Here is a 72,089-nt window from a genome sequence, read left to right as displayed (position 1 = left end):
TTTTTGTAAAGGTGAAAATTCTTTGACGATTTCTTTCAGTTAGCAAACACAGGTACTAATGTAGGTGGCCACTAAAGTAAGGTGGTGTAAGCAAACTTTAGAAAAGTAGGGGATGCCTGCGCTGAGTTGTGAACTGCATGAGCGTGAGGCAGGAAGAGGCTGGGAGAGTGGAAAATAAGACTCCGGGACATGGATCCTACCAATTGCATTCTGTGGACTCCTCAAGACTGTCCACAGGCCACTGGGGATACCTCACTCGTGGAATTCCCCCCTAATGGTCCAAGGTCACCCTCAGCTCTCTGCACACCTCACCCACACTCCCCCACCCCTTGTAGCTGGCTCTCTGTATGTGATTCCCAGTGGCAAATCGGGAAATTCTGCCATTTGTGACAATATGGATGGACCTTGAGGGCATTATGCTAAGAGAAATAAGTCACACAAAGAAAGACAAATACTATATGTTCTCACTTATATGTGAAATCTAAAAAATAAGCCAAGCTCATAGAAACAGAGTAGAATAGTGGCTGTCAGGGGCGGGGAGGTGGGGGAAATGGGGAGATGTTGGTCAAAGTTATACAATGGTCCGGTTATAACGTGAGTAAGTTCTGGGGAATCTAAAGTATAGCATGGTGATTAGGATTAATAATACTCTATTATATACTTGGAAGTTGCTAAGAGGGTAGATCTTTAATGTCCTTACCATTAAAAAATAGTGATTCTGTGAGGTGATGGAGATGTTAACTAATTCTATTGTGGTAATCATTTTGCAATATGTTAATGTATCAAGTCATCACACTGTACACCTTAAACTTACACAATTGTATGTGCCAACTATGTCTCAGTAGAGCTGGAAAAAAATGCAATTACTGTCCGTTCATTATAGACCATGAGGTCCTGTCTTTTGTATATTTATTTCTGCTCCATGAGCTGTATTCTGTGGTGGTTACATAGGGGTACTGCAGTCCCAGACAGACTGGGTTCAAATTACACACCTCTAATTTTAGGCAAATGACCTAAAACTCTCCATGTGTCCACTTCTCTGTAAAATGCTGAGAATAATAGTGCCTGCCTCATAGTTTGTTTAAAGTTTAAGTGATCTGATAGATGTAAACCTTTCAGAACAGTGCTTTGAGCATGTTTAAACATAGTAAGGATAATCTATTATTCATTCTATGCTTTGCCTTCCTCCACTTCAGAGGCAAATTGGTAGAAGATGGTACAAGATGACAATGAATATGCATTTGGGGGAGTTGGACGTCTCATTTGAACTTTAAGACCAAAAGTTAATAGCTTTGTTCATTGTTATCTTCTACCATTAGTGCCATTACCTTCCCTTGTTTTTTCTTTTTTTTTTGGCCGCACGGCATGCGGGATCTGCGGGATTTTAGTTCCCGGACCAGGGATGGAAACTGTGCCCCCTGCAGTGAAAGCAGAGTCTTCACCACTGGACTGCCAGGGAAGTCCCACCTTCACTTTTAAACAGATGAGGAAACTGAAACTCAGAGACATTACTTAACTTGTGTAAGATACACTGACAACTCAGTGGTATTTTTTTTCAAGCTTTCTGCTGCTGGATATACACACATATGTCTTCTTGATTATATGTGTGTCACGTATAATTGAGAAATTTCTAATTCCAGATTCTAGCATTCAATCTAGTGATCTTTTACCATATTGCCTCTAGAAAGATGGGTTGGATTAAGTGAATATTTTAGTATGTAAGAGATATAAACATATGGCTATCAGTTGCTTTCTTCATGGCCCCATTTCTTGCCTCTCCTCAATCTCTACATTTTAGCCATACTTTCTTTATTCCAAACCTTGAATATGCCATGATCTATCTGACCTTCTAGCTGTACACATCCTTACCTTCTGCCCTCTTCAGTCCTGCCCACTCTTCCACATACACAGAAATAAATGGTTTTCCCCCTCATTTGCCCAACTGGTTCCTATAGCTCATTCTTTTTTTTTTTTTTTTTTTTTTTGCGGTACGCGGGCCTCTCACTGTTGTGGCCTCTCCTGTTGCGGAGCACAGGCTCCGGACGCGCAGGCTCAGTGGCCATGGCTCACGGGCCCAGCCGCTCCGCGGTATGTGGGATCTTCCCGGATCGGGGCACGAACCCGCATCCCCTGCATCGGCAGGCAGACTCTCAACCACTGCACCACCAGAGAAGACCCCTACAGCTCATTCTTAATTTTAACATCAAATTCTCTAGGACACTTTCCCTGTCCCCATCATCCTCAGTCTATTTAAATGCCCTTCCTTTTTCTTCCCGCATTTCTTTGTTTCCCTTCAGCATAGCATTTATCAAGGTGTATTGTAGTTGTCTAAATATCTGTATCTTATCCTGAAGTATAAGCTCCTTGAGAGGTAAGACTGAGCACATTGCATTCACTTTTCCAATTTTATGTCTAGTCCCATTGACACTAAGTTGTTCCTCAGTGAATATTTGATGAATGAAGAAATGAATGAGTGGGTAAATGAATGAATGAATGAAAAACTATTGATACTTATTACACATACATAAAAACAGCTACATCAAAATCCCCATTATTTGAAACAAGTAAAACAGATTTTAAAAGAGTTAAGAATTTATAGATTTGGGGACCTCCCTGGTGGCACAGTAGTTAAGAATCCGCCTGCCAATGCAGGGGACACGGGTTCGATCCCTGGTCCGGGAAGATCCCACATGCAGCGGAGAAACTAAGCCCGTGTGCCACAATTACTGAAGCCTGCGTGCCTAGAGCCCATGCTCTGCAGCAAGAGAAGCCACCGCAATGAAAAGCCCGTGCACTGCAATGAAGAGTAGCCCCCGCTCACCACAACTAGAGAAAGCCTGCACACAGCAACGAAGACCCAACGTGGCCAAAAATAAATAAAATAAATTAATTAATTTTAAAAAAGAATTTATAGATTTAAAGATGAGTTAAAAAATAATAACTGACATCACACTTAAAAAGCCTAGTCTCAAATATAAGCCCATTTGTAATGTTCAACATCCATTTTGCCCACATTCTGCTTACCTTGAACTAGAAAGGCACTGAGATGCCATGATTAGGACAGATCTTGCATCCAGAGATTTGTACGTAATTCATAGTTTAAGTTCTGCAAGTCTGCATAATAAATAGTTTAAATACTGCAGCAACAGAGCTGGAGAGGAAATTAGGATTTTGAATGAAAAAGTTAATTATACTTCCAAGGATTTTTTTTTTTTTGCAGTACATTAAAAACAAGCTTAGAAGAGTATAATTTAGGCTAAAAAGAGTTGGAAATGTGGGAGATTATGAGAGTGGTGATAACTGACAAGTTATCTTATTAAGTGGGGGTAATTAGAGTAAATTAAGTTTGAAATTGTAGCGGTGGATTCTAGATCAACAATAGCGTAAATAATTTACGAGGCGGATGATCTTGCAGCTGGAGTCATTTTTGTAGATGGACGCTGTTCTTAACATTATTAGCCATTTTCTCCGCTTCAACCGTTCTGTTCAGATAACTCAGGGGGATATAGTTTAAAACTGGAATCCCCACCCTTTTAACCAAGCTGCCAAAGCAAATAAAAGAACAAGAAATCCTCATCAAAGGAAGTAGCTTTTTATAAAAAGATATCATAGGATATTCCCACATACATTTGCATGTCTATTCATCCACCCATCCAAGATATGGATACGACTACTACTGCTGTTTCTAAATAGTACCAATAAAGTTTTAGAACTTAATACGTGCATGGATACTGTGTTGAGCATTTCACATGCATTATCTTGTTTATTTTAAACAACAGCCCTGTGAAATGTGTACAGATATTAATCCCAAACTAAGAGCTCAGAGCAATGAAGCAACTTGCCCAAGAACACATAATTAATAAGATCTTTGGTCTGAACCCTAGCAGGGTGGCACGAGAGCCACACTCAAAACTACTACACTGTACCATGCATTTGCCCTGTGACAGTGTCAAGAACAGAAGCTCTCACTTGACGATTTTGTGATTTGAGTAGTAAACATAACAGGGAAAAAATCCATTAAGAATGAATATTGGAGTGTAGTGAAGAAAGAAAGCATAAAGAGGCCGAGGGCTTGGGCTCCAGTCTTATTTAAATCTTGACATAGCTACTTAAACTTGAGTTCATTATATAACCTCTGTAATTATCATACCCCAATCTGCAAAATAAGGCAGATAAGAAGGTATAAGTTAGTAACGAGGCATACCAATAATGATGACAGTTCATTCCATTCTAAAGGCGTGCTTCCTGATCTTTCTATGGAAATCTATCTCTGTCCACACCGCCTGCTGAAAGGGCATCCCCTTGACTTCCAGCATGGAAGCGGCTCACACAGCCCACCCCCATGCTCGGCTGCTACTGTGGCTCTGGATGGAGTGGCCAATTCATATACTAGCCAGTGGCGTGTGAGAGAACGTGGTAGGAAAAGCTCTACTCAGGGAATCTAACCCCCACTCTTGGAAATGTGTACTGGGAATTCAGATTAAACTAGGCAGTTGAAACCTTGATTTTTCTCCCTCTATCATCCCACAGCCAATTCATCACCAAAAGCTGGCAGTTCTTACTTCAAAACAGACTCCAAATCACCCACTTATCTCCTTTTCTGCTACTACCTTCATTGTAGCCATCAACTTCTCTCATTGGAATTATTCCACGGTCTTTTGCCCTTGTCTCATATAGATCTGTTTGCAGCGTAGCAGCCAGAACATCACTTCTCTGTTCAATAGCTTTCCATCGCACTCAAAGTAAACCAACTTTTTTTAGTCTGCACAGCCCTATACAGCTAGGGTCTCTGCCTTACCTTTTTAACTTTATTCCCTTCTACCACTGCCTTCCCTGTTCATCTCGTGCCAATCACTCAGCCTCCTTTTTTCCTTGATATGCCCAATACCTACTCCCATGTAACAGTCTCTACGCTCACCCTTTTCTTTATAATGTTCTCGCAGGTGTCTGCATGATTCACTCATTACCTTGCCTCCTAAAGGTCTTTGATCACATGTCATCTTCTCCGTGAGACTTGCTCTGAACACTGTTAAAAATGTCAAGGACCCACTACCACCCAGGTAACTTTTCATCCCCCATTCCTGCTTGATTTTTCTCCATCGTTTGGATCATCTTCTGTTCTAATAGGGTTTTTACTCTCTGCCTCTCCTAACTAGAGTGCAGAGTCTCCATGGGATGGGATTATTGTCTGCCTATGACAACACTGTATCACCAGTGTGGCAGACACTGTGACATGATAAATATGTGTTGAATATTGGTTGAGTAAGTGAATGAATACATGAATCGAAGGTACAATTGGAAGCAAAGAGACCAGCCATTATCGAGGCATAGAGTTCAGTAAATAGAATCTAGCAGGTAGAAGCTATGGGTGCAGAGAAGTCTGAAGAAGAGAATAAGGAAGTAGGTGAAAAACGTGCAGCAATCATGTGTTTTGGAGGGAGGGACCACAGATTCTTGCTCTAAAATCCAAAGAACCACCTTATACTCAAATTTCCATGAGAGTCTCCTATTGTGGTACAACATTAAGACTTCAGCTCACTTACGGTTACTCTTGAAATCTATCATTTACCTCAGCAGCGTGCCTTAAATTCAGTCTTTGTTCCTTATATTCACAAAACTCAAACCAACTACTGTTTTTCAACTCTACTGATTCCTTTCTATATGCCAGTTGCTTATCTAGCATCTTCACGTATATTACCTCATTGACTCTTCCTAGAAATTCTGCCTCATAAACATGGTTATGACCATTTTATAAGTAGCAGAATTTCCATGAAGACAAGTCATTTATCAGAGTCACACATGGTGTTGGAGCAGACCTGGGCCTCAAATGCAGATCTTCTGACCCCAAGACCATTTATTTTTCCTACACCACACTGTCTTTTCAGGGATTTGTAGGTGCCTTTCTGCTTTCGGAGCGCAATCAGATACTCGCTTATGTGCGTACTGCCCGGTTGTGACACCTTAAAATGCGCGTGCCCTCACGCAGCACTGCCTCCCAAGACGCGTCACGTTTGATGGCACCACAAAGCTAGGGAAGGAGAAATATTTTTGTTCCTCCTTTTATTTTCTGAACGTGCCGCTTTGCTTGACTTGCACACCTCTTCCCTTCCTGGAAGTTACTAGCAGGCTCATAGTCACCAATATATCAGAACACTTAGGAGCCAATTACCCAGGGATGAAATAGAGATCTGACAGGCAAGAGCATCCTTCTGGCCTTGATGGACAGCTGATTGACAATTAAAGGGATGATTTATGGCTTGAAGGAAAGACTAGCTACCTATCCCAAGAGCACAAACACATTTGTACATATAAAACATAACCTTTCAAAAGACTTGGAGTCAACCAGAGTTGCCTTAGACTTTCTCATTCTTCCTACACAAATCAGAGAATATAAATGGCTTACCCAAGGGCACAGAGATAATCAAGATTCTAGGTTTCCTGACGTGCTCAGTTGTTCTTTCCCAGGCAGTATGTTGCCTCCCTGCCTTGGAGGATAGAATTCAAAATTGTTGGCTTCATTCCCAAGGCTGTCAATGTTCTGAACATCTTCAGAGCCATCCTTCCTCTGCATCCCAGCTTAGAAGCCACTTTGTCCATGAAGTCTTTCACTCTCTCCAATCTTAGTTAATTCCTCCCTTTTATTAGATCTTACTGCACTGCAATAACTCATTGCAGTAATTATCACAGTCTAGAGGATTGTATTTATGACAATGCTTCTCTGACTTCCTGACTCCTTGTAGAAGGAGTCAAGGCTACATGACAAGAGCATTCAACAGAAGGGACCAGAATCTAAGACTTTCCCTCTCTGACCGGTATTATTTCTATTACCCAGATTCTCCAAGTGTCCTGATCCTTTCAGGATACACTGAATATGAACCCAGGTAATAAGATTCCCACTAGCAATAATTTACCCTAACTCGCTTAACGTGGAATCAAAGCTAATCAGTAGAGTTAAGTGGAAACATAATCTCCCCTCAGACACTTTGAAGTGTTCATCCACCAAGCCCTAGGAGGTATTTCAACTGGAAAAGATTAACTAAACAACTGCAACAACAAAAAGCAGCAGTCATACTTCAGGATTGAGAGAAGCCTTTCCAGTTGGTTATTCCAGCTCTAACTGTGTTCTCCTTGGTGAAACCTTTCAATTCTGGCCTCTATTTGCCCCTGCCTTCAACAGCTTCACCCAGGAGTAAGGATTTGATGAGCGTTCAACCAGTGGTTTTACCACATAGGAGCCAGGAAGGGCAGGATAAGTCCTAAACAAGCAAATCTACAGTTTGGGCTTCAAGCCCTCCCCCATTTTCCCCCAAGCAAGTGGGCTTAAAAATAATGATATTTTCCAAAGTCTGGGATCTTCTGTGAGTCCAAACATCCATAGTTTCTCTCTGTTACCTATAATATAGTAAACACTTACCGTGTGCCAATGACACTGTGGGACTTGGATTTACATTATTTCATTTAACACCTGTGCCAGTTAGGTAGAGATTGAGCAGGAAATTGTGAGTCCCACCTGTGAACTAGGCTGTCTGGCTGGAGTCCATGCTCTTGGGCACCAGGATTGGACCTTATACGTGAACTCCAGCTGGCTTGGCTGAATCAGTGACTTCTGTGTTTGCTCTTTTTTTTTTTTTTTTTGCGGTACGCGGGCCTCTCACCACTGTGGCCTCTCCCGTTGCGGAGCACAGGCTCTGGACGCGCAGGCTTAGCGGCCATGGCTCACGGGCCCAGCCACTCCGCGGCATGTGGGATCTTCCCGGACCGGGGCACGAACCCGTGTCCCCTGCATCGGCAGGCGGACTCTCAACCACTGTGCCACCAGGGAAGCCCGATTTTCTTTTATTTTTAAAATACAGATTAACTATATGTGTACATACACTAAACTTATTATTTAGCTTATTTTTGAGCTTTCAATAAATGGTATTGTATTATAGGTTGTCTTCTGAAACTTGCTTTTATTTTGGTTCAATACGTTATGTTTAAAATTCACCTAAATCACTGAGTATACCTATAATTCATTCATTTTTTGCTACTATATGATATTCCACTGTGTGGAACCATGTAAAAGAATATTCATGGCAACATGGATAACAGCACAGATTCAATTCCATCAAATCATCCACATTTTTGCAATGACTCAAATCTAGTCACTTTTTTTGCTTCCAGGCTCCTCCACCTCTAAACCAGCTCTTGTAATTGGCATGTGAGTTCTCAGCCTGAATTCAGATCTGAGACCCCTACTTTAATTAATACTTCCCCTGATTTAATGGTTCCACGTTTTCCTTTCTGTTCTGAAGATAAAACCCAAGTTGCTGATCCTGCCATCCTGGCCCATCCAGCCCCACAGCAATACTCCCTCCCTTTTAGTCTCATTTCCAACTGTAAATTCTCCCCATCCCATCTCCTTCTGGTCTACTCTTTCTTTGCTAGACCAAACAGGAGAACCACCACTCCCCAAAATCACCTGTGTTTTTCTGTGCCTTTCCTCATACAATTTCCTTGGCCAAGAGTTCTTTCTCTTTTCTTTATTGGAACAATAAATACAAGGTATCATTCAAGACCTTGCTTTAAAATCACCTCTTATGTGAAGTCCTAGATCTCTGAAAAAGGAAACTACAGTAATTATTCCCTACACTGTGCACCATAATGATTAGTGAGTTGTTTGTACGTATCCATTTCTTTTACATAACAGTGAATAAGCACATTACCTTTTTGGACAGAGAGCTCCGTTAAATCGGGGACCATATGCTTTTTCCTGCTGTATCCTCCCACAACCCACCATCCCCATCCCCACTCCTGCCACAAGGTCCCCATCTCAGTAGCAAATTTAGGGCCTTATACACAGGAAGAGCCTAGTAGACATTTGCCAACCTGAGTGGAGCAAAGAGCACGGAAACTTCTTCCCAAGGGCTGTGTTTAGAAATCGCTACAATCTTTTCTGATGACTGCATAGCAAATTGGATTTACCTTTTCAATTTTGCATTATTCTTGTGTTATTGGGATTATGATGAATAATAAGATAATAACAACAATTAGCCTCTGGATGACTAGTGGTCCCTTAAATTGATTTTGAACAATCAATTTGAACATCTTCCTGTGGCCAAATTAGAATAGGGCAGGCCACAGAGTGTTCCATAAACATTCCTGAGAATGAAGATGGTAAAATTACGTCCAATGAATACTGATGGTGGTGTGGAAACTCCCTAGGGTTTGGTAACAGGAGTGAGGGGCAATTTAACAAGTCCAGCTGTATTTCTGAAAAGCTGCAGCCTAAGTATCAATAGAGTTTATTCCAAAAGTTTGAAAGTTGGTTATTTAAATCTTAGCAGTTATTTTCAACATGGAACTATTGAGCCTATAAATGGCCTGAAGTGTACTTGACCTTGACCATAGTTTATTAGACAAAGTCATTGAGGAGAGATGCTTTCACTTAAGCGTTGTCTCTGCCACACTGGACCCTACCCTGACTACATCATCATAAAAGTGGGTCTCACCTAACACCAAGCTGCTGGGGATGGAGTCTTTAGCTTTTGTCCAAGTTCCAATAAGATGGGATAGGAGGAAGAAAGAGGTAGAAAAGAGGGAAGGGAAGATGCTACCATTTGGGTGCAAAGAGCTGTTATGAAGAGCCTGGCTTCCTGCTAGTAAAATCGCCAAGTTCCTCTTTGAGGCTTCCCTCTTTTTCATTAGTCTTTCACTTTTTTCTCCAGACTTTGGAGATTTCTTCACACACTGTCACAGTTTCTATCATTCTGGTTATTATTATCATTATTTCTTTTTCTGGCTGTGTCGGGTCTTAGTTGAGGCATGCGGGATCTTTTGTTGCAGTGCTCGGGCTTCTCTGTAGTTGTGGTGTGCAGGTTTTCTCTCTCTAGCTGTGGCACACAGGCTTAGTTGCCCCGTGACATGTGGGATCTTAGTTCCCTGACCAGGGATCTAACCCGTGTCCCCTGCATTGGAAGGCGGATTCTTTACCACTGGACCACCAGGGAAGTCCCTATCATTCCGGTTAGATTGACTTATTTTCCCAGTCCTGAACCAATGCAGAGGTATGTAACCTTTTATTAGGAAGTAAAAGAAAAGCATTTTAAGCAGTTTTAACTCATTGCACAGAACCTAGGAATAATAAAGTTCTAAAGAAATATTAACAAATAGGAATAGCATTGAGGAACAGATTAATGTGAGAGACAGGGACAAACAGCAAAATCCGTAATCACAGGTTCTGTAGAGGCAAAGTTATGTAAGAGCCTCAAGAAGTAGTTAATTTTTCTTGGATGGTATTGGAAGAAGGGTCCATAGGGAAGAAGGCATTTGATCTGCGAAGTGTCAAACCCAAATATTCACTGAGCCTTCCTGATCCTTGAGATATATGTAAGACTGGTTTGGGTCCCAAAATTTGGGACCTTTTGTGCCTTTTGGAAGTCAGAATCTCTCATGGCATTTTTGCAGGTTTCTGAGCAGGACTTCATTTATAGTTTGAACTCATGACTTCCCCCTTTATGAGTCATCTCAGCATCACATGCATGGTGCTCCATACCTGGAGACTGCTTGGAGCTGTGTGGACATTCATCTTTAGCCTTCTTTCATTTACACACATACACACACACACACACACACACACACACACACACCCCACACCATTCACATACATCCACTTTTAAGTACAGAATATTTATTGAAAACTTTGGGCCCTAAAGGGAGTTTTGTGTCACAATAATGCAAACCAATAATAACAAGATGAGTATTCGATGCTCTTGGTTGTAAAAGCCTCTTTGCTGCTCAACTGGGGATTATTCGTGGCTGCTTCATCCGACAATGTGTGCAAGCCTCTCACCACTTCTTCCCATGTCACTTCTTCCCTCATCCACATCTTCTCCAGACTCCATTCCTCCCAGATGCCTTCAGGAACCTCCAAATCACATTTATTCTATTTTGCAAGGTAACTTAGCTCTTCTTAGCCCCCTACTCCTAGACTTATCTCCATGCCCACCTTTGGCTGCCCAAGTTCATTAAACAATATCTGTCCTGCTTGGAATACGTTTATGATTTATAGAGTAATTACTATGTCATTGATTATCCTAGAGTAAAACCTGTTCTAGGTAAAATGATGACTGGAAAATATTTTAAAGCATTAATTAATATGCTTTTTACCTACCCAGGAACTTATCAAATTTCTTCCCTTGGACCTTGAACCAGTCTTTTACCCAGCATACACTCCTCGACATAATCCCACTCATGCTTTTTTTTTGGGGGGGGGTGCGCGGGCCTCTCACCGCTGTGGCCCCTCCCGCTGCGGAGCACGGGCTCCGGACGCGCAGGCTCAGCGGCCATGGCTCACAGGCCCAGCCGCTCCGCGGCATGTGGGATCCTCCTGGACCGGGGCACGAACCCGCGTCCCCTGCATCAGCAGGCGGACTCTCAACCACTGCGCCACCAGGGAAGCCCCCCACTCATGCTTTGGGTGACACTACAGTTATAGAATACAAAGGCATAAACTGATTCAGACCTAAAAATAAGATACATGCATGCATAATGGGTCCTCCCACACACATACACAATCACCCAAGACTAGATAAGATTCTATAGACTCTTAGGGGCAAGAGGAGAGATGAGGAACACTCAGGTAATGTCATCTAAAAAAAGATTTCCCTGTTTTGCCCGAGCACAGAGCTCCTGCCACCAGGGCAGGGAGGTGGGCAGGCTAAAGACCGTCCCAGCTGTGTTCTAGTAGTGAGCCTACACTTCCCCTGCAGTGAGGAGCTCTACAGGAGGACCTGTAATTGCCTTCGATAAATCTGGCATCATTGTCAAATGACCAGTGGACTGCAGCTTATGCCCTGATATTTTAACACCCCCAGCATAATTATCCTGCATGGACAACTGTCTTCCAACAGCAGGATACTTACAAACTTTGGAAACAGAGACCGAGACGCTGAACACCTAGGGTTGTACTGGTGATGTGGAAGGAAAGAAGCTCCTAGCACCATCTTCTGACCTCAAACTACCCTTCCCTCCAACACACACAATTAAGACTGAACATAGATGAGCCAAGCCCAAGGACTGCATTAAGATACTGAGGAGATACCATCCCTTTGAGTGTGGGGAGGGGGTGTATGGGGGGTGGGAACAAAGCAGAAAGGGATCAGACAGATACTGGCGGTTTCTAGACGTGTCATTGAGAAATTGATTTGTGAGCCCGATATCAGGGCCAAAGAGGAAGACCTAGCCTCTTGATGGAGTCAAGGACATGCAATACGGTAGGCTGCTGATAATTAGGTCAGGACTGTAGGATCCGTCAGCAGCAGTGGTAGAAAAAGGGAACAGCTGTAATATCCAAGGAGGAATGACCCTCTTTTCCTCCTTCACTTTCCTCTTGGCTTCCAGCATTCTTAGCAATCTCATCACATATGCATTTGCCTCACCAGATGCCACCTTTAAAATATTAATTTTAATGGCTGATTGGATGTCTACAATATCCTAGGATATGCTATATGCTTTGGGTGCCTTCTCATATATCTTATTTGATCTTCACTTCAACAATAGGATGTTGATATTTTATTCCCATTTTGCAGATTAAAAAAAAAAAACACAGATCAAAGATATGAATTGATTTGCTTAAGGTCACAGAAGTAATAAATGTCAGAACCAGGATTTAAACCTGGTTATCTGATCCCAAGTTCATGATTCTTTCCACAGCAGCAATATATTCCTAAAATATGAGATCCAAAATGGATGTTAGAGATTATTTCAACCAGGAATGACAGATATATTCTAAATGATATGCAAGCTCTAGTTGCTTTAGTGTACGTGGAGTGTGTGCTGAGAAGAACACGGGAACCCATCATAGGCTCAGTGGGAAAAGTACCATGATTGATTCTCGATGTCTACTAGAGGCCCGCAGGCCAGGTGCTTTCCAATCTCAGCTTAGTTCTCTCCCTCCATTTTTACAGATGGGAAAATTGATGCTGGGAGATTTAAAAATAATTGCCCAGAGTCACGCAGCATGGTACTGGCAGAGCCACAGTAGTTTTCACCTCTCCTGACTCTGTACCCAGTGCCCTTGGCCTAGCCCTGGTCCTTCCCCTGGAGTTCTCACAGGAAACCTGCCAAATCACTCATTCTCTCTGAATCTCTTTCTGACCTTGTTTTCCTGTCTCGTGTCAGATATTCATATCATCTGAGTAAGTGTATTGAAGAGGAATCCAACATGTAATGCTAGTTTGCTATTGTCAATGATACTTCTCAGTCAAGGTTTCTGTTGAGGAATTGCTGAGAGGGACATGTTACAAATGATGGATGGGCACCGAATTCAGTGTTGAGACTGGATGAGCAAAAGTAGGATGGTCAAGAAAGAACCAGAGCCAACTCAGCATTTAGGAACCAGCTGGCGCTAAATTTTCCTGAACAGTTTTGATCTGATCAGCTCAAAGCACCACGGAATGGTTCATTGGTGCAAGGAAAATGACTGCAGGACTGTGCTTAAATTTAGGAGAAACAACCTGAAGACCATAGTCATTCATTGAAATGAGATCTGTTTCACGGCGAAGAGAAAGTGCATATATGCAAAATGAGGTGGAAATCTGAAAAATCTATTCCATATAATTCAAACAGAAAACTATTATACAGTAGCATCTAACTCATGAGTTGTTGAGAAATTAAATGAGACAATGCTCATACATTATTTAGCTAGTGCCTAGCAAACAACAACTGCTCAAAGAACAATAAACAACAATATTTTTTTAGTGAGAAAGGATTATAGGGGTGTGTGTGTGACTGTGAGTGCATGCATGCACCAATGCACGTGTCTGTGTATGTGCGTTGCCCTCTTTGAATCATCTGCTTGACTAACTCAATTATCTTTGTCTTGTAGACACACTCCAATTCACTCTATATCTGTAAATGAAGACCAAACCCACTTTGAACTGGAATGTCACGTATCGCTTTCTTCTCAGTGAACACAGACATCTTATTAAATCTTCTGCTGATCACGAAATGTGACTAACGAGCATTATTAGACTAGAGTTGCTGTTCATGAAACTGAGTCCCAGAGCGGTTAAGTGATTAGCCCAAGTCGAACAGCTATTGAATGGCTGGGCAATGATGGGGAATGGAGTCTTTTCATTCTCAGTTCAGAGTGTTGTGCCTTATCTCTCCTTTATATTAGGACCAGAATTCTTCTACTTCTCCCACCTCCTTTCCCCCCCCTTCTCTTTTCCTTATTTTTTTTTTTTCTATTTCTCACTCGAATTCAAATCAATAACTACTTCTAAAATTTCTTGTGTGTGTCCACTCTTGATCAGTGGACCATGAATAAGGCTTGGACCATATCAATGGCAAATGCTGGCAATTTCCTACTCCCTACATTTCCTATTGACGGATTTTCTTCAAATCACCACTGCTCCCTTGCATTAACACAGGGGAGGATAACTCTGTCTGACTCCAGGGATAAATCCAGAATACCGAGAGCACTCATTGCCTTGTCAGGAATGTGCTTGGTGGGGATCATGTGATCCTCCTTTGGATAATAAGGGGATGTCTTCTCAAGCTTTCTGGGAAAGGTTTCTTGGCCAAGAAGAAGTTCAGTTTCTTCTATTAGGTGTTGGAGTATCTGGATGGGAAGCTAAAATTGCAGCTGCCTTTTTCCCAGAGGGAAGATAGTGTCTGGCATTCCAGGGCTGGAAACTCCAGGCTTCCTGCTATGTAAAACAATTTCCCATTTGAGTTAGGATTTTCTCTAACTACTTGCATGAGGGATCTTACATGAAAAAGTGCCCTAAGGAATCTCTGAAGTTCTTGTTATCATCGTGGTATAGTCTGTGGTTACTAGCACACCCTGTGGGTTCAAACTCAAAATGGTACATTGTTTCCGCCCCCTTGCTGGCTGTGCAATGCTGGGCAATTACTTAATTTCTCTGTGTTTGGGGTGTCTCCTTTCTCCTTCCCTGCTTTGTTTTCCTGACAGCACACATCACCCTCCGACATACTATGCATTTTACTGTATATTCATCTATATTTATTGTCTGTCTTTCCCTTCTTTGATATAAGCTCCATGAAGGCAGGGATTTTTTTTTTTTTTTTTTTTGCGGTACACAGGCCTCTCACTGTTGTGGCCTCTCCCGTTACGGAGCACAGGCTCTGGACGCGCAGGCTCAGCGGCCATGGCTCACGGGCCCAGCCACTCCGCGGCATGTGGGATCTTCCCGGACCGGGGCACGAACCTGTGTCCCCTGCATCGGCAAGCGGACTCTCAACCACTGCGCCACCAGGGAAGCCCGAAGGCAGGGATTTTTATCTATTTGTTTGCTTCTGAATTCACAGAGTCTGGCATGTTGTAGAGGATTAATAAATAGTTTCCTTAATAAATAAACTAATTAATGCATGAATTAACAAGACGAGTGACAGTTATGTCATAGAATTGTTGTGATGATAAATTTAGATAACATACATAAATATTTCTAAACTGCCTGGCATATTATTATTCTAATGAATAAAGACAACCACTTCTCTTAAGTATTGGCATGATATCTGTAACTAGTTCTGAAATAAATATTTATTGAAAGTCATCTGTCACCTCAGCTATCCTCCAGAGATAATAAATGTTAGTTGTTTTAAGCTGCTAAGTTTAGGGGCAATTAGTTATGTAGAACTAGGTAACTAATATACTTTCTGTACCCCCTACTTTCCCACCTTTTCTCTATGCACTGTGCTCTCTCTCATCATCCTTAGTTTTCCTTTACCCAAATTTTTATTTTCATTCAACAAACATTTATACATGCCAGCTACATGCAGGCATGGTGTTAGATATTGGCAGAACTGTCAGGATCCATAAGATTTAAGTCATGTCAAACACCACATGGTTCAGGATGCTTCTCTGGACTTTTGTGAGGTGCACTGGACTCTTGGATTCCCTCGGCACTCCCAGTATGAATTCTGCAGCTCGGCATTAAGTTTAAAGTTTTTCTTATCGCATGCTGTTTCAACAATCAGGAATAGAAGTCCAAGCTTCTAATATCCATGTATTCCTTCAAATAGTGTGGAGTTTCCAAATTCACGTGGGTTGTATCTCCACATGACTCTGTGTGGCTATCTCCTAACTCATATTTCTCTTGCAACAATTTCATATACCAGTAATTACATGTTTTTCAATGTTTACTTTGTACTTACAGTCTCACCTGTGTTAACTCATTTAACACATTATGACCCACTGTGGAAGATCATATGATTATAACCCTTGGAAAGAAGGCAAAACAGAAACTTAAATAACCAGTGAAGGAATAGGTAGAACCAGAAACTGAACCCAAATAGTCAGATAGCAGTTTGTATGCCAACCTTTCCTCCATATTGTCACGTGCCCTCACACTCCCTGTGACAGAGATCATTAGACAGTGAAAGAGGAGCAGCCTAGGAACGTGGAAATTGGGAGTTTAATTCTGGCTTCTTCCTCTAGTACTTGAGTGAGTTTGGCCAATCACTTAATTGACTGAGTCTCAGTTACCTCATTTTTTAAATAGGAAAATGTCTAACCTTGTGTATTTCCTGGGATTGCTTTGAGAATCAACACAGGATAGTGCATGTGAAAAGACTTTGGAAACTACAATTCATGACATGAGAGTGAACTCTTCATTCACACCATCAAAATCAAGGATAAGTCTTTCTACATGCTAGACACTGTTGCAAGAACTGGGGACACAAGGCTTAGAAATTACCTGCCCTAATGGAGCTTATCATCTGGTAGGGAGCGGGTAGATATGAATACATGAATAAAAAATAGATGTCATGGTGTTCGAAAGTTGTTTGTACTATATCAACAGTGATGTATCAATATCAATGACAACAAAAGATTTATGGGGATTCATTTTCTAGGTTAAAAAAAAAATAAGGCAACACGTTCAAATGTCCTGAGGTGAGAATGTGTTAGTGTGTTTCTAGAATAACACTAACAATAACAATGTGGCTGAGTTATTGGAAGTAATACTAGAGTTCAAAGAAAAGATGGAATAAGACCCTGTAAGTCACTGTAAGGACTTTGCTTCATGGGCATCCATTGAAGTGATATGGTCTGACTCACCTTTTGGAAGGAATTTTCTGGATTCTGTGTCAAAAGATGATGGTATCTTGAGGTAGGGTGGGAGCAGTGCATAGGTGAGGAGTGGTCAGGTTCTAGGCATACTTTGAAGGTAGAGTGACCAGGATTTGCTGACAAATGAGGTGTGGAGTACACAAGAGAGGGCTCAAGGGTAGCACAGTTTGTATGCTAAGCTGTCCTCCATATTGTCATGTCACTGGGACTGAGCAGCTAACAGGATGGAGTCTGTACTACTCAAATATGAGTAAGATTTTGGGGAACAGGTCTGGTGGAGTTAAGATTGGGATATTGGTTTATTTGCTATGCCTGTGATGGAAGAAATTTTCACAATCTAAGGTATGGGGAAGTCATCCTGGATTATACTTGATTTGGCTTGAATTTTATGACAAATAGGACAGCTTGTTTTGTGGTCTATCAAACATGCATTGCACATCCTATTTAACCATTAAAGAAAAGAATGCATTTAAAAATCAAAATGGAGTAACTGTGGTTCAGGCATCCAAAATGGAGCCCAGTGGCCCTTCTGGATATGGTTTCAGACAATTTCCTGCATCACTGAGAACTTGAATTTCCTGAACTATATCAAACTCAAGGACACCACCAACCATTCTCAAAATGGTATTTTTGCTAGCAGCTGCCAGCTGCAACCTTACGGTATCAAGGTCTCCCCTTGTAACTATGCAACCATTTCTGTTCCCAGCCAGTCCTTGCTTAACAAGTACCCTTACTTCTTGCCAGCTCAAATTATAATTCTTAATAAATAATTTATGGAATTTTTCAGTTTTTGCCTTTATAAACCTCTCGCATTTTGTAGTCTGGAAAAACACAATTCAAGTGCTTCTTGAATCTGTGTCTCCTGGGATATAGTCCTCAGTCTGGCTCAGATAAAACTCTTTTCTATTCCCTTTATAGATTGTTTGTTGATTATTTGCATCAACATCCGTTACATATCCAAGTCGAGATAACTTGTATTAAGTATAGCGATTTGCGGCTAGGAGAGACATCTCGGCTGAAGATGTATATTTAGAAGTCATTATCGTAAAACGGCATTTAAAGCCATGGACTGGATAAGATCACAAAAAGGGTGAGTTTAAACAGAGGAAAAAAAGGAGCCCTGGGACATCTAACGTTTAGAAAAGAGAAATAAAAAGATCCCAGGGAAAAAATTAAGTGTTAAGTGACGTAGGAACAAAAATAAAGGGTATGCATCTTAAAATTAAGTGAAGAAAACATGCTTCAACAATGAGGATGTGATAACTGAGTAAAATGTTGCTATTGAGTCAATTAAGATGAAAATTACAAATGGAATATTAGAGTTAGCAACAGAGGTTAAGGGAATCTTGAAAAGACTGGTGGTGTTTTCATTGTTATTAAACTTAGCAAGTGGAAAGAATGCTGAATTTGGATACATGGCACTTGGTTTCAAGTAAAAAAGAATAATAATAAAGGAAAGAGACAAAAACATGAATGCTTTCCTCATAGGGTGATTATGACGATCGAATGATACAATGAAGCTAAACGTACTCTGTAGAACATGAAGGGAAATACCAATGTCAATTCAAAAACATCAAGGTCATGGGGCATGTGTTTTCATTAAGTATATGTAACTATGTACTTTTATGTTCTCAAAGACCACTAAACCACACACACACACACACACACACACACACACACAGTGTACACAGATTCAGACTGAATACGTATCATGAAGCTCCAGAAGGTTTAAAAGTTAAGCCAGCCTGTTGCAGCTCTGGTGCTGCTGACATTACCAGACGGCATTAATTTAATTCCACTCAGTTATGCTTTTAAATTTGATTTGAGAAATGTGTCATAAAATGCTATTGAGAAGTGCAGTGCCGCATTCCTAAGCAGGCTGGGAGCCCGTGTCTGTGCTGGGAATCCTTGAGGGAAACGGATTGCATTCAGGTTGAGCCTCTGGACTTTAGGGAGTTTACTCTTTGCTGGGGTCTGGTGACAGAGGTTTGCTAATCCTGGATTGCTCACTGTTGAGAGGAGATCAGAAGCAAAGCATCAATCTCTAGGAAATAAGAAAAGGGCTTGCAAAGACTAAGTGAAAGCATACAAAAAATTATAATTTTAACAAGTGGGGTAGTTTATAATACTCTGCATATATACGTGAAACTGAGTTTATTTTAAGGCACTTTGGCTCTCTTATTATATTGGGTCATGAGTAGTGCTTTCTGATTTCTCATCTCTGGCCTCAGTTTCTGTGGACTTAAGCTGAAAGCAATAGACTAGATCAGTTGTCGTCAAAGAGAGACAAAGCTTCCTCAAAGTGTATGCACACTGATCCACTGGGGTGAGGAAAGAAAATTCTGGAACTTTTACTTTCATTTATTTCCAGTGCATCTTTTAAAACTTGTATGCTTTGTGTATCTTTTTGGAATGCACATAATATAAATAGCAAGTAAATACATACATAAGTCTATCCTATGTGTATCCTCCCTCTCTACATATGTCTTTTTATTAGTTGATTGGCTAATTGATTGATTTGTATATTCTGATAGAGACATGTAATCAAAATAATCTAGAGAATACTTGCCTGACTGATCTTTCAGAGCTTTTATAGCTGTATATTTTTAATGATTTTATGGTCCTGTAACGAGTTTTTCTAATCATTGTGATTATCTTAAAGTAGTGAAATGGCTATTTGCCTATTAAATTGACTGCTCAGCTTTTGGATTTTCTGGAGATTAAAAAAAAATCAACTCCTTTTATCTGGAATTTAGTGAAGGCTGGAAGCATAAGGGCTATCTTAGTTTCCACATGTCAAGAATATTTAAAGTGAAACCTTACATAAATTCCCTGAGTTGTGGCTGTTTGTCTCAGCTATAGTCCTAGCTCTGCCAGTTATTTGCTGCGGGAGCTTGGACTAGTCACTCCCCCATCCTGTTCCTCATGCTCCAATCTGCGGACTGAAGTTTGGACTTCTCCCGATGTAGATCTCAGCTCGAAGCTGGCTTCCTCAGCTAGATCTTCTCTTTCCTCTCCCTCTAATGGAGGCTTCTTCCCCTGCCTACAGTAACTCTTACTTGTATGTATTATTTTACTTTCCTCATTGAACAATGACTGTCTAAAATAGTCTATTATTTTGTGCATGAGCTTATTGTCTGTCTTCTCTAAGTAGAATGTGAGCTCCTTGGAAACAGCAGGGAGCAGAGGCAGATATACTAGGAAACAAATGAAGTTTAAGTTTCAGGCCCCCCGGGAGTTGCCTTAGCAAGGTGATCATGTGTTTGGGTTTTTTTTCTTCAGATTTTTCAAAAGGAAAACATTCCATTATATAACTGGTCAAGACCACCATCTCTTTTTACTTTGACTCTCCCCTCATTAAACATAACTTTGTGTCCAGCGGTGTGGGCCTTCTGGCACCCACATGAAGGGAATTTTAATTGGGTGTATAATGTGTGAAGTTCAGTGGGGTATGTTTTTGTGTAGTTTGTCATCTCTTCTGTGGCTACTTGAGTTACTGTTAGCAGGATTTCACAGATTAGTAAGGGGCGGAGCTAAGATTCAAATGGTCATTTGTCTGCTTCTAGTATTGGTGGTCTTGTGTGGCACTTCATTGTTTTTTTGTAAGTTTAGTAGTAAATCAACAGGTGCCTGTTTCCAAACTTTAGAAGTATGATGATATGTCTCCAGCCGCTTGCCAATACTTAATACTTTTTCCACACCTACCTTCCTGGCTGCAAGATATGTTTCTAGTCTCATTACCCATTGCTGTCCAGCTTGCTTACTGCACTCTGTCGGAATTAACTTCTTAATTCTGTTGGACCGTGCCTTCATCCATTTCTTTCATGGGTTAGAATTGCCTGTGGCCCAATCAAATTATTGTGTGTTCTCACTCAGTTCTCGCTGATTTGACATGAACTACAGTCATCAACAAAGTTAGCGTAAAAGTCGTAATATACCAATCCAATATGGACCTCGCTCATAAACTGGTTAATGAGTATTATCAATGCAAACAGTATTTAAGATACATCACTGCGCAAGAAAACTTGAAATTCTCTGAAATTATAGTGCTCATATGTTAAAGAAATGTGATACTAGTTTTCCCAAAATGACATCAGTGCTAAATATTAACATACAAATTTCCAGTAATGAGTTGTGAAAATGAATGGACTTTTTCAAAGTGCCAATTAAGAAAAAAATAGGGCTTCCCTGGTGGCGCAGTGGTTGAGAGTCCGCCTGCCGATGCAGGGGACGCGGGTTCGTGCCCCGGTCCGGGAAGATCCCACATGCCGCGGAGCGGCTGGCCCCGTGAGCCATGGCCGCTGAGCCTGCGCGTCCGGAGCCTGTGTTCCGCAGGGGGAGAGGCCACAGCGGTGAGAGGCCCGCGTACCGCAAAAAAAAAAAAAAAAAAGAAAAAAATAGCACTGGAGAAAAAGAAAACTGAATTAACTTTCTAATCTCTTTATAGAAAATAATATAAAAACAACATCATACGAAAATATCAAAAGTATACAGATAAAATGTAGACAATATTATAGAGAGCTGGTGTGCAGGTTAAAAAAATCGTGTTGTTTTTCTGGCTTTTGTGAAATATATGGTGGCAACAGCGCTGTCAGCAGATGCGCACTGTAATTTGTTACGACTTCTTTTCTCATTTTAACCAAAGATTTACTTTTGTGTCTAAGTTGTTACTAGTTATTTCTGTATTCTTTTCCTAAGAGGGGTCTCCAAATTTTATAAGCTACAGACCCACCAAGCATGGGTCTGCCCTGGCTGGAAACTTGTGTTTTTCCCTAAAGCCTCTGTTCCCAGCTTTTAAAATCAGGAGAGCGTCAACAAATGTTTAGAAGAATCACAAGATGTTCTCTAAGAATCCCTTTTCAACTTGACTTGCTGTTTCTCTTGAGAACCATATGATAGAAACTCTGACCTTTATTTCTTAGAGGCCACTGAGAATTGCTCCAGGAAGATCTGCTCCTGGTGAGGATTATGGAACACTTTAAACAAGCACCCCAGTGCATTCATAGGCCCTGCTCTCTGATCCTCTGAAGTAGGCTCTGCAGACTCCACAGCCACGTCATGCATGCTTCTCCCGCCTGTTTGAGCTTCCTGGCTGAGGCATATTTAGGGCTTCCCTGTGGGTAGCATGTCCCAAAGGTCTTGGCTCTCAACAGAAAAGTAGGTTACATGCAGATTCCCTGTCATCATGCCACTGTCTCCTAACACTACACCCTGCCCTGAGTCTGGCTTGCCTCCTTTGCCCCATAAAACATAAATCACAAACTTCTTGTCCTGGGTTGATGCTCTTGATATGCTATACTGTATATTCTGCTCCAATATTTGTCAGTTCATTGGGGAGATCCATAAGGGCATATTATGGCATCCCTCTGTAGGAACAAAAATAACAAAAAGTAAAGCAAACCAAAATCTTTTATTTTCTTTTTCTCTTCATTCCTTGCTTGCAGAATAAAGTTCATACACCTAGCATAAAAATTAGTGTTCTTCCTTATCAGGCTTCAACTACCTGTCCTGCTGGCTTTTAGGAAGATGTAATGCTGAGGATGGTACAGATATCTTGCCAATGTCTTGCCAGCATTATCATCATGTCAGGGACTGCTGGGCCCAAGAAATGTCCAGTCTACATTCATGTTAAGAACAACAGTCTTGTCTGATCATTCTCTAAGTTCCATGGAATGGAGATTTATATGTATTTCTTTCCTTTCCTCAGCATCCATGGTTATCTAAATATGTGTCATAATTTCCTTAGTGGCAAAAACAAAGTCGCCTTGACCTTTGTGTTAACTGCAGGGATTAGGAAAGGGCACTATACACAGTGGCTATTCACTGAGAGCCTATTAAATTGAATCTGTGTTCACATAGGTACAGTCCAATCTTAATCTGTCCAGACTTAGCCAAAAAATTTTTGTACCTAATACAGTGCCTGGCATACAGTAGAAGATATGGGAAAAGAGGGAATGGGTATCAATAATATATTAAGAAAAGTCATCATTATCTTCATCTTTGCCATTCAAGAATCTCCCAGTCAGTATTAGCATCATCATCACCAACATCATCATCACAATAATAAATCTATATTTTTTTGAGGCATGGACTGTGCTGAACAATATTAAGGGTGTTATCTAATCTTAAAATGGTAGGTTATCTTATTGTCCCCATTTTACAGTTGATGAACTGATATTTAAAGAGGGTAAGTAAATCACTCAAAATCATACAAGCAATAAGGAGCAGAGCCAGTATTTGAACCCAATTTTGACTGACTCTAGAGCTGGTATGCCTTATAGCTATGTTATTTCTTGCTTCTCATCTAATTAAGAAAGTCAGAGCAACATGTTTATTATCTGATTTGTTTTTTCCTTCTCGTCTCAAAACATTCCCATCTTTGACCTTACGTGTACAACATATTGTCCCCGTCATACTATCTAAGAACTACTTGAGAATTCTTTGCAGCTTTTATTTCCTCTCTCTTTCCCTCCATCTCCATCCTTCTGACACCAGAGGAGTTACAACTTCCTTACAGTTTCCAGTCCCAACCAGAACAGAATAAGGCTGTTGGCTCTGCAGGCCAACGCACTAACCTTGGCATAATGAATGACCTGCAGCTTCGGAATGCCTCTGGAATGCCAAATAACAAGAGCTGCACGCCTCTGGAATGTGGAATGGCCCCAGCATTAGTCAGGTGATCCACAGCTGCAGGCTGCTGGAATGAGAAATAGATTGTGACTCCTAGAATACCAAGTACCTGCCCAAGGAGAAAGCAATGGCTGAGCCTTCCTGCTGAGGAAGAAAAAAAGGTAGTTATTGACTTTGCTGCCAGGAGATAACTATCTGTTAATACTAAAAACACCTGAGCCTGAGTCGGGGCAACCTCTTTGAACTGCCTGCTGGAAAATTTCTGACCCTCCACAAGTCAGAGAAGCAGATCTCTTCCCATAGCTCGAAATGTGCTCCCCTCATCTCATGCCTCCTATGCTTTGCCGAAGAGAAGAAACGGAAATCTTGTTTCCAAAATTCATTTCCCAGTGCATTAATTTGGACTTAGAAATCTTTTGAAATCCCTTTAGACAGCATCGGCGTCTACAAAGTTCTATTCGGAGAATGCAATTCCCTGGTGAGGTAGCCTGAACCCTTCCTGGAAGTTGCCTGCAAAGGAGAAAAGTTATAAGGATATTTGCATCCATGATGCTCAGTATCTGGGATTTTAATGAATCACTCTCTCCCTTTTTTCTTTATTGCTTTTTTCAGTGCCATTGCTCAGTGAATATTTCTTTTTTCCTCTTTCTTTTCCATTGCATTTCAATGCATTGGTTTTAAAAGGAGGGTTTACAAACTAAGTTTTAAAACTCCAGGGCACTACATCTCCAAAATCTATTAGACCGTAGGAAGGTAAGAGGCCAAACCCACTGAAAGTTTCCCTCCTGGTGTCTGTGGAACTCGCAGGCTGGTCTACAATACCCCTAAGCCAAAACAATATGCCCAGCAGCCTTACCCTCCCCCCACCTGCCTAACCCTCCCCCCACCTGCCTAATGCAAGCAGATAAACTTAGCATTAAAATCCCCACACTTTGGCAAATGAGTACCCAGGAGGCTGCTGACTCAATCAGGGCTTGTTTTACTTACGCTGTAGTACTGAGAAAAGGCCGTAAACTCCAGCCTGACAGATCCATAATGCTCATTTCAATATGCTTTCCCTGTGTGCGGGCTTGCTGATGAACTTTCATGTTCCATCAACAAAATATAACAAACATATTAACGACGTGTGGTAAATTGCCATTGCATATACTGGGTCCTGATGACGGAAATAGTTGTGGGTAAATGAGATTGGCTGGCTGCCTGATACCACTTTGGGGGTACAAGATGATGTACTGTCCTGGGGGATGTCGGCAGAGGAGGAGGGGGCAGTCAGCTATAGAGGGACACAGATGCCCTTACCCAGGGTAGATGGGCCATTGGAAACCTAAGGCAACAGCATGTCACAGACAGAAAAGACTATAGACAGTGTCTCGTTAAACTCATCATCTGATTTCTTTTTTTTTTTTTTTTTTTTTTGCGGTACGCGGGCCTCTCACTGCTGTGGCCTCTCCCGTTGCGGAGCACAGGCTCCGGATGCATAGGCTCAGCGGCCATGGCTCACGGGCCCAGCCCCTCCGCGGCATGTGGGATCCTCCCGGACCGGGGCACGAACCCGCGTCCCCTGCATCGGCAGGCGGACTCTCAACCACTGCACCACCAGGGAGGCCCTCGTCATCTGATTTTGATTAAAATCAAGACCCAAAGATGTGATGCAAAGAGAAGCCCAAAGATGCACAGCTAGTATGAGATTCCTGAATCACAGTCCAGTGCTCTTGTGGTTGGTGGATTTGATTGGTACCTGAAGCTGTCTTAAAAGAGTGGTTAGGGCTTCCCTGGTGGCGCAGTGGTTGAGAGTCCGCCTGCCGATGCAGGGGACACGGGTTCGTGCCCCGGTCCGGGAAGATCCCACATGCCGCGGAGCGGCTGGGCCCGTGAGCCATGGCCGCTGAGCCTGCGCGTCCGGAGCCTGTGTTCCGCAGGGGGAGAGGCCACAGCGGTGAGAGGCCCGCGTACTAAAAAAAAAAAAAAAAGAGTGGTTGGATGGAAAGAATGTAAGAAATGTCCCTGTGACTTTAGTTGGCCCTGCATCCCTGCACTCATCAGGAGTTAGACACACTGCTTGACTTGGCTTTCTCTTACTCTGCAGTGCTTGACCTTTCTTTTGGGTGCATTAAGGGACAATAAGGGGTGATTTAGGTGAGTATGAGGTAGTTTTTCTCTACTGCAACCCCATAAGGGCAAGTATAGTTTCCCTATAGTTTCCCTGTCATTAATTTCTAATAACTCGTAATATTCTGACTCCAATTCCAAAGTGTGGATTTTTCCCTCTATGTCACCAAGCAATTCTCCAACACCAGCTGGGTGTCCTACAATTTAATTCTATTCTGACACTATCTACTTGGAGATAGCATCAGATTCCATAGAGTAAGGGCTAAGCTCCACAAGACTGCCCTCCATATCATATGTCAATTGCAAATCCAGGTTGTTATGTGTGCTTCTGACCCACTGGTCACTTATTTCAGTATAATTTTAAGGTTTCAGGTTACCAAAAACATTCTGTAATCTATTTTTTTAAAAATATTTATTTATTTTATTTATTTATTTTTGGCTGCATTGGGTCTTCGCTGCTGCGTGTGGGTTTTCTCTAGTTGCGGCGAGCAGGGACTACTCTTTGTTGAAGTGCGCGGGCTTCTTATTGCAGTGGCTTCTCTTGCTGTGGAGCACGGGCTCTAGGTGCGCGGGCTTCAGTAGTTGTGGCTCGCGGGCTCTAGAGCGCAGGGTCAGTAGTGGTGACGCATGGGCTTACTTGTTCCGCAGCATGTGGGACCTTCCTGGACAAGAGCTCAAACCCGTGTCCCCTGCACTGGCAGGTGGATTCCCAACCACTGTGCCACCAGCGAAGCCCTGTAATCTATTTTTAAGTAGACATAACATATAGCATAATTATTGCTGAAAAGTTTATTTATAAACTTTTATCTTACATCTATTTAATTCACTTGTTCTTAACAATTATGTTTCAATTAGTCATGAACATTTTACAAGACATTAAACAACTAACCATCATCTTAAGTTACAAATTCTGTAACAGAGATAACATGAGCTTATTTGACTTTTAGTAAACCTAGGTAAAATAAAAGTAGTATATTTGATGCTGATAACTCTAGAGACATACCCGTTTTAATTAAACCAACAAACTTAAACTAGCTTTTGTTTACCAAAGATTGTCCTAGATCATGTGAACTTGAAAAACATTTGGGTTAGTTTTTATATTTCCGGCACTATACTTGATTTATATAATGCTTGTTTGTCTTTAAGCCAATTAAATAGAGCTCTTTACAAATTAATTTTGGCAATACCATGTAGAGGTAGAAAAAAAATCACATTTATAATGTACATACATAGATATATATAAACATACAAACAGATGTCGACAGAGATCCTATAACTTTTGTTATAAAATTTTAGCCACGAGACAGGTACAATAAAGCAAAACTCAGTAGTTTATAAAAGAACAGTTGGATCCAAATTGTGTTTCTGGCAGGTGGAATATAAGCTTAGCTGGAAACTTTTAAGATCTTTCACAGGCCTAGTTTTCAAAATAGCCTTTCCTTTTCATTTTTATTTTTGCTGTTACTGATAAGAATTACGTTGGTTCCTGGAGAAGACCAGGTAGGATACTTACACCTTTAACGGCACCTAGAAAGAATGCAAGTGTTAACAAGAAGGATTTTTGTTCCCTAAGTCCAGATCTTTCACAATATCTGAAAGCCTTTTGAGATGAATAGGGGAGGTTTGGGGATTGGTAGAAAGGATAGGTGGACTTTGAATTGTTTCCAGAGCCACATCTCTGTTCTTGTAAAAACTTGATTTTCAAGACAAAGACAGTTGTTTTCAATTCCACAAGGAATTGGGTTTGCAACCAAAATATCAACATGGACCAACTATATTATCTCCAATTTGCTTCTTTTATCAGGAAGGAGATCTTCAACTAAGATGGAAATCAAAAGATCCTTATGTTCTAGATTTAGAGCTATGCACCTTTGGAATGATTTAGTAAATCCTTTCACAAAGGCTTCAGAATGTTCTTTCCCTCTGGGTACAGAGTTTCATTCTGGCTTAGGAGAGAAGGCCTGCAAAAAAAATTACTATTAGGCTCTGAATATCAGCTTTCAATTTGTCCAACTTATGACCCTAGAGCTACTTTTAAAAAAAGAAGAAAAATCCTTTTAAATATCTTGTCACGTTTCAGCTGGGACAAACAGTAAATATTCCTGGCAGGATGCAACAACCCCATGGACACAAAAGGCATCCACAGAGATGGTATACAAAAGATACCACCCTCCCAAGATCCAGAGCTGCTCTGAAAGATAACCAAAAGAAAAACAGGCATAGTTAATTCCCTGAGAGGTGGCAGTAGTTGGTAGGACCCTAGCCACTAATGGAGAGCAACCCACATTTCTGTCCGGCCAAATTTTAGGGTCCCCTCCAATCTGACAATTGCCAAGTCAAGTTCTCAGGACACAAAACGAGACAAATAAGGAGGCAATAGCCATCATTGGGAGAGAAAGGAGAGACAGCCAGTGGGTGCGTGAAAGCAGGTTCACAAGTCACAATTCAGAGATCTAATTCCTACCATATTTCCCCTGCCATTTTAAATTTGGAAAGGAAGGGACAGCATGAAACTACTTCTTCTCTCAACCAGGCACCACAGATAGAGATCTGGGAGAGCTGACAGGTAGGAATTCTCACCCTTTGCCGGCTTCTGCCAGTTTTCCCAGGATGTCGTCTGCAGGCTCTGGAGTGAGTGGGGTGTCCCAGTGGGTCTCATCCTGGTCACCAGAAACCGTAGAGGAGGTAACATAATTTTTCTTCTACCCTCTATGGGGAGTGCCTGGCTGAGACCCCTTTTCCTCTAGGGCACCTTGTAAGCGGATAAGCTTGTCTAGGATGCTTAAAATTTTTTTCACTGTGGTCACTGAAATTCAAGATTATCTTTGGTAAAGTTAACCTACTTGTTCAGCCTTAAAACAAAATTTTAATCACCAAGACCTCACACTGGACCCATCCAGCTTAAATCAGACTCCATCTGAACCCAGACCCAGTGCAGTTTTCAGTCCCAGATCCGACCCCTGACCCAGTCCCACCCCAAACACGGTCCAGTTTTTAAGTCGGAACCACTCCAACTTCGCACCCGGTCCGTTTTTTAGGTCGGACCCAGTCTGGCTGGTTTCCGGCCTCAGTCCCGGAAACGCAACACTCCAAGAAAGGCGGAAAGCTCGTGAGGGAAAAGCTGTGGCCCTGGGGTCCGGACCCGAGAGGAGCTAACCCACCACGTCCAGAGGCAGCGGGGAAGCAGCCGGGAAGCCGGGAGTTCCAGGAGCCCAGAGGTATCTGTGCTTTGTTGCTTGTTGCTTCCGGGAGCTGTTGGGACCTCCTTTGGTTCCCTGTTCTGTCACCAGAAGTGTTTAAAGGAAAACTAACGCGTATTTAAATTCTTAAGAGTTTATTTGCTCAAAAATCAATTCGAATCAGGCAGCGTCCAATCTAACAGATGGAAAGGAGCTCCTAGGAGCTGCACAGAACGAAAGTATTTTATAGACAGAAATGAGGGGGGATGAAGTTATACTAGGCAAAAAAGCGGGTTGGTCGTTGCAAAGTTAGTTTCCTTTGGTGGATGGCAGGGGTCTCTCAGGGAGATGACCTCACTGGTGCTGATAAGGTGATTCCTGACTGGTTTAAGATTCCGCTTCTGGGGGAGCTGAAGCTGTAACTAAATTAAGTCTCGGTTTGGTGACGTGCGGCCTGGCATAAACGACTCCATTTGGGGCCTGTTGTCTTGATTTTAACCCTTCCTTCTTGCTTCCTTCCCCCTCTCCTTTCTTCATCAACTTTTGCTTAGCATCAGGCACTCAAGAGCGTAACAAAGCAGATGTGATTCCTAACCTTTTGTGCAATACACTCAATTAATTGTAACTCAGTGTGTCATATCCAGTGATGGAAAAGTAAAGTTTGTTATGGGAGCCCAGCAGAAAGGCACATAGCATAGCCAGGTGGAGGGGAGATCAGAGAGAGTTCCTGAGGGGGTGACTTCTAAGCTGAAACTGGAAGCATTGACAAGAGCAAACCAGACTGGAGGTGAGAGTGGCGCTGGGGGAAATTCCAAGAAGGAAGGGCTAGAGATGAAATAGAAATTCAGTGTGGGGTACATCAGTTGTGTGCTGTGAAATAAATTAAGATAAACCAGCTCAGAGGGTAGAAGGGAGCTATAAGATGAAACCATATAATGGGTTCGAAATTTATTCTAAGGGCAAAGGCAATTGAAAGTCATTGAAGGGAGTGACATGGCTGATTTTGTCTTTGGGGAAGAAATTATATGGCTGCAGCAAATACAAGGGCCACTGATAATCACTATTTTATTGATCTCATTATGTTTTTAAAATAAATAAATAAATGTCTATAAATAAGTCAAACAGTGGGAAATGAAATTGCTTCAAGTATACTTTTTAAGAGTAAGTCTCAAAACCCAAAATGAATCATCTCAGTGACAACATAAGGAGAGTTGCCGACGTCTAGTGTAACAGAAGAAGATAGATTTCGATGGAAATTCAAAGCTTTGCAAGTAGTAGTTGCACAGTGTATATTTGGGATTATTAATATTCACTTTACACCAACTCAGCATCCTGTAAGTGTAGAACTTAGAGGTAGCCCCAATCTCTTACTTCATAAAGCTTTTATCCTGTAGGAAAGAAATCATTAGTAGCAACTGGAGAAAAAGAAGTATAAGTGATATAGAATTTCTGCACAGCCAAAATGGCTTAGAAATCTACAGAGACAAAGAGTACCCCGTTAATGTCTAAATTGTGAGTAATGTCAATCTTTTAAATAGCCAGAAAGGTTTGGATGGATGTGAAATCTCAGGACAAAATGAAAGAATTGGATCATTAACTGAGCTAGAAAGTATCCACTACACACTTAAGTACCAAGAAGGAGTGATCTATGATGCAATTCATTTAGAAGTAAGCATTTTATAAATGTTACAATTCTTCCAAAGTTTATCACTAGGCTGGCTAGCTTCATTGGATGGTATCAGTTCAGGTTTGAGCTTAGCTATAACATATGAACGAGGCTAATTACAGAGTTGTAGAATTTGCATTGGATCAGAGGTGGGTAAAAAGGCACAAATGTAGCTGTTAAGGGATGAGACTGCAATGTCATAATAGGTGAGAGAGGATTTCTAGACAGAACTCATAGAAAGTCAGTTAGAAGCATATTTTATGGTTATGGGTTCACTGATCTATTTATCAATTATCAACTCAGCCATTAAAAGTCAATTAAATTTACTGACTGCCTACTATGTACCGGATACATAATTTTGGGCATGAAGATAAACAGTGTTCCTGCTTTCATGGAATTTTCAGCCTATTGAGGGAGACAAATGATAAAGAATAAATAATGAAATTACACACAGATGCAGAAAACAAACTTATGGTTACCAGGAGAGAATGGGGGGGATAAATTGGGAGACTGGGATTGACATATACATACTACTGTGTATAAAATAGATAACTAATAAGGACCTACGGTATAGCACAGGAAACTCTACTCAATACTCTGTAATGACCTATATGGGAAAAGAATCTAAAAAAAGAGTGGACATATGTATATGTATAACTGATTCACTTTGCTGTACACCAGAAAGTAACACAACATTGTAAGTCAGCCATACTCCAATAAAAATTATTTTAAAAATAATAAAAATTCACAGGGAGATCAGCTGGGTGCTTTGTGACCACCTAGAGGGGTGGGTTAGGGAGGGTGGGAGAGAAACGCAAGAGGGAGGAGATATGGGGATATATGTATATGTATAGCTAATTCTCTTTGTTATAAAGCAGAAACTAACACACCATTGTAAAGCAATTATACTCCAATAAAGATGTTAAAAAATAATAATAAAAATAAAATTACATGCAGTGCAAGGAAGAAATTAAAATAGGAGAATAGGATGAAGATGGAAAATGCAAGGAAGAGATATATGGCATCCATGAGAAAGCACCACTCATATCTCCAGATGTGTGTCATTGCTACCTCTAACTTCCATCACTGCATTTGCACTGAGGCCATGCTTCCCTGAGCCTACTCCCAGTCACTGACTGAACTTGGCAAGGATGCTAAGAATTGGGAGATGTTTGAATCCTCTAACATACAACTTTGGCCCAAGGACTCCCCTATGGCCATTCCAAACTTCCTTTGGGATTCAGCACCTTAAGAGGCTTTTACCCAACCTTCTTTCCTTCCCTCTCTCCTTCATTCAGAGTCAGAACTGCGTTCCTGTGATAGCTCTTCCAGCTTTTCCTGGGAGGGTGCTTCCCCATTTTTTCTCACAAGCATATCCCTTGATAACTTTCTTGCATGTTTAATTCTGTCTTGGCATCTGCTTATTCGAGGGCTCAGTCTAACAGTCCTTTAGTTAAAGTGCAGAGCGAGATCTCTAAGAGGAATTAGTATTAAAAAGAAAAAAACCTAAATGATGATAAGGATGTTGTATAAAGTTCTAGGAGGAAAAGATTCCAAGCAGAGGGGAGAGTTAGTGCAAATGCCTTGAGAAAACATACTCAAGTTACAGAAAGGAGGCCAGTGTGACTGTAGCATAGTGGGAGTTGGGGAAGGTGTTACCAGCTCAAAGTAGTTCTAGGAAGTATATATGAGCAGAAGGTTGCAGCATCTTCTGCTATCTGAAAGCAACCTCTTGGCGCTCCTGATGGCAGCTGGAGGGAGTCCTAGGGTATTTTGCATTTATTGTTTCTCCTCTGATTATCCTCATCTCTCTGTACATAAATTGTAGAGCAGAGTCCCACCTCTGGGGTTGCAGTTCTGGGGCTATGACCTGAGCGTAGTTGTCCCTCTCCATCTACCGCAGTCTCATTTAATCAGCCTTTGATTAATACCAGAGATTGGGGGCTGGCACAGTCATAAGATGAAGCTGTAATTTCAGGACTGACTCCATGTACATCACAAGGTAGACAAATAAGCAGAGGATCTGCTTCCTCCTCTCCGTGTTCTGGACTATAACTGATTGAGCATCAAAGGCAAATGCTGAAGGATCAGGCAGGGAAATGAAGTGTAATGGGGTGTGTGTCTGCAAATCTATATTTGCATATACTCATGTCTTTATATTTTTGCAGTAGGAGGACATCCTCCACTTATTATATTCAAGACTTGGTTTCCTCTTCTGTAAAACAAAGCAGTAATAATGCCAGACACACTCGTCTCATAACAAAGTTGTTGGGGCATCTGATGGAGCCTAAATAAGAGATTAAATTGCAAATGCTTATCATTTTCTTTTCCCTAACTCCAAAAGAAAAATATCTTTCTCTATTCATTTTACTTAACATATTTCAACCCCTAAGGTGAATTTTGTCTTCATCAGCCCACTTTATGATATTAATCCTTGTATTACTCCTGGTATTATTTCCTGGTATTATGACGAATTTGGGTAGGAGTGAGCTAAAATTTACACAAGATAGGGGTAAAATAATGGAAGAAAACGGGGTAAGAAAGATAAGACCTATACATCCTGGAAGAAAGAACATTCTTTGATCTTCTTTGAGGTCCTCCAGTAAATCTTTTAAATTGTATAATTATCTATTATTGCTGCACTATATATATTTCTTTGAATGTAATTCTATGTCAAGATCGTATCATGTAAATTCAAGTTTTATGAGTTACAAATAAAATTATAAAACAGATGGGAAATTATTTGAGTGTTACAAGAATGAGAGCCATTGCTATCTTGGGAGCTAGTATGTTTGATAGTAAATTTTAGACTTCAGATCAAATAACAAGTTCAACTCCTAGTCCTTCTACTTAATAGTTTTGGAGACTTGGCCACTATGAGGGGTTTCCATGAGGAATTGTAATCACCAGTTTTCTCACAAAAGAGCAAATAATATAAAAATAGCTTATTTCCCAAGTTTGTGATGAAGATCATAACTTAATATGTGTTGCTTTGAAACTATAACTCATTGTGCTGATGTGAGCTTTATGTATAGATGCATACATAAAACCCTTGAAATACTATTACTCTTGACACGTTCCTTAGAGTTAAATGATGTTTTGCATTTTTCAGTGCTATTTTTATTTCCTTATATTCTATATTCAAAACTATATATGATGTTGATAATAAATGGTCAGCATTTATATAAACACACACCACACATGTCTCTAGCTACACGTCTGAGATCTCTTATTTTGTAGTTAGGAGGGGAGAAAGAAAAATTCACGTGAAAAGGAGCTGATGAGATCCATGGAAAAAAAATTAAAAACTTGGAACTTGATGGAAATATGGGTGTCCCCCAGAATTTTTGCTACCCTGAGCACAAAGCATTAATGTTTTGGATACCAGGTGCTAGAAATATTTGTGCCCCACTCCCAAATGCATTTGTTGAAATCCTAATGTCCAGTGAGATGGTATTAGGAGATGGGGCTTTTGGGAAGTGTTTAAGTCATGAAAGCGGAGCCCTTGCGAATGAAATTAGTGCTCTTATAAAAGAGACTCCACGGAGCTCTCTAGCCCCTTCCGCTGTGTGAGGATACAGCGAGAATTCTGTGACCCTAAAGAGGGCACCCTCAAGTTGAACTTCCAGCCTCCAGATCTACAAAAAAAAAATCTGTTATTTATAAGCCACCCGGTCTGTGGTATTTTATTATAACTGCCTGAACAGACTAAGACAGCAAAAGAAGCCAAAATTTGTTGCAGAACTTGAGAAGAAAGGCTCTCTCCTCCCATCCCTGTCTTTCAGTATCCGTTCTCCAGTCATTGTCATATAGAACCAACCTTCTCTCAGCAGCACAAGGATTGGTAGGTTTGGGAGCACGTGGAGACACTACCCTTGGCAAGAACATCTGCACTCCATTGGTGGAAAATAGCAGCAGAAAGGAGGGCTTCTTCTAGTGCAGGTAAAGGTAGAGGCAACTTGAGGGTCTGAGCAGGAAAGAAAAACCATGGAAGGTAACACACGGGGGTGAGTGCATCTCCTGCACTTCTCTGTGTGCACATGTGAGGCACCGCTTTGAGGACCCATTTTGAGAGTGAGGTTTTAATACTAATGCTACTTGGGTGATACTTATTAGTTCCACAGAATTCCGGGCTACACTTCAGTATAATGCATGTGAGAAGAGATGAACATGAGAGAGAGAAAGAGATAGAGGGGGGAGGAGAAGAGAGAAAGAGAAAGAGAAGAAACTATGGAAATTCAAAGGAGGGACTTCTCTGGTGGCACAGTGGTTAAGAATCTGCCTGCTAATGCAGGGGACACGAGTTTGATCCCTGGTCCGGGAAGAACCCACGTACTACGGAGCAACTAAGCCCGTGAGCCACAACTACTGAGCCTGCGCTCAAGAGCCCGCAAGCCACAACTACTGAAGCCTGTGCGCCTAGAGCCCGTGCTCCACAACAAGAGAAGCCACTGCAATGAGAAGCCCGCACACAGCAACAAAGAGTAGCCCCTGCTCGCTGCAACTAGAGAAAGCCCGTGCGCAGCAACGAAGACCCAATGCAGCCAAAATAAAAAAAAAAAAGAGATTTGATCCCTGGTAGGGGAGCTAAGATCCCACGTGCCTCGCAGCCAAAAAATCAAAACGTAAAACAGAAGCAATATTGTAACGAATGCAATAAAGACTTTAAAAAATGATCCACATCAAAAAAATCTTAAAAAAAAAATTCAAAGGAATAAGAAATTAAAGGGCCATGACAATAGCATTGCATTTATTGTCAGGCACTGTCATGTATATATATATAGTTATTAATATATATATAATATACAATTATAACATTGTAAATATATATTATTATACTTATTGTATGTACATAAGCAGACATATATACGCATATAGACATACATACATAATCATTTATTTCTCACAACATCCTGAGGTGGATAAATTAGTATCCACATGATATCCTGACTCTGGAAAACTGAGGCCAAGAGAGGCTAAGTAACTTGCCTGAAGTTATACTGTTAGTGAGTCAGGCAGCTGGGCTATGAGTCCCAAAAGTCTGTCTCTTAGGTTTACACTTGAAATCTTTATATTCTGCTGCCTGGCCTCAAAGAAGAGAGTTATTCTGTTTGTTTGTTTTTGTTTGTTTTGTTTTAAGGTAGATCTTAAAAAATGAGAAATGGAGTGGTGAGGGGCTCATCTAGCAGAAGAAAAGCCGTGAGCAGAGTGTTTGGCACATATAATAGAGTGGTGGAAGGTAATGCTAAGTGGCTATTTGTAGGCTATGCAGGACAAGTGGTCTGAAAACTCAGGATTTTTTTTCATATCCTGTCATCTAAGGCTTAACAGATTATATCATAGGGTAGTAGAAATTCTAATGATGAAAGCTTCCATCAGTTCTTACTTTAATTGCAAATGATGAGTTTGAGAGCCCTAGCGACTCATGATAGAAATAGTCATCTATGGTAGCTGTTGCTCTGATGTTTTTATCTTCTCACATTTGAATTATGCAGGGTGGTGGCTCTGGACAGAGTTAATGTGCCCAGACAGTGAAGGTACCTTCCAATGTCTAATATTTCCTGGGAGATCAAACTCCTGTCTCACATCACCTCTCTTCTGCCTGCTGCTCTGGGATTCCCTGCAACCATTTGTCCTTGATCAGAGGTTGGATCATCTTCTCTCTTATTCCCTAAGCACAGGGCCCAGGACTTTGAGGCAGTATGTCAACATGTGACTTGTCAAGGTTCCAAATAGCCCCTCTCTGTGGACTTATTTTCACACTTTCTGGGCTAGGAATGTTTCTCCTTTGCAAGGGCAGATGCCAAAGACTCAATTTCCTGCCAATTTAGTTAACAAGCACTTATTGATCACTTACTGAGTACAGAATGCCAAATAAGTTGTATCAGAAGGCGCAAAATAAAAAACAAACATGGTACCTGTGGAAGAATAGATACTAATGGGAACAGAAATCATTCCTGGAAGAAAAGTAAAATGGTTATAATTTAACAAGATACAAATGCAAAATGGCTTCTTATATTTCATTACTATTCTGCACCATTACTTATGATGGGACCAAAGGGAATTGTGATAACTAATGGCTCCTAAATGCTGCTCTTGGGATAGTAAACACTCAACACAGACCCACTAAAGCAAAGAGCATAATACGAAGTAAAACCAATGTAGGCTTGATCAAAGCAAACACGTTTACTTCTCTGAACTGTGGAGAGAGATAATCATTCCTGCATCACCTGTGGCTCAGATTTTAAGTTTAAAGACTGCTGATGCAAGTCTTCTAGGAGGAAAATCCACAATTTTATGATTTCAGGATTAAGGGAATTTTTAGTAAAAGTCTGAGATGTTTAGTGAAATGTTTGTGTAGAATGTGTATGTATGGAGCAATGCAGGATAAAAATGATTAGGGCAGTGTTGATCAAGGGCAGTTTCTTGGAAAAAGTGTGTTTTGAGTTCCTTTGTGTAAGTAGTGAAGGTGTACGATAACCCAAAGATGGGAGGACATTCCAGGAAACATTCCAGAAAATCTTGGATTCCCTACAGGCTGATTTGGCTACAGGGCAGGGTTAGAAGATTTAAATATGGAGGCAATAACAATTACCTACAAAAGATGTGTAATTGGCAGATGAAGGAAGGCATTAAATGTTTGGATGATATTTGTTAAGCATATTTACAAAACTAAATAGTTATTCAGAAATTAACACTGGTGCCAAAGTAATTTAGAATGACAGAGTGAGACATGTTTAATTAATAGATATGAAATTGTTCTGATCTCTTCTGAGAACAGAGGAGAGAGAGAGTTGAAGAACAAGACAGTTTTGTTAACTAATCACAAAAAATTGATGTCTTTTGAAAGAGGAATTAGACCTCCAAGATAAAGGAGAAACAAGTGAGACAGTGGTGAGGGAGACAAATGGAAAAGGGAGAAAGAAAGGAGAAGTTTGAAAGATGGTATAAGTGGAAAGACGGAAAACACAGAAAAGGGTAAAATGGTACAGGGGTAATGACATGTTTAGAAATAAGCTTTGGGGACTTTTCCTCGTGGTCCAGTGGGTAAGACTCCACGCTCCCAATACCGGGGGCCTGGATTAGATCCCTGGTTGGGGAACTAGATTCCCCGCACGTGTGCCCCAACTAAGACTCTACATGCCGCAACTAAAGTTCCTGTGTGCCGCAACTAAGACCCGGTGCAGCCAAATAAATAAATAAATATTTAGAAATAAGCTTTGAAAAAGGCCCTCGTTTCAAGAAGTTGTGAGCTAATCTGAGCTATCTGGTCTAGAGAAGCCACATGTGGCATTTTGGAGATGTTGGAAAGTAGCACAGAAGCTATGAAATGGAGAGCGTGTCTCAGCCATACATGCTGTTTCTCCTTTCAGATTCACTATTGAGATTATCCATTCCTCCTCCTGTCAGGAGAGTGAGATGGGCTGAGAGAGAGATCAGAAGGTGGTACTAGTGGAAGCCCCCCCATGGAGGGATCCAAGACCAAGAACGTGGAGACTCTTGCTCATGACTCTGTCTTGCTAAGGCATTCTCACTGTGGGCTGATCACAGTCACTCACCATTTGCTCTGTTGGTTTGAGGTGGAAAGGAATGGGAACCAGGAACAAACACTAAGAAATTCAGGTATTATGGACTCGAGTGCAATAAGAAGTTAAAATAAAAGCTGGGATACAAGAAAATTTAATGCTGTCACCTTTCCAGTCCATGTTCTTCTTTGTTCTTCTAGAAATTAGTCAGATGAAGTGCTTGCTGCAGTATGCTGGTCACTGAGACGGGTTTATCAGGGGATTGACATTGAGACCTAGGTGTCATCCTTGATTCCCTGCTCCCACATTCAGTCAGTCCCTAGGCTTATCCTACTTTCAAAATATTTGAACTTGTACAGTTATCTCCACCTTTAGTATCTATGTTTTTGTTACACTGTCATTATTACTCACCTGATCACTGCAGATACCTCCCAAGTGGTCTTTTTATCTTTACTGTCAACTCCCATCCTTAATCTCATCTCTATAATCTGATCTTTCTGCAGCCTGGAGAATCTTCCAAAATACAAATCTGATCAGGTCCTCCCTCTGCTTTGCTAACCATCCAGTGGCTCTCCATTGCCCTCATGTACAAACTCCAGGCACCTTATAGTGGACCTACATAAACTGGCCCCCCTGGCCAACTGGCTAATTGATTTTTTTTTTTAACTCCAATAGCTTTTAACTCCAATAGCTTACCCTCCCCCTTGCAATCAATACCCTAGCCATGTTCAACTTCTCTCGTTTCCTTGAATATGCAAGGTGTCGTTTCCCCTCTAGTCTTTTACCTCCTGTTCCCTCCTCGTGGAACACACCCCTCCATCTCCCTCCACCCTTGCCTAGGTCCTATTTAACTCAATCATTTCCTTCCAAAATTATCCCTTGCCACAGGGCTCTGTTTAAGGCACCTCTATAACATTTTCACATTTTGCCCTGATGCTTCTTCTCTACTCGCTGTGTCTCCATCTTTCCTGCAGGCACATATTCTTCAGCCAGTGACGAAGTAACAGACTATGTTTGGCCTGTTCATTGTGGGTCAGAATTTAGCCCAGTGTCTAGCACAAAGCAAGAAATTGACCCTTACATGTGGATTTAATACATTTCTACTGGGTATTTCACACATCCTCTAATGTCTTGTAGATAAGCAAGGATTTTGTGTCTAGATGAGTAGCTAGTTGAGTTGATATCCCCGAAGAAAAGAACCCTCCAGAAAAAAGAATATATATATATACATATATGTACTCCCAAATGCCAAAGATCATTGCAAGTGACTTTAAATATGTCCTGAATGTGGAATCACATTGTCTTATAGAGTTAATGAGCTGTGGTTTATGGCATCGTTACAATATCATGTTACTTGTGGGGGAGGGATGGGGTACCCATCATATAACAATATAGAAGCAAGTTTCATTTAATTCATTTATCTCATTACCACAAGAGTCAACTGGAATAAGTAGAAAATGGGAGGGCGGGCTTTGACTTTGGAGTCACTGAGACTGAGGTGCAGACCCTGTGTTTGATACACTTCCCTTGAAAAGCCTCAGGTAAGTTGCTTAAACTTTCCCAGCCTCAGTTTCCTCATTTGTAACTGGAATGAAAATACTTCTTCAGAGAACTAGAGCAAATATGTCTGTATCACCTAATATAGCAGTTGACACATAGAATTTTTAAATTTAATGAATATTCTAAATGAAGCTGGAGTGAAGTGATGGAACATAGCTTATTTTTTATTCAACATGTTTTTATCAAGTTCGTATTGTGTGATAGGCACTTGACTAGACTGGAATACAAAAACAATTGTGTAATTCCATCCTTAGGAAGCACAGGCTAAAAAGAATGACAGAAATGGTGACTTGATAACATGAAGTACAGTGTGCTGTATGTGCCGTAATGTAGAAAGTGCATTGAAAAAAAATGGAAAATCTCAATAATGGCCAATGTTGAGAGGGTTATTAGGATATGATGCAGTCATGCACTGTTGGCTGTAAAATAAATGGGTAAGGCATTCTTGCCCAAGAATATTCCAAGTTATACCTAATAGTCCAGTTAAGTTTGGGGATAGTCTTGTTCTGCAGGCCTTCTCTGGGTATATGTTCAAAAGGAATTTTCATTCGTGTTTATAAAGGGATGACTAAGAGGGTGTTCATTGCAGGGTTGGGTGGAAGGAGTGTAGGACCCTCTCTCTGGAGCACTAGGCAGGTAAAATCTGGCAGCTGCACATCTCAGGGTACCAAAAGGTCATGTGACACAGCATCCTAGTTGTACAGCAGCAACATGGGTGGGTTTGGAATATAGAAGAACCAGAAGGAGAAACATAAGTTTTCATTTACATACATTAAAAATATATTAACCACAAAATAACAATAAACAAAAACTTGCAGAAACAAAAGGGTAGTAGGTTAAACACATTAAACTAATTGCCTATAATATGGAGAAGGAAATGGGGATACAAGGGAATAAAATAAATAAAACAAGAGTGGGTCCTTGTAAGGACAAATCATAAACATTTGTTTTGAAGTGAGGAGTATGTTAGCCAACCCTATACACTGAGGGGGAAAAAAGTGATAAAGAACACATAATATTTCTTAGGATGAAGGGGAAAATGCCACAGACAGCTTTCATTCTTTTAACAAATATTTTTTTGTGTGTGTGCCTAGCACTGTTCGCTAAGAAGAAACAAATTGCAAAATATTCCACATCCCTGAACCTGATGGAGCTTAGTTTTTTTTTTTTTTTTTTTTTTTAGTGGGGAGACTATAAAGAGTCTTTATAGTCTATATAGTCTTTATAGAGTTTTTTTTTTAGTGGGGAGTCTATAAAGAAGTACACAGATTAATACACACTGTGATTTCATGGGTCAGAAATGCTATGAAAAAAAGATAAGGTAAAGAATTAGTGATTGTATGGAAGAGCAAAAGGCACACTCAAAATAAGGAGGCCAAGGAAGGTCTGTCTGTAAAGGTGACATTATGAGCAGAGATGTAAATGAAGTCTGAGAAAGACCCATCTGAGAATCCAGGTAGGGGAAAAAAGGCTTTCTGGTACCAATTCCAACATGGGAGAGGGGTTCCCTACCCCTACGTATAATGTTCAGACACCAGCTGGGTGTCCTACAATTCAACTCAAGTCTGATGCTTCCCAAAGATAGCATCAGATCCCACAGGTAAAGGGCTCAGTCATACAAAACTGTCCCCCTCACCCCCACTTCAGCCCCCAGTAGCAAGCCTCGTTTCTCACTTGTGCTTTGACTAACCAACCAGCTATAGATCGGAGGTCCCAACAGCCTCCAGCTTGGATTTCATATTCCAGTAGCAAATTCTGGTTGTTAACTGTACTTCTGACCAACTGGCTATAAATCAGAGTTTCCCACGACCCCCTTCTCAGGTTTGGTTAATTTGCTGGAGTGGCTCACAGAACTCAGAGAAATACTTTACTCACTAGATTAGCAGTTTATTATAAAAGAATATAACTCAGGAATGTCCAGATAGATGAGTTGCATAGCGCAAGGGCTGGGGAAAGGGATCGAAACTTCCATGCCCTCGCCAGGCACACCACTCTCCCCAAATTTCCATGTGTTCACCAACCACCGGGAAGCTCTCCAAAGCCAGCTCTTTTGGTTTTGTTTTTTTGTTTGTTTGCTTTTGTTTTTTTATGGAGGATTCATTACCTTGGCATGATTGATTAACTCATTGGCCATTGGAGATTATTTCAACCTTCAACCCCTCCAACCTCCCCGCAAGTTGGGGAGTGGGACTGAAAGTTCCAACACTAATCACAGGTTGGCTCCACTGGCAACCAGCCCGCATCCTTATGGGCTTTCTAAAAGTTACCTTATTAACTTAACAAAAAAACACCTTTAATGCTCTTATCACTTAGGAAATTCAAAGGGTTTTCTGAGCTCTATGCTCTGTTCTTCTATGCTCTGAGCTTCTTTGGGGACAGAGACCAATATTTCTTACTACTAATTGCAATATCACAGGGAATAAGTACAAGTCTACTAAGGCAATGGTGGGTGAGCAGTGAATGAGCCCATGGTCTTAAGACAGAAAGAAGGCCAGCATGGCTGGAGTGAAGGAACAAAAAGAGGCTGTGGAAGAAGAGTTCAAACAGACGGCATTACCCAGAACATGTAGGATCTCAGACGAAACGTAAGGGGTTTATATGTTATTCTGAGTATGATGAAAAGACAGTTATAGAGTCTGAGCTGGGCAATGACAAGATTTGACTTTAAAAAAAATTCTCTTGGGTTGTGTTGGGAGCCCTTTGGGGAGAGCAGGGTCTAGAGGAAAAGTAGAAACATCAGGCAAGAGACTGTTTTAATCCAGGCAGGAGATGATGGTAGTTTCCTTTGGCGTGATCAGGGCTGCTATGGAATATTCACTTTTTTTTCAGCAGGCAAGCTCAGGAAAGGACATTTTAGGATGAGGAACATAATTAGAACTGACTCAGAGATGTGGTCTTTCCAAGTGATTTAGGGCATAGAGTAAATGAGGGAGAGAGGAAAATACAGATGCAAGAAAAACTGAGGCCGAATTAGGAAGAGCTGCATTGATAAACGAAGGGGTCTGGACTCTTTCCTGCAGGAAATGAGATCACCAGGGGAATGGGCTGATGTAACATCAGCTTTTATAATTATAGGAGCCTTGCAAACAATGGTATAGAAGAGGCGGAAGGCAAGAGGTGAGCAAACAGAGTAAAATCGTAGCAGTTCACAAGAATAAGAAAAGACATGTTTATGTAATTAAGTATCTAAGGTACTTAAATGTTCTACGTAACGGGAATGATAATTATCCCTACTGCATTGGTTTCTTGTAGTGTTAAATGAATTAGTGTGTGAAAATTGCTTAGAATAGGATCTGACACGTGTTAATCCCTCAATAAATATTAGCTACTATGTATATAACATAATAGTAACTAGTATTTCTATGTACTTTTCTATGCACTAGTACCATTTCTATATACTTGGCCTGCAGGAGCTACACAGAGGAATACATAAACATTTGTCATTTGGTTGTGGCAGAAAGTACTACAGGAGCTGGGGTCCCAACTAACTAACTCACAGCAAACCTAAATGCCATAACAGTGATATATATATATGTATATCGATATATATATATCGATATACATATATGTATGCATATATACATATATATGTGTATATACTGTATGTGTGTGTGTATATATATACATATATATATACACACACACACATACAGTATATATACATACATAGTGCTTTGGGAGGGTCTGGAGAGGAGAGAGTAATTTAGAATAGGTCAGGTGGAATGCATTTTGGTGGAGAGGAAGAGGATTTGAGAAGGAACTGGGTGCAGATGAACTAAGTGCAGATGAAATGCTTAGCATGGGGCCTGGTACACCTTAAGAAAACAACCAATATTGCTATTATTTTGCTATTATATTTTGCTTCTTATTATGATTCAGCCAACTCAGTGCAGAGCATTACAAGTGTCCGCCCACTGATTTCTGTCTTCTTTTGAAGGCTAAGTCTTTCACTCTGTGTGAAGGGCAAATCCTGGTCTGACATTTGCATTTTGTTTCCTTGGTTTTCCCTGCCTTTGCCTCAGTATCAAGGAAATCTTCCTAACAAATTAAAAGGTGATTTAAAGCATAGCTGTCCCCTCCTGCCTTAAGAGTGTGGCATTTTGAAGCGATTTGCAGGCTTTCAGATTGGAAGATGCTCTATTGCATTAGCTCATGTGGCAATGAATCAGTGTCAGTATTCCAACCCACTAATGAGTCAGAACATCTGCATTATATGTGGGGATGTTAAGAAATTCTACTGCTGGGGCTTCCCTGGTGGCACAGTGGTTAAGAATCCACCTGCCAATGCAGGGGACACGGGTTTGAGCCCTGGTCCGGGAAGATCCTGCATGCTGCGGAGCAATTAGGCCCATGCACCACAACTACTGAGCCTGCACTCTAGAGCCTGCGAGCCACAACTACTGAGCCTGCGTGCCACAACTACTGAAGCCCGCGTGCCTAGAGCCTGTGCTCCGCAACAAGAGAAGCCACTGCAGCGAGAAGCCCGTGCACCAGAACAAAGAGTAGCGCCCGCTCGCCACAACTAGAGAAAGCCTGCATGCAGCAGTGAAGACCCAACACAGCCAAAAATAAAATAAATAATTTTTTTTTTTAAATTATGAAAAGAAATTCTACTGCACAGGTATTTAAGAGTGACAAATGGTGAAGTGGAAACTTGTTTTTAAGGCAACAAAATCAGCTTCCCTGGTCTTCCTTTCCCATCCTTCTGTCTTCTCACATTAAGACAAGTCAGCACATCTCTGCCCAAAGGCACATTTACATGTGACTATTAATGGGATGTTATAAACTATACTCACAGGGTTGGAGGGAGCTTTAAAATACTTAGTTCGACTCCTACACATAGTTGTGCAGAATAAGCTTAAATGACCCCTGGAGTGAAGAGCTTACTACTTTTCTAGGCTTCCCATCCCATTTTTGAACAGCTATGACTGCTCATATATTCTTTTATTTTATTTATTTATTTATTTTTTTGCAGTACGCGGGCCTCTCACTGTTGCGGCCTCTCCCGTTGCGGAGCACAGGCTCCGGACGCGCAGGCTCAGCGGCCATGGCTCACTGGCCCAGCCGCTCCGCGGCACGTGGGATCTTCCCAGACCGGGGCACGAACCCGTGTCCCCTGCATCGGCAGGCGGACTCTCAACCACTGCGCCACCAGGGAAGCCCTATTCTTTTATTTTTATACTCATCTTAAACTGTATCTCCCTGTAGCCTATATCTACTTGGTGAAACTCAACCTTCTAGCCTTCTTTTAATTTGAGCCCCTCAAATATTTTAAAACCCTGAGCACATTGTCTTGAGTCTGTCTTGTCTTAGAATTCTTGCTTGGCTTCTCTTACTCAACCATCTTGTTTTTCTCTAAAATTTTCACTCACTGTATATTTGGGCACTTACTGTGGGCACCAAACTGAGTGATTTTCAGGTGCCATTCATTCACTTCTTTCAGTTACCCAGAGTAGATAAGGAAGTAAAGGCAGAGGCAGTTTAAGTAACCTGTGTAAGCTCATACAACTAGTAGAAGAGTATATGGAATTCCAATCCATGTCTACTTGACCCCATAGTGCACAGTGCTGGCAAATATATTGTAATGCCTTCTCATCCCCCCTATGATTGAAACTTCTTGTGCAAAATTCAAAACAGAATCACTGTAATAGTAATAATACTAATCTTACTATTATGGCTTGCAAAATTGCTATCATTTATTGAGAGCTAACTGATCTAGCACGTTGACTATTAACTCTTACCTTCTTCACAGCAACTTTGAAGTAAGTGCTCATTTTACAGATGAGAAAACCAAGGCACAGAAAGATGGAGTCACTTTCCCAGAGTTATGCAGCTGCTGAGTAACAGAACTAAGATTCAAAGCCTGAAAATCTGCCTCAAGAACCTTTACTCCCAAGCCTTATGCTGTAACCCCATATTCCCAAATCTTGATGTTATAAATCTAAAGCAACATACATTTGCATCAGCAGTATCAGCATCTCACTCGTGATGCCTGTTGAACTAGCAAGTGAAATGTGTGTGTGTGAACGCTTTGATTTATAAGAAAATGTCTCATGCTGTTAAGCCATGTCTTCCCCATACTGTAATTATCCAGTGGGAGTTTTCTGCATGCCAACCATTTATCCCTATTAAAGGCCAGATTTAGGGATTCAGCCTATTGGCCTCAGCCTGATGAGACCCGTTTCATTCCCTCATTGATCATTCCATACCCATTTTCCAAACTTTGTGCCAATTACTAAAATGATAAACACATCTTTAAAGCCTTCATCTAAGTCAGTAACAAAATCTTTTGCACAAGGTTGAATTTATACATTCTTAGGAAAAGGATCTTTAGACTTCTAGGAGGGTCTTTATACTTTAAACATTTGACAGACACTTATTAAGCAACCACTATGTGACAGGCATCATAGTAGCCATGGTAAGTGCAACTTTCTGCAAAAATAAACTATTTCCTCATGATGTTTTCAGCATACAAGTGAGACAAATACGTTAATCAGATAATATAAATTAATAACTATCCTGAAAAACTTATAAAGGGTCAATAAAAATTGTTTCTCTGAAGAAGTGATGGTTGCATTGTAATCTAAACAGCTGAGCTAACTAGGTAAAAAGAGGAGAAAGGCTGGACAGTCTCTTTAATTAGCTCTGGTTATAGGTGAAATTAACTTGGTCAAGCCATTGTCCTACTAGGATGCGAAATTGACAAAGACAGAGCATTAGTGTTAGAATAAACCTTAATATTCTAGCTGACAGTTGTCCAAACTTGGTGCTTTGTGTGATGCAGGGATATATCATAAATTAATAGTGCCCTCTTTTTAAAAAGTTCCTGAAACTACGCTTGGGAAATTCTGAGTTAAAGTTAAACTATTTTCTTAACTGTAGAACTTTTCAGATCCTTTGTTACATTTAAATATTTTGTGAATCTCTAAGAGGGAGTTACAGAATATGGTGTTTCCTAAATTTATTTGACTAATATTCTACTTTTCTGTGCTTCAGCTCTTAATTTTTTTCCAGTTTCCAGAATATAGTTTGGGAAACAATGACCTATTTCAACCCAACCCCTCAACCCCCAGTGCTTGACGTCTTTCTAAAACATTCCTATGAAATTGTTACCTTTGTTGAATAGCCTTAATGAATGAGAAACATACCCAGTGATTTTTTTCAAATAAATGAAATACTTAGGACTCTGACTAATTATCTTTGTCCTATAAACTTATGTCGTTGCCTTTGCTTAGTCTATTGGTAGCAGAAGCACAGAAATGGTCATTACATTTTGTGACTCTTAGGAGAAGAACTGTTTATTCCGAAGTTGAACATTAGGTTGAGGCAGAACCATTAGAGCCTGGATTAGTCATATTTTATTTTTATAAGAAAGCCACTTGATGCTCTACAAGAACCATTTTCTGAACTTCATTAATAAATAAAAAATAAAGAGCCTGCATATGAATAAATGATGAAAGTGCCTCCCTTGGTAATTTTTTTAAGTTTCTGAAAATAGTTCCAATCTTCATCTACAAACTTAATGCAGTTAGAAGAGCCACTGAGAATGTCATTATGTTGCATGTTTGTCCGTAGACGTGGGGAGACAGAGGAAAACCTAACACTTGAGATACGTCATCTTTGAATGTGTAGAGCACTTATTCACTGAAAATTATTTACAGTATTTTTCTTGATTGCTGTGGATTGTGGATTGTCAAAAAGGGGCAGAATTTATAAATGAAAAGTGCAGGAGAATCAGATGGCCTACTGGAGTGGAGCTGATCACTTTAATATGCTAATATAGCATCACTGTTCCTAGGATATGCTTCTGTTATTACTCATATATTGGCATTAACTTGTTTACATGTCTTTCTCAGTACTAGCCTGAGAGGTTTTTTAGGTCAGGGCCCTGTCTGGTTTTACTTTATAATCCTAATGCTTAGCCCACCTCCTGATATAAAGTAAAGGTTCAAGAATTGTTTGTTAATTTTATTGCAATGAATATCATATTCCTAGAATTGTACCTCTAAGACCCAGTTGAGTTTCAATCATGAAAGTTTAACAAAATCACCCTTCCTGGTGTTACAAGATCAGTGGGTAGATTGAAATCAGCCTTTGTGTGGGAGTATTTACGCCAGGGAGTTGCGTAAGCAATACAAATGACCCCCGCACCCCACCAACCCTGTTGGAAGCTGGCTGCTAAACACAGCACAAGCACAACACTTCCTGTGCCTCCGGTATTTGCTCCCCAGTTCTCTTTCCTTTTCTCTTGCTCTCTGAGGCAAACAGTTGGAGGATCTTGTGTTTAGAGTTTGCCTCTTTAACCTTGACTGATTCTGTGTCTGACCCCGCCCCCCAAAAAAAGTATTCCTGACTCTTTACACCTCTCTCTCTCTCCTCTCAAATTTAGTGGTAGCAAGGCTCATTCAGACATTGGCTTTGACTGAAGGAAATCTATTTTGGTTGGAATCTTGCCATTAAGGACCATAGCATGGGGCATAGGGAAAAGCATGGATTTCACAATTGGATTCGAAATCCTCCCTCCAACTCTTCTCTCTGTGTCTTGGAAGGAGTTACTTAACCTCACTTATTCTCTGTCCTGTAACCTGTGAAGGAGACAATATAACAATTGTACAAATTTACCGTGAGGATTATATGAGATCATGCATCTGAAATCATCGAACAGAGTGCAGAATAAGTAGACGATAAACACAGCCATCTTATTATGCCATGTTTTCCTTTTAGGATTAGAAATGTATCCTTACTCCATCAACAGCACGTCTGTGTTTAAATATGAATTGGAGACAAAGGACCTAGAACAGATGCCAGGCTTTGCCACCGAAGGGTAGTACGATCTGAGCAGAGCTCTCTGAATCTCAGTCTTCCCACTTGTGAAGGAGGATAACGATATCTCACTTGCTGCCCTCACAGCACAATTGAGAGAATCAAATGATATAATAAATCTGAAAGAACTTGGAAAACAAATATGAGGGCTCCTACCAGAGGCAGCCTAAAAAATGCATGTGTCATGAACAAACAATTCCATTTTTCAGGAATTTAACTAGAAGAAATTCTTAGAAAAAGAATACATACAGAATATTCATAAAGCAGATAATTGCAGTGGTGTTACTGATAAGAAAATTAAAAATAAGCTAAATACTCAATGAGAGTGAATTTTAAAAATAGATTAAAATACATTCATGTAGTGGAATGGTCTGCAATTACAGTCATTTTCTAATAAACCTGAAAGAATGGATACCACGCTGCTTTTAAATAAATTGTCACTGGGTGGTAGGATTCTCGGTGACTTTACTTTTTACTTCTTTGTATGTTCTAATCACTCTGTGATTAATATATACCACTTATGTAATATTAACAATAATAATAATAGTAAATGTCTTAGAAGAATATTATTATCATTGTATGGAGTCCACAACATATTAAGTAATAATAATGATGATAATAATAATAAAAATTACAAAACGGTACCCAAAGTACGAAGAACATAGTAGCAGTGCCAGTGTGTGAACAGAGAGGGCCATGAGTAAATGGTTTTATATTTTGTGCATTTGGGTCTCTTAAACATCCATGCATCGAGTATATATACTTTTATAATTGAAGGAGAAGCACTACGATACATTAAAGAAATATGGGGGACTGATATTTAGATATTGTCATTTTATCATTCTATCAGCAATAGTCACCGTTTAGACAGAGATACTTTTCTGATCGCTTCCAGAAGAGCTGATATTCTAAAAGGATAGTCGAAAGCAGGGGTCCCCAACCCCCGGGAGCGCGCAGCAGGAGGTGAGCGGCGCCCAAGCGAGCGAAGCTTCATCTGCCGCTCCCCATCGCTTGCATTACCACCTGAACCATCCCCCACATTGCTCGCATTACTGCCCAAATCATCCCCCCAACCCCGCCGCCCCCCCCCCCGCCCCCCGTGGAAAAATTGTCTTCCATGAAACCAGTCCCTGGTGCCTAAACGGTTGGGGACCGCTGCTCTAAAAGAATCTCTGTTGATCTTCAGTCTCATATAGTTGTAAGACCTTAGCCCACACCTTGAAAATTATCTGATATACTTAAGGGTTTCTCTTTTTTATATTAAATGGGGAGTTCTCTTTTCTTTATATTAACTGGAGAAAGGGGGAATAACTCAGTAAGAAACTGGACTTTTCAAGTTAGATCAACTCTTTTTTCCTCCCAGTTACAGAAAAAGAAACTTTCTTCCTTTGGGCACTGCTATTCTTATACATTAAATGTGGTAGTGAAGAAAACATGGCCATGATGGTGGGAAGAAGTGTGTGTGTGTTTGGGGGTGGGAGTAGGCAGCTGAAGTATGGGCCTTATATGAATGCCACTGAAAGGAAGCATTCCTTACATGATTCCCAGATGGGAATGCATTTAATAGAATGGCCTACTCATACTTTACTCTGGCATCCTTCTCAACATAGGGGGACTAGGCCCCAGAAGCTTAGGTTGTACTAAGTAATCCTACTTCCCTGGCCACAGCTTATGGATCATGATGGAGATATATGTCCTGGGATGACTCATATGCAAGTAAAATTCTCAAGACACAGGTTCTAGGCAAACTCTGAAATGTAGTCATAGTATTGGCAGTGTCCTAAGATTCAGGAGCTATCATGGCTGGCTCCTGGGAGGTCGCCTGACTCCTAACTTCTAAGGCCTGATTGTTTAACTCTGTCTTCCCTTTTATGAACTATCCTACTTTCCTTCTAATAAATTACCCCCCTTTTATTCTAAGGAACTGGGCAGAGTCAGTTTCTGTTGCTTATTCTGTAGCCGAAAGAATGTTAACTAATGATGTACGTATCTATCCCCTGCACCCCACCCAAAAAGCCATCACTTGGATGAAGAGCGTGAGATTCCTCATCTTAATATTAACTGTATCATTGATAATGGATATGAATGCACTTGTCCTGAATCTACTTTTAGGAAACAGTACATAGAATGGACTTATACTAAATCTGTAGTTAAATGACCCAAAGTTGCCTGAGAGGGAATTGCTGGAATGGGGGTTATGTAGAAAAAGAAGAGTCAACATGCATTAATTGGGAATCATGAATTGAAATGGGATTGGCAGACAAAGGGGAAAATTGGTGGCTGTGAGAGACGTAGATAGATTAGGGCCTGAAGTTTTGTATTTGAGCTGAGCAAGTAGGGAAAAGTGTTACGCTCTGTTACACTTTTTAAAGTGTAAAAAAAATTACTTAACATTGTTCTAATGTTTCCATGTCCTGCATGCATGTTATTTCTAGACCTAATCTAATGTCTGTATGTAGTCTCTCCATCCCTGATTTTCGATTAGGCCATGCCATCTTCAATTATCTCAAAGTACACTGAAAATTTACCAGAGATTCTTGGGCTTCCCTGGTGGCACAGTGGTTAAGAATCCGCCTGCCAATGCAGGGGACACGGGTTCGATCCCTGGCCCGGGGAGATCCCACATTGCGCGGAGCAACTAAGCCTGTGCACCACAGCTACTGAGCCTGCACTCTAGAGCCCATGCTCTGCAACAAGAGAAGCCATGACAATGAGAAGCCCGCGCACCACAAGGAAGAGTAACCCCCACTTGATGCAACTAGAGAAAGCCCGTGAGCAGCAGCGAAGACCCAACACAGCCAAAAATAAAAACAAATAAATTATTATTTTTTTAAATTTATCAAAGATTCTTGAAACAGAATTAAATGTCATACCTGCTAATTATAAAAATAAATGCAGGTAAGAGATAGTTTATGTCATGGAATTAAACTGATGGCTTTTAGATGCTGCACGTTCACGGAGGTTTGGAACTGCTGATTTGGGAACTGCAGGATAGAGCAAATATATCAAAAGATGCAGGCAGAGAAAGCTGTGCTTGTGATGAGGAAAGATTGAGAGCTGGTGACAAAAGCTGTTGAGTTGAGAACACCTTGCCACTTATGATAGTTAAGATAGCTTGCCTTGCCTTGGGCTCTTTATTTTAATGTAGATGTCTGAGAGTACGTGGGTGATTGAGGGAAATGGAGAGAGGTCATGTGTCTTCACAGGGCAAGACGGCAATTGAATGACTACCAAACCCATCCCCTGTGATGTTAATATATGCACTCATTGTTCCACCCTCTTTTCTAGTAACAGTAAACAACATTTGTCACTGGCAACAGACTACTTTTCACTTCCGAACTGATAGTGAACCAACGTTTGTATTTCAAGTACCAAAGTTCAGGCTGCAGAAGCAGGAGGCCCAGAAAAGATGTATGCGGTGGGTGGAGAGAGAGAACGGGACAAGGTTCACATGTGCAAATAGGCAGATTGTTCATAAGTCTGGCCTCCATGACAGGAGATGGCCTAATGCCTCATTAATTCCTGCAGAGATGAAGATGATACATCACCCCTCTCAATCTGAAACTAAGTAATGCATTCCAACAAAACCTAATTTGCACATGTTTAATGTGTTCATTAAGCTATTAGTCTTTCAACAAGAGATTTAATAGCAAATTAACATTTCTTTTAAATAATTTAAAAAAATCACCCCTTCCCCCAAGCCCCCAGTTAATACAATTATTTTGTGTTTTGAGTAAAATGGGCTACAGGAGAAGCACTTGGCACTAGATTGGGAGTGAGAAAGACCATATTGGGTTCTTCTCATTTATACACAATTAGTCACCCTGGGGCATTATTTTCTTTGAGTTACAAATATTTCTGGGGAATAAAAAGTCTATTGGAAGTAGATATGAGAAGGTCAAAGACAGAAAATCCGAAAGGGCTAGTTTTGTGAACTGAATCATGAAAAACAAAAAATGGCTTTCCCTTGGGCTTCCCTGGTGGCGCAGTGGTTGAGAGTCCGCCTGCCGATGCAGGGGACGCGGGTTCGGCCCCGGTCTGGGAAGATCCCACATGCTGCGGAGCGGCTGGGCCCGTGAGTCATGGCCGCTGAGCCTGTGTGTCTGGAGCCTGTGCTCTGCAACGGGAGAGGCCACAACATTGAGAGGCCCGCGTACTGCAACAAAAAAAAAAAAATGGCTTTCCCTAATCATAAAGTTTGTGAAACAATAAAATTGACTTTTTTTGGTCAACATTCAAATATCAATATTTACCTAACATTCACTTAGCTCCTGTTACATGTTAGGCACTAGGCTAGGTGATGTAAGAGGCTTAACATATAGAAACAAATAACATGTATTCTTTCTCCCAGTAAGGTTTTGTTGAATATCTATTTGTGTGCCATGTTGAGCAAGATGAATAAATCATGGGCTCTCTTCTTGGGGGAAGTTACAGATTGTCAACTGAAAAAAAATTGCACAACCTAAAAGTTAAGAATTATGCTTTATTCAGTGGACAAACTGAGAACTTAAGCCTGGAAGACACAGCCTCTCAGCTCTGAGGGACTGCTTTGAAGAGGTAAGGGAGGAGCCAGGACATATAGGAGTTTTTGCAACAAAGACCAGGTAGTCGGAACATCAAAAGATTACTGTTAATTAAAGAAAACCAGACATCTCAAGTTAATGAATTTAGTGCTTTTCTATGTATGAGAAGATACAAGAGTCTGGGCTCAGTGAAATCATCCCTTTGATATGCACCTTAACTATCTAGGGCCAGTATGTTTTTCTCCATCCTGAATCCCCTCAGGGTACACAGGTGGGGGTGGCTGCAGTGGCTGAAAGCTTGATGGCCACAACATCCTTTGTCTCCTGATATGGCAGGTGACATTCTTAGTCCACAAGATGAATTTGAAAGTAAGCATGTAAGCAAAAAATTCATATCTAACTTGCTAAATCTTAAAAAATATAGGAATAGATAAAGTGCTTTGAGAGCAAAGATAAAGGAAATTCTAACTCTAGTGGGAAATTTAGAGAAAGCTTTATAAATAGAGTGCAGTTTAGGCTGGAACTTTGAGATTGGCACACATTAGACATAAAGAAAGGAGTGGAAAATGTACTCCAAATGCAGTGACAGCACGGGTAAATGTACAAAAGAAAACATAATGCATAATTTTAAAAATGACTTGCCTCACATCCCCTCCCTTCCCTAATTAACAATTGCTTGAATCTGCCCATTGGAACTCAGGGAAGGTCATGGTGACCTAGTGAAGCCTATTTCCTGTAATCAAGAAATGGGGGACACAGAAAGGCTTTTGTGCCCAGGATCCCCACAGGGCCTTGCTCGGTATCATTATCACATTGGAGGTTAGGATTTCAACATATAAATTTTATGGTGATGTAAACATTCAGTGTATAACAGCTACTCTACTGGACATTACTCCTATTCTTTCCTCCCTGGCTTTCAAAGCATTTTATTATATGAGTTTGAATCCACTTCTCTAGAAAAGCAGAGAAGACATGGAGAACATATTGATTAGTGTCCACAGATAAATTTATATTGCATTCTGAGAATGGGCTCTACCAAGAAATATAACTATTATGTTCCTGCTGAGAAGAAAGCCTTTTTCACTTTCAGTAATTAACTATCTCTGGGTAAAACAAATTCCTGTGTATTCCATTAAATAAATATGGGATTTTACAGCAGTTTCAACAAATATAGCTCAAGGGCATTGCCTCGTATCTTCTATTCCCACCCTCATAAAATGTCCTGTTTGTTTGTATCATCCATGGAACATTATGCGCTTTTTTAATAGACTATCGTATTGCATGTATTCTCTCCCTTAAGTATATGTCTTCAAAATGAACCCAATGAGATTCTCATTTTACTTTAATGAATTATATTTAAAATTAAAATCTAGAGTAAAATGCACTATATTCCTCAATCTGTTAATAGCAGTGTGCATTATTCTTCCATCACTGTATACATACTGCTTTGGTTTGAGGAAGATCCTTAAATTATTTCTGAGAAAAGACTATGCTGATTGACAACTACACAATACTAGTTATTAATATTATTCCACGTCTGACAGATTTCTTCCACCGTGATATACTTTGCAAGTTCCTGGGGTAAACTTTGATTTGTCACCTTGGGAACCAAAGAAAGAAGAAATGAATCTTGAAAAAGCTCAGAATCCATCTTTTTGGAAAATAGTAAAGAATCAAATGAGTAAATAACATCAATATCAATATTTGATGTCTACATGCACACCCGAACTTTGAAGAACATCTCTCTTCCTGCCACTAATGATTTTGTTCCAGATGTAATCCAAATATGTTTGCAAATGGGGAGCAGAGGGGTTAGCACAATTTACTTTGTAAGCAGTTGGTGTTTATTATAGCTATTTTTTGTTTCTTTTAAAACATACATACATTTCAAAGAGCTATGGCACCCTGCACTATGTTTGAAATGACAGTAGAATAAATCTAAACTTGCCTTTGGCTTTGCTCTGCTGTTCATCTTCTTGAAAGAGAAACAATATGGTGTAATGGCAACAATGTGGGGTTTGGAGTCAAGACAAAGTATCACAAGTAGTGATATGAACAAACTCCCCGTTTATGCCTCTGATTTCCTATATGACTTTGAAAAAGCCATTAATAATGGCAAGAATAGTAAGAATAACTGAGTATGATGTATTGCATATTAGGTGTTCTACTAAGTGATTCACATGAAATACCTCTTTTGTAGTCTTCATATCTTCCCTATAAACAGTGTGCTATTACTATTCCAATTTTAGAAGTGAGAAAACCAAGACATAGTGAGGTGAAATGATTTGCCCAAAGACCCAGAGCTAGAGAGTGAAAAGATAAAATTCAGAACCTCAGCTCAAAGCGGTCACATTCTACGCTCTTTTCTTGAGCACTATGTCTGAGACGTTACAAAGTACAGGTGACTAAACAATAACAATATCAGTAACAGTAATAATACAAACTGGTTAGGTGCTCACTGTGTGACTGCCACAGTCCTGAAAATGTAATAATTTTAATTTCATAAACTCTCACTGTAAGCCTGTGAGGTAGATCCTCTTATAGAAAAGAAAGGGAAGGCACGAGAAATTAACCCTAGGTCATATAGTTAATAATGATTAGGAAAAGAATATGAATCTAGGTATTCTGACTGCAGATGCTACTTTTTTTTTTTAACTGTTAAGGTCCATCTTAAATACTTGTTGAATGAATGAATAAATTTTCCCTTTCTTAGTCCTAATTCTTCATTACAAAATGGCTGTGAATGTAATGTATCTCCCAATTACACTGGGAGCTACATTACGTAGCTCCCAATGTAATGAAATATATAGATCACAGTTTTGTGAAGATAGGCATCATTATCATTCTCATTTGGTGAGGATCATATCAGCCTTTATGAGTCTGGAAAAAGGTTTGGCAGTGTCGTCAACTTTACTTATTCAGGAAAGGGTAGAGCAGAGACTTAAACCTGGCTTTCAGAGGCCAGATGCTCTGTTCCTCACCTTCTCCATGTGGCCTCATCTAAAGTGAATGGTCTTGTTGAAAGGTACTTATTTATTGGATGTTTTGTCATTGCAGACTTGTGCTGTTCCTTAGGCCACCTGTTCCTTTATTTACTACAACTTGGAAATAACTATATCCAATTTAGTGTTAGGCAGTGGTAGAGGGTAGAGAGCTGAGTCACTGGGTTGTTCAAAAGATTTCTAAAAGCCATTTGCAGCCTGAAACATGGAACGTTCAGCCAGAGAGACTTGACACATTGAAATGCAGATCTATCTTTCTGGCAGCAAACTATCACTGGGTCCTGGGAAGCCTGAGTCCGGGTGAGCTGAGGAGTAATGAAGCCCTGCTTCTCATGTCATTGACTCTGGTATTTCAAGCACCACATTCATAAGAGTAGACGCAAACTGCCAGGTCCCTCTCTACTTCACTAAATTGAAAGGGTTCCGCAGGGGAATATGGCAACAGGGATGAAAGAAAAATAACATTCCATTTTCCACTGTACAAAAAGAAGGTGCTGACAATGTTTATTCAAAAGAGTAACCTCTGGAAATAGTGCTGGGACATGGTGACATTATGCCTAGCCATGCTTCAGTAAAGACATCCAGCATCCTGGAGGGTGGAGAAAGAGTGTTGTTATTATGGTCTTTTATTTATTTATTTATTTTGAGTGTAAGCAGTGAAGAAATTCAGGACTAAGGAAGTTTTCCCATCTCACCTCAATTCCCTCTGTGTAGCAGCTTGGAGTTTCTGTTGCCATTAATAGAAACTCAGATGCAAATTAGCTTAGGTTAAAAAGATTTAATGGATCCCATGTTAGAAAATCCAAAGTTACCAGCTTCAGACATGCTGGATATAGGAGCACAAATAACATAATGAAGATCCATTATTTCCCTCCCAAGTGTGTTGTCTCTGCTTCCTCTATTTTGACTCTCTTCTCTTAGTTTTGTTGCCCCATGGTTCCAATATTGCTTCCAGTATCTTTCAGGACTACTGCTTTCTTAGTCCCTGTCCAGCAGAGAAAAGAGGATCTCCTTTCTTAATAACATTTTAAAATGTCCCAGAATTGAGTCCCTTTATCTCTTATTGGCTTGGCTTGGGCCATGTGTCTATACCTGAAACAATTTTGCTATTGAATTACAGTATTTGATTCCCCTAAGCCACCCTTACAGTTACAGATGGACTCAAACTTCAATGGAACATTTAGACTCAGAATGGAGGAAAGATGTCCATTTCCAAATAAAATATGGGATTTTTACAAAGGGAGATGCAAGGGATGTTGGGTAATACAACCAAACCATGGAAATAAAGACCAATTAATTTCTAATCAGTCACAGAACTAAAAGAACCTTTACATCTTATCTAACCAAGAGATTGCAAATTCATGGCTCAAGGAGTCAATTTATCCCCAAAATGGGTTTTATATGACTTGTAAAGGTTGTTTTATTGTAATTTGAGTTAATACATAACATCTAAAAAACAAACAAAAAAATCCAGATTTTCATGGTTTCTCCAATGAAACTGGAAGATTAAACACCTCTGAGCCAACATTCTGGCTTGGCAGTTGTCAGCTGAAGATGAGCAGTTGCTTTCTCCTTTAAGCCAAAGCCAGATGCTCCAGTTTACTGCAGTCTGTACTGTAGTCCAGTTTACTGTAACTATTCTATATCACCTCCTCAACACTGAAGCCTGGTCTAAGTATCCAGAATTGAACACACTTGCCCTGCTTATATCCTTGTGGCAGAAATATGTTTCTCTATAAAAAGGCAGAGGGTAGCATGAGTGATTCATGTGTATCAAGAACATGGGAGTAGACTTATAGTTTGGGAAAGCAAGGAATAGCCCTGACAGTTTAGTAAGGAAACACTTTGATACACACGATGTGCTTAGATTAAGAAAAGTAGGCTTAAAAAACCAAACAAACAAAAAAACCAAAAAACCTCATGGCAATTCTCTGAGGTAGGTATTTTTTTGCTTTTTGTTTTTGTTTATTGGGCTTTGTTTTCTTTTTGTTAGTTTGTTTTTTGCCCACACCGCACGGCTTGTGGGATCTTAGTTCCCCGACCAAGGATTGAACCCTGTGCCCTTGGCAGTGAAAGCTCAGAGTCCTAACCACTGGACCACCAGGGAAGTCCCAAAAAGTAGGCTTTTGCATTTGGAACCCTGGATCAGTTTCATTCACCATCATTTTACAGATGGTGAAGTTGAGACCAAAGATGACAGAATCTTACTAAGATGCTACAATAAGTAGTGGGTCCACACCTTCTGCCTTGGACCTTTACCTGACACATAAACACACACACACACACACACACACACACACACACACACACACACTGTAGAAAATTGGGAAAATAGAGGGAAAAACATTTTATTTACTTAAGTTGTAAAAGTAATGTAAATATTTACAGAAAAAAACTCACCCGTAATCCCACACACTAAAACCAGTAAATTATTTTTCTACCTTTTTTGCCAGTTTTAAGTTAATACCCATTATTTTACATTGTAATTATGATATACCTGCAACACTGTGCTCTGCTTTGCTAAACATCTCAAGAGCATTTCTTTATTATATAGTGTTCATCATTGTTAAATATGTAGATAATAGCCTAAGAACAAATGTGCTATAATTTTTGTAACCATTTGTCTTCTTTTTTTTTGGACATTCCTTAAACTATTCTTGTTTTTTTATTCTGCCTTCCATTCCAGTCTCCCAATCAAGTGCACAGTGCTTCACAGAACCCTGTCCTCTTTCCCAAGCATTCAGAGAAACAGTGAGTGGGCAAGCTTGAGGAAGATTTCATAATGGGTGGGAGATCTTAACCTAGGTTTTAGAAATTGGTAAATTAAGAAAAAAAAAAAGCCAAAGGTAAAGTTTCAGATTGGCCACAGGCAAAGAAGTATAAAGGAATAATGTTTCTTATTAGAAATAGCTCTACATGTTGAAGAGGAATTCAAACATATTAAGCCAGTTCTGAGATTCCCATAAATGAAAGTACAGAGGAAAGAGAGCAAGCATGTTCTGATCTAGGGCTCAAATAATTTGTCCAATATGCTTGTTCTCACACCTTTTTTTCTCTATTTATTGGCTCTTCTATATTAGTAAGTGGGTTCCATCCATGGAGCCCTGGAGAGTGCTACTGACACCCTGATTTGCATTCTTCTGGTACCGTGACAACCAAGGAAAGATAATATTTCCAGGCAGAAGAGTCCCAGGGGCGCAAGACTATTTTTGTTTCATGTACCCATTCCCCAAATAATTATGGTGGTCAGACAGGTAAATATTCATTTAGTCACTTGTTTGTTTTGTTCAGTCTCGTGTTCCATGATCACTTTTGTGATCTGAGAGCATGCAGTGAATTAGAAGAGGAAGGAGAAACAGAGAGAAGTACAAAGGCATCTGAAATACTACCTACCAACTAGCTCAAACCTGAAGTGACAAGGAGTTAACTTTTGAGGGAGTAGGTGAAAGCAAAGGATTAGAAATGGGTAGACCATTCAACAAATGTTTATTGAGTCCTTAAAGTGTTCTAAACTCCATTATATGAATTGAAAGAATATGCAAATGAATAAAATGTCATCCTGGCCCAGAGGGAACTGTTTGCTTTTGGAAGCAAGAGGAGAAATGCAGGTGCTACTAAATTGAGTCCTAAAGAAAATGGTGTCAGCTTTAAGTGCTATGAGAGGAAGTGCTGGAGGAATTCATCTTGGGCTGGAGATAGTCAGGAAAGCCTTATGGGAGAAATAAGCCTTTGAAGGATAAACAACTGAATATCAAATGGTAGTGATATGCACAGTGTGTGTTAAAGATGAGGAAGAGCCTTAAAGTTGGAATAGTGAAAAAGAGCAGGAAGTAAGTTTGGAAAAATGAGTAGGACCCATTGCAAGAGAGTCTCAAATGTGAGACCTAGGGCACTGAACTTGATTTTTTTTTTTTTTTTTTTTCATTATGAGATGCCTTCAAAAGATTTGACCCCAATGGCTTTGAATTATTTTTTAATTGTGTTATGTGTGGAAGGTAGAATGTACCAGGATGAGAAAACCGAAAGACATTATATATTCATCAAGAGTACCCTATAAATAACCACAGAAATATGAAAATAGGTTTAGCTATGCTAAAAATAAAGAGAGAGAGAGAAAGAGAAAGACATTTATCAAAAGATTCATAAGGCCAGGTGTTTATCAAGGATGTGGTCAAACAAACATCCTCATACACTTCTTTCTTTTCCTGAGTGTAATTCCCTAGAGGAAAATAAAGCAATACAGATTAACATTAAGTATGCATATTATCTAAATCAAGAATTTTAATTCTAGGAAACTATCCTAAGTATCTGGAGAGATCACTGGTTAAGAATGTTCAATAAAGCATTGTCTGAAATGAGAAAAAAATGAAAACAGGCAATATAACTAAAATTGGGTTATTAATTTAATAAATGATTTGAAAATCATTCAATGGGATGCTATATAATATTGGAAAATAATGTGGTTATGTATAAAAATTAATATAATATATTGCATTTTAAAACGCAGACAAAGTTTGAAAGACTATATGCCAAACTGAACAGTGACTGGCTAAGGGGCTTGAGGAATGAGAGCATAAAATAATTTGTATTTTACTTTATACACAGCGCTAACTTTAAAATATCTTATAACAAGAATTAATTTCATTTAAAATCAGCAAAATATGCACATATGAATTTAGCTAAAAGAAAGGAAATTATGAAAGTATAAGTAAACTAGGCAGAAACTGATTAAATGACTGACTAGAAAGAAGCAGTGAAAAGAAGTAGAAAACAGCCTGGCTGTCAAAGTCCAGCAGATATTGAGGCAATTAACTAATGAATTTGAACATCAATTTAGAGAACTGAAGTAAAGGTTCCACTTGACAAAATATGTCTGGCTGATCTATTTGTCAGGTATCAACCTGCATATCAAATTATCCTATGGAAGAAATAAAATAGAAATATTTGACTATGCAATAAAGGTAGGCTGAGTGTTAAGAATGCTGGAAAAATCAAAATCTGAGTTTGCAAAAAGTTAATTAAGCTATTAGAATTCATATCACAAAAGGTGCTTGCTATTTATGAAAAGAGTCACCCTGGGGATCTTTGAAAAAGCACGTGTTTTTAATGCAATTAAACAGCAACTACATTTACAAACCTTTTATTAACCCAAATCTTGTCATGACCACTGCAGCTGCATGAGTAGGGTTCATCTGTAGTTTCCCCCTCCATGATACTTAATGTGGTTTCCACTTGGCTGTGGCCTTGTGGACCTGGTGGAAGTATAGTACTAAAACTAAACTAAAAATGGAATGGTTGACATTTATATGATGAAATTGATCCATGTAGACAGACACTCTGAATAAATCAACCTTTAAAACTCATAAAATCTTGTTTTCTGTAATATTTTGTATACTTGGCAAAAGCATTTTTATAATGCACAGATTTTAGAATTAGGAGAGCCTCTGACATCCATATAGTTCAGTCTCCTCATTTTATATCTTTTTGGCTTTGTTTTTGCGGTACATGGACCTCTCACTGTTGTGGCCTCTCCCTTTGCGGAGCACAGGCTCCAGATAAGCAGGCGCAGCGGCCATGGCTCACGGGCCCAGCCGCTCCGCGGCATGTGGGATCTTCCCGGACCGGGGCACGAACTCGTGTCCCCTGCATCGGCAGGCGGACTCTCAACCACTGCACCACCAGGGAAGCCCTCATTTTATATCTTTAAGAGATAACCCAAAGGAGTTAGAAAGCTTGTCCCCGACCACCTTTCCCACTTGTGGAAGATGGAGAGCTAGAGAGATGTCCCCTAAGTCCAACTCCAAAATCTTTTCCCACCAAACAATGTGTTAGTTACCTCATTCCTTTCTTAGGGTTACAGCTTTACTTTGACACAGGTAAGGCAGGGGTTGTTTTTACTCTAATATTACCACTAGCAACTGCCAGTAATTACTAGTTACTCTGGTAAAGGGCTTATTAAATCTTTCCCTGACCAGATTTATACACACTCACACACACACCCACACCACAAAACAAATGCTGTATCCTGAAAGTTAAGTTCTCACTTTGATCTGGCTCCTTCTTTTCTTCTCTTTAGCCCTGTTACCTTCTTTAAAGAGCTCTCTCATTTCCACATTGTCAATAATTATCTGTTTCTATGTAGATGATACTCAGATGTTCATCTCCATCTCTGGAATCTCTCCTTAAAATTCAGTAATATATTTCTAATAGTCTTATGCTTCTTTCCCATTCTGGTGAAATACTGAAGCCAGCACAGAGAGAAAAATTTAGGTAACAGAAGGAAAGAGTACGAAGGGTATCTGACTTTCTGGACTTATACTTGAAATAAGCAAAAAGCTGTCCCTGCCCATTCTGTACTTCAGTACCTGAACCAGTACATACTATTTTTAATCATTAGTTAAAATTGAGCTTCTGCTACTTACATGATTAACTGTGATAGAGTATTGTCGAATCCATAAATTAAAAAAAAAAAAAAACTATCTATCTGATTCCAGCTAGATAAAGATAACAAAGATTTTCATTTTACAAAGATGGTCACAATGATATCTCCCATTCCACATGCTCTTCTGCAATATGACTTTGCAATGATTCCAACAAGAGATGGAGCCTATCTCTTTACCTACTTGAATATGGGTGATTGTTTTGACAACTAGAATCAGGCGGAAATGATGCTATGCTAGTTCTTAGGGGGGGACTTTAACTGTTTAGGTGACTTCTTTCTGCTTCTTAGAAGCCAGTCACTGTGTAAAAGGTATGACATCCCTGAGACTCCCTTGTTGTGAGTAGCCCAAACCAGTAAAGTTATCTTATATTAGAATGTTGAGATGACATATGGAGAGACAGAAACAGAGAGAAATGCCAAGAAGCTCTGAGGTTCCAGACAAGTGCAATCAGAAGCCATCATCTTGGAAGAGTACTGTCCAGCCGTGTCCCACATGGATCCCGTGTGGATCAGAGACAAGCTGCCCAACCAAGCCTTTCCAGGTTTCTGACCCCAAAGTCTTGAGAAAAGCCAAATGGCTGTTTTATAGTACAATAAGTTAGACAGTAATTTGTTACAGAGAAATAAGGTAACTAGGACCAATTTTGTGGACCAAAACACAAAACTAAGAAATGACAGAAAATATTCCAAAACTAGTGAGAGATCCTTTCATTTCAGTAAGAAATATGAAAATTACAGGAATCAACCATGTAACAGGAATAGATTATAGGATGGGGTTGATCTGAGAGCCCTCCTAATAAATAAAGTGGCATTGACTGTACTGTGCACATAACTTAGATCCCCTGAACATCGTGATGATGGAGGTGATGAACACGATCTGAGCTGTGAGAGTTTAGCGTCCAGACTCCAGAGCCTGAGTCCCTAATGCTTGTCTCTAACCCTGCTCTGCCACCTACGGACTGCTGACCTTGGGAAAATTGCTTTGCCTCTCTGTTTCAGTGTATTTATCCATCCAGTAGGTATAATAATATTACTTACATCATAAGGTGTTAAGATTAAACGAGCTCTTATTTACATAGTGCTTAGATCAGTGATCAGCATACAGATGCATTATCTTTGTGTTGGTTAAATTAAAAAAAATAAATTATGCAGATACCACTGGATGCATAGGTAGAATACATTCTCTTGTGGTTTTTTTTTAGGGTATTTTTTTGTAGTATAATATATACATCATATAACTTACCATTTTAACCATTTTAAGTGTGTGATTTAGTGGCACTAAGTGCCTTGGCATTGTTCTCAACCATCATCACCATTCATCTAAAGAACTTTTCATCCTTACAAACTGAAACTCTGTATCCATTAAACAGTTACTCCTTATGCTGTCCACCCCTGACCCAGTTCCTGGTAACCTCTATTCTACACTCTTTCTCTATGAATTTGACTACTCTAAGTACCTCATGTAAGTGCAGTCATACAAGATTTGTTCTTTTGTATCTATCTTACTTAGCATAATGCTTCAAGTTTCATCCATGTTGTAGCATGTATCAGAATTGCATTCCTTTTAAATCTGAATACTATTCCAGTGTGTGTATGTGTATGTATATATGTCTATATGTGGCTGTGTGTGTATATATATATATTACATTATATATATACTATATATCATAATATATATGACATTTTGTTTGTCCATTTGTCCACTGATAGTTGTGTATTATTTCCACCTTTTAGCTATTGAGAATAATGCTACTATGTACATTGTTATGTAAATATCTGTTTAAGTCCCTGCTTTTAATTCTTTTGTGTATATAACCAAAGTGGAATCATTGTATGATAAGGTAATTCTGTGTTTAAGTTTTTTGAGGACTGGCTTTACTGTCTTCCACAGTGGATGCATCATTTGACATCTCCACCAGCAATGAAAAAGAGTTCCAATTTCTTCTTGCCAACATCCTCACCAATACTTGTTATTTTCTTCCTTCCTCCTTTCCTTCCTTTCTTCCGTTTCTTCTTTTTGACAATAACCTTCCTAATGGGTGTGAAGTGAGGTTTCACGCAATAGGTCATGACAACTTTGAGATCTTAAGAATAAGTAAACCTTAGCTAGGAAAAAACTAGGGGAGGGCATTGGGCATAAGCTAGGGGAGGGCTATAAGCTCTGTTCTGGCCAGAGCTTACAGCCTGTGAAAGGCTCCAAGGCAGCAGAGAGGACACTGTATAATCAACTTACTTTTAAAAGTTTCATGTGGCCAGAACGGATAGTGTGGAGACTGGTGAGAGACAGAGACTGAGATGTAAGTGGAGGAAATCCTAAAGAGCCGTGTTTTATGGGTTGAATTGTGTCCCCCTCCCCGCCCCCCAAAAAAGATAAGTTCAAGTCTTAAGCCCAGGTACCTCAGAATGTGACATTATATGGAAGTATAATTAGTGTGGATGTAATTTAGTGAAGATGAAGACATAATGGGGTAGGGTGGGTTCCTAATCCAATATGTCTGATATCCTTATAAGAAGACAACACTGCAAAAATACCATGTGATGGTGCGGGGTTGGAATGATGCATCTGCAAGGCAAGGATCATCAAATATGGTGGGAAATCACCAGAAGCTAGGAAGAGGACTGGGAGGATTCCTCTACAGGTTTCAGGAAGAGCATGGACGCTCTGCTGATATCTTTTTTTTTTTTTTGATACTCGGGCCTCTCACTGTTGTGGCCTCTCCCGTTGTGGAGCACAGGCTCGGGACGCGCAGGCTCAGCGGCCATGGCTCACGGGCCCAGCCGCTCCGCGGCATGCGGGATCCTCCCGGACCGGGGCACGAACCCATGTCCCCTGCATTGGCAGGCGGACTCTCAACCACTGCGCCACCAGGGAAGCCCTCTGCTGATATCTTGATTTCATATGTCTAGCCTTCAGAACTGTGAGAAAAGTAATTTATGTTGTTTAAGCCACTCAGTTTGTGGTACTTTGCTAAGGCAGCCCTAGGAAATTAATACGTCACGTAACAAAGGATGAGAGCTATCCTAGGAGAAATGGTGTGCCAGTGGAAAGTATCAGCGAGAAGAGAGAAAAGCTGGTGAGGCTAGTTGAGATGCTTCTGGCATGATTTATATAGGAGGGTTAAGAGGGTAGATTCAGATAGAGGTGAAGAATTGAAGAGTTGTTTAGAGGAACGAATACTAGGTCTCAGTCTGGATAATAATACAAAAAAAAATTGATGACGATAATGAGAGAATAGGAACAAGTATTTACTTAATGCTTGCTCTTTGTCAAATCCTGAGGTGAAATACTTAATGGTGAATTATTAAATTTGTTTCATAAACCATACCTATAATGTAACTACTATTTTTCATGTACTATTATTATAATGAAAGGAGTCTTGAAGAAGAGAACTGTACAAGGACAGAGATTAAATGTTCAAAACGGGATTCTAACTGATGCAAGTTTTTTCCCAGAGCCTGTGGTCTGAGCCACTTGGCTGTACTTATCTTGATCAGAAGGAACAGAGTGAGAGAGGGAACGTGGAACAAGGGAAACATTTCTATGGAGAAATCAAAAAATGCTTAAACCCTAGATGATCAGGTGAAGGAGAAACAGATGCTATAATTCACACAAAGAGGAATGTTGAAGTTTGGAGCCCCTGCGGGCCAATGAAGAAGGAAAACTGAGTTCCTTTTCGTCAAGGACAGAAAATTGCATCATGTCGCCAGGCCTGAATGAGCCTGGTCATTTCCTCTGAATGCTACCCCCGATCCAGTCTCAGCCACTCCATGAATGACATGCAGCTGCACTCTCTCCCCTGTGTTCCAGGAAGGCATCTAGAAATAAACAGCACTTAGCCCTGCTGCTGAGACAAAGGCATTGTTTCTTTAATAACATGTCTCTTTGGAAACCGTCTCCAGACCTACTTCAGAAGCTACGCTGTGCTGACCCTGACATGATGTAGTTCGCTCAGTTCTGCTGGGCAAGGGACTATGTGGGAGCTGTTGTGGGCACCTAAAGAGAACGGAAAATGCGACTTAGTGATGACTTCTGTGAGAGGCCCTTATATTGCAACAGGCAGGTACTCATTTAAGAATGCAGATGGTGGGACCCTCCGTTTATTTAAATTGGGTGTGTGTTTGTGTGTGTGTGTGTTTGTGTGTGTGTGCACAGGTCATTGGACTAGAGCAGGATTGACTGCTGTCAGCAGTGTGTCTGTGTCAGCAAGCATGCTGTCTGGAAACCCAGCAGAAGTGGAGCTCCACCCCAACCAGTGTAATAATGAGAGCATGTTCTGAATTGACACCTGCTGATATTTACATCACACAGGTGGCGGTGGTACGGGGAGGAGCTACCATTTATTGAACACAGAGTATATGCTCAGCACACTGTTATCTCACTTCAAGTGTATGCGTCAGTTAGTTGCTGTATATGCAACAGTTACAAAACTGTTGTGAAACAATCAGCCACAAACCTTCAGAGATATACAAAATAAACATTACTTTTTGTTGATGAGTCTAGAGGCAGTTGGTCAGTTCTGCTGTCCTGAACTAGACTTGATGGGGCTCACACAGTGTCTATGGTCAGCACAGTGTTGGCTAGACAACTCTCCAGATCTTAGGAGGACTTCCTCACATGTCTGGAGGCTTGGCTGGGACACCTGGACTGACTCAGCTCTGTTCCACCTGCTTCCTTCTCCAGTAGACTATCCCAGGCATGTTCTCCTGGGGAAGCCTGCGAGGTAAGAGAAGAAGCTGAACCACATAAGCACATTTTGGAGTCTCTGCTTGTGTCACATTTTTTACCTCTTTATTGACCAAGGAAAATCACAAGGTCAAGTCACAAGTCAGAGCTGGACAAAAGAGTCACAGGGTGGGAGGGGACAGCAAAGTGTGGAATACAGGAATAGCTTTAAGAGGTCCATTGATGCAATTGACGTAGCACAGCATACTTTTCCATTTAATCCTCGTAAGAATTCTATGACCATTTTAGAAATGAAGGAGCCTAGGAACCATTTAATGTCACATCTTATTTAATATCACACAACTATGAAGTTAGGAAGCCAGGACTTGAAGTCAAGAGAACTTTTTTTTTTTTTTTTTTGCGGTACGCAGGACTCTCACTGTTGTGGCCTCTCCCGTTGCGGAGCACAGGCTCCGGATGTGCAGGCTCAGTGGCCGTGGCTCATGGGCCCAGCCGCTCCGCGGCATGTGGGATCTTCCCGAACCGGGGCATAAATCCGTGTCCCCTGCATCGGCAGGCGGACTCTCAACCACTGCGCCACCAGGGAAGCCCCAAGATAACTCTTGTCAGTCTATTTGTTTGTGTTGGTTTGTTTGTTTCCATTACATCAGGGGAACTAGACTCCAACAGAATGAGAGCAGGGAACTCCTGAAAGTGAGGAATGCCATGGCAGTCCAATGAACTGTAATTCAGGGAATGGCCAGTTAAGAGGCCATACCAGGAATGAGTCAGCTTTGGGTACAAGAAAGATATGAGTTTCAGCTGGACAGTCAGCAAGAACCTATCTAGAATATTCTTATGAAGGAAGAAACATCAAGAGGAGTTTGCAGGATCTAGGCAGATACTGGAAACACAGCCAAGCAGTTGGGGATCAGGGCTGAGTTTCAAGTCAAGGAAATAATTAAGCACTAGGCAGGGAAAAACCCAGTTTAAAACTAATCCTTGGGGCTTCCCTGGTGGCGCAGTGGTTGAGAGTCCGCCTGCTGATGCGGGGGACACGGGTTCGTGCCCCGGTCTGGGAAGATCCCATATGCTGCGGAGCGGCTGGGCCCATGAGCCGTGGCCGCTGAGCCTGCGCGTCCGGAGCCTGTGCTCCACAACGGGAGAGGCCACAACAGTGAGAGGCCCGCGTACCACAAAAAAACAAAACAAAACCTAATCCTTGACTTCCCCTTGCCTTTTGTATGGAATTGAACATCCTTAACATGGCCTCTAATACGTTGCTTGGGTTGACATCATATTGGACCATTCTTCCACATATTATCCTTTCCCAGCTTAATGTCAAATGTACCATTTCCTTTCTCACTTTCTGGCATTTACACATAATCTCCCTTTTATCTGGGACACTTTCTCCTAACTTCTCACACTTTCTCTATTTGGCTAACTCTTATGCATCCTTTAGTTTTGGGTTATTTCAGATTAGTTAAATGTTATCCCCTCACTCTAAGACACTTCCAGAGCACCCTGTACTTCTTAATATTTGCACATATTTGTTTCATTCCTTGTCTTTCCTCTAGAGCAAGTGTTAACAAACCTCTTCTGTAAAGAGCCAGATAATATGTATTATATCCTTTGTGGGCTACATAGTCTCCGATGTACTCCACTCTGCTGTTATAGCATGAAAGTAGCATTAAGGATATGCAAGTGAATGGGCACATCTGCGTTCCAAGAAAGCTTTATTTATAAAAACAGGTAGTGGACTGGATTTGATCCATGGGCTGTGGTTTGCTGTCTCTTGCTCTGAAGTATAAACTCCGTGAGAGTTGGGAGTTTGTCTATGTTGTTCATCACTGGGTCCCAGTAACCAGAACAGAAATGGTACACAGTAGGTGTAAAAAACATGTTTGTTGAATGAATTAAGAAGTATAGTCTTGCATTCCGGGCCATGGGAAGAATGGATATATGGGATGTCTGTGAAGTAGAAAGCTCAACACCTGAACTCAAGACTAGAACCACAGCCTCACCAGACTGTGGAGCCCAGGCTGCAGGATCATTCTCCAGATACATTTGTTTCAGAAAGTGGAGTGTATCTCGTCCTCTAGGTAATGTCCATCAAAAGTAAAGGCAAAGACATCTAGGGAGGGTCTGGTTGGGGGAATCAAGTACAAACCTTGACTGGTACAAATGTCGAACTAGTTATATTTATTAGACTTGCATAACTGTCATAAAAATTACCTCAAACTTGATGACTTAAAACAATAAAAATATATTATCTTACAGTTCTGTAGGTCAGAAGTCTGACACACAGTCTCACCGGGTTAAAATCAAGGTGTTAGCTATGATGTATTCCTTTCTAGATGCTCTAGGGCAGGGATCCCCAACCCCAGGGCAGTGGACCAGCAGCTGTCCGAGGCCTGTTAGGCACTGGGCTGCACAGCACGAGGTGAGCGGCAGGCGAACAAGCGAAGCTGCACTTGTCGCTCCCCATCGCTCCCCATCGCTCGCATCACTACCTGAGCCATCCCCCCCCCTCCCCTGCCCCCCATCCATGGAAAAATTGTCTTCCACAAAACTGGCCCCTGGTGCCAAAAAATTGGGACCGCTGCTCTAGGGAAGCATTTGTTTCAAGGTCACCTATGTTCCTTGGTTCATGGTGCCCTTTCTTGATCTTCACAGTCAACAATGTTGCATCTCTCTGACCACTTTCCATCTTCACATCTCTCTCTCTTACCACTGTCAGGAAATATTCTTTACTTTTAAGGACATATGTAATTAGATTAGACCCAGATAAAAATGTGATATTTAACTAGAGAATGGACTTGAGGATGTGGGGAGGGGAAAGGGTAAGCTGTGACAAAGTGAGAGAGTGGCATGGACATATATACACTACCAAGTGTAAAATAGATAGCTAGTGGGAAGCAGCCGCATAGCACAGGGTGATCAGCTCGGTGCTTTGTGACCACCTAGAGGGGTGGGATAGGGAGGATGGGAGGGAGGGTGATGCAAGAGGGAAGAGATATGGGAACATATGTATATGTATAACTGATTCACTTTGTTATAAAGCAGAAACTAACACACCATTGTAAAGCAATTATACTCCAGTAAAGATGTAAAAAAAAATGTGATATTTAATAATCAAAGGGCATGATTTAAAAGTTTGCATAAATATCTAATTACTACAAAATATCTTTTCAAACAGTCAGTTTTACAAAATTGGCTGAAATGAGCAATTGAATGAGGACCCACTATGTTCTTGATACATTACACATGGTTCTGAATATTTTCCAGCTTTATTAAGATATCACTGACGTATAACATTATATAATTTCAAGGGGTACAACCGGTTGATTTGATACACTTATGTATTGCAAAATAATTGCCACTGCAGCCTTAGATAACACCTCCATTCTTTCATAAATTATCATTTCGTTTATGTGGCAAGAACATTTAAAATCTACTCTCAACAATTTTCAAGTATATAATACAGTATTATTAACTATAATCACCGTGCTATACATTAGATCTCTAGGACTTATTCACCTTATATCTGGAAGTTTGTACCCTTTGGCCAACAGCTTCCCATTTCCTCCACCCTCTAGCCTCTGGTAAACACAAAAGGCAACATTTCCTTCTTTCTCATGGCTGAATAATATTCCTCTGTGTATGTATGTGTGTGTGTGTGTGTGTGTGTGTGTGTGTGTGTCCGTCCATTCATCCATTGGCTGACACTTAGATTTTTTCCATATTTTAGCTGTTATGAATAATGCTGCAACGAACATGAGAGTGCACATATCTCTTTGAAATCCTGTTTTTATTTCCTTTGGCTATATACCCAGAAGTGGGATTGTTGTATCATATGGTAGTTCTCTTTTTAATTTTTTTCAGGAATCATCATACCATTTCCCATAGAAGCTGTATCAATTTATATTCCCACCAACAATGCACAGGGGTTCCCTTTTCTCCACATCCTCACCAACACTTATTTCTTGTCTTTTTGATAATAGCCATGTGTGTGGCTGAACCACACTAACTCCATTTTTTCAGCTCCATCTTAGGCCCTCAGTCCTATCCCCTCCCTCCCCTTTCTGCATGACTGAGCTTTAGCCTTATCACAAGGAATGTGCCCAAACAAGATAAGTTCTCTCTCAGTGTCTCCCCTTGCCTTCATCTGATATGAAACCTGGAAGAATGCCTTTTACTGAGGACGATGGTTAAGTCATAAGATCCTTGGAGGGGAGGAAAAACCCTTGTTTCCCATTGGTGCAGACATGCTTCTCCAACATCATTCTAAGAGGTGTAAGATAATATCTCAGTGTGGTTTTAATTTGCATTTTCCTAATGATTACTGAGAGAGTACATTTTATCTTGAGAATCCACTCCAGTTGATTGGTGGTGATTTCCTGGAAAGACATATTGAGAAATCTTCTAAGACCTCATGAGAATATACTACACTTGATTATAAAGAGAAAGAGGCATTCTGCATGACATGATTTTACCATTCTTGACTTATTAGGAAATTATATTAAAAAGAAGAAACATGAATTGCCTAAATTCTGGAATTTAATTTCTAAGAAAGCTGGAATACCTTTTTTTTTTTCTTTGCGGTACGCGGGCCTCTCACTGTTGTGGCCTCTCCCTTTGCGGAGCACAGGCTCCGGACGCGCAGGCTCAGCGGCCATGGCTCATGGACCCAGCCGCTCCGTGGCATGTGGGATCTTCCCGGACCGGGGCACGAACCCGTGTCCCCTGCATCGGCAGGCGGACTCTCAACCACTGCACCACCAGGGAAGCCCTGGAATACTTTTTAACCAGGAAAAGCTGGGTTCAAATCTCAGTTTCTACCTTTGTTATGACTAAGGCTTTATTATCATTACTGACTTCTGTGGACC

The sequence above is a fragment of the Globicephala melas genome, chromosome 6, assembly GCF_963455315.2.
Source record: "Globicephala melas chromosome 6, mGloMel1.2, whole genome shotgun sequence".
Lineage (NCBI taxonomy): Eukaryota > Metazoa > Chordata > Mammalia > Artiodactyla > Delphinidae > Globicephala > Globicephala melas.
This window is presented reverse-complemented; position numbering follows the sequence as displayed.